Source organism: Emys orbicularis, chromosome 11, assembly GCF_028017835.1.
Source record: "Emys orbicularis isolate rEmyOrb1 chromosome 11, rEmyOrb1.hap1, whole genome shotgun sequence".
Classification (NCBI taxonomy): domain Eukaryota; kingdom Metazoa; phylum Chordata; order Testudines; family Emydidae; genus Emys; species Emys orbicularis.
In genome coordinates, this window is record NC_088693.1 from 56036894 (window position 1) to 56096532 (window position 59639).

Here is a 59639-nt window from a genome sequence, read left to right on the forward strand (position 1 = left end):
AAACGTGCAAGCAACTAATATTGCATATTAATACCCTCCCTGCAGCTTTTATTCCCATCAGAGACAGGGAACAGGAATTAGAAGACAGCATGGCTCCTGAGTGACCTGCTGTCAAGGGGGTGAGAGTCCCTAGTCTATTAAATTTGCAGGACACGATTTTCCTGTGGTAAGCTAATTCCTTGGTCCTAATTCCCCTATATGTCAACAGCCATCTTCACCCTGAGAAGGGAGACTGCCCCTAAAATATCACAAGATAACTCAGTTTTCAGACTTTCTCTCATCTGACCGTAGGAGAGGAGAATGTAGGCTAAATTACAAGAATAAACTGGAAACTGAATCCAATTAAATTTTTAAAAACATATTCTACATATCATCTGCTCAGAATTGTTTCATAAATATTGGAACACGGTATATTTATAAGGTATCAGAGCTACATTTACCACTATTCACAGAGTCAACTTGATTCCCTTACAGAGGGAGCACTTAAATTTGTGCTGGTTTAAAAGATTATTGGTTCTACCCCTATTCCCCATTTTAAATATAAGGACTCTCATTCCAACCCATAGGATCTTTAAAAGAAAAATAAACTGAAATTTAATAAGAAGTGTATTCTTTATACCAGTGTGTCCCAAACTTGGGACGCCGCTTGTGTAGGGAAAGCCCCTGGCGGGCCGGGCTGGTTTGTTTACCTGCCGCGTCCGCAGGTCCGGCCGATCGCGGCTCCCACTGGCTGCGGTTCGCTGCTCCAGGCCAATGGGAGCTGCTGGAAGCGGCAGCCAGTACGTCCCTACACAAGCGGCGTCCCAAGTTTGGGAAATACTGCTTTATACTATATGAAACAGTGTGTGTTTTTTTTTTAGAAAGCAACAGAGGCAAGCAAAATTAAACCTGCATGAATAGAAACAAACATATATATGTACACACCTCTAAAGGGGCCTGATTTGCAGAGGGTCGGTGCTCAGCACAGTCTGAAAAATTAAGTCCCTAAAAGGAATTCCATGTTGGTCATCCAAAAATCATTGGTCACTTTTGAAAATCTAGACCAAAGATTTTAACAAATCTGCAAAACACACTCAGCCTAACACTGCTGTATGGGAATCCTAAGAGTATCATCATCTCATTTGAGAAAAGGTACTGCTCTATATAAACTAGAGAGACGAGGTAGATAAGGTATTGTTTTTTTACTGGACCAACTTCTGTTGGTGACAGAGACAAGCTTTCGGGCTACACAGAGCTGTTCTTCAGATCTGGGAAAGGTATTCAGAGTGTCACAGCTGATTTAGCTGTGGAGCTTGAAAGCTTGTCTCTTTCACCAACAGAAGTTGGCCCAATAAAAGATAATACGTCACCAACCTTGTCTCTCTAATCCCTGGTACCAATATGGCTAAAACAACATTGCTATATAAATTACACCATTAATAAATGCAAGAAAGTTATGTAATTTCTACCTAACATGAAAGGTGTTCCATCCATACCCTATGATGGTGGTTTGGGATAGCAACAGCTCAGATGTTTGTCTTAGAAAAACACAGTAATATTCTGGGTTTGACTTCCATCAGTTCTCATTTTGAGACATTTAAGTCCTAAAAGCAGTAAAAATACATTTCTATATTTGCTATTTAATGAATAGTTTACTTAAAATAGGGTAACATTTTATTCTAGTTTTCATAATGTCTTAACATATGCTATGTAGATGGCAGTTTATAAAATAAAAATTTCATATGTACCCACAGAAGACTATAATCAACAGAAATAAGCCTAAAGACAGGTTTTATTCTCCTCATTCACAAAAGTGTTTTACGAACAGGGAAGGAGGTGATTTGACCTTTGCATAAGGCACTGGTGAGACCATTGCTGAAATCCTGTGGCCAATTCTGGTGTCCATACTTTAAAAAGGGTGTTAAAAAACTAGAGGGGATTTGAAGAACAGCAACAAGAATGATTTATGGCCTGTCTTATTTAGCAAACCAGGACATAAAAAAGTTAAATTAGCAAAGTTCAAACAGGAAGTAAATATTTAACAGTGAGGATATCTAACCACTGCAATAGTGTAAATGGGTCTATTTGCAGAATAAGGTATTACTCAGTGGTCAGGGTAGCAAAAATCAAGCCCGATGCTAGAAGCACAGTACAATATGCAGCAAGGAAGACCAACCTAGGATACTTTCCCTTGATTGTAATGGCTTACAGAAAACTCTACATGGCTCTGCTACTCTCTCTCGTTACACAATCATCCTAAACTAGAAATATTATTACTCTACTCTATATTTGAATATGAGGTTTTAGGATAAAGGACTGCAGAATTTGGCTATAAACACACACACAGCATATTATGAGTGTTTGTGTCATATACATACATACTGTAGCATACATTTGGGTAGAAATCAAATTTCAGAGTGTAGTTTGTTCAAAGACCTTTTCTGATTTACAAAAGCTATGAATAGCCTAGCATTATATAAATGTTAAGATTAGAAAACCAGCATATACATTACTGATAACAGTGATGGTGACACAGGTAGCTAGTGTTATCTTATACTTAAAGCAGTCTTAAGGGTTCACGGATAGCTTGGACTGCTGGCTTGTTTATGCGCTGACAAAAGTAAGGCGCTGCAGTTTGTCATGTCACCTCACACTTTCAGTTTGGAAAGTCACTGCATAAACTTACAGAGTCTTCCCAGCCAGCTCAACTACATGACTCTTAAAAACAAGCCAGAATTAACTGAGGCACTTCAGGCAAGAATGATGCAATACAATAGAACAAATGGGTTTAGGCTCTACTGCTGCATGGAGCATATGCTGTAACTTGACTGTAGGTACTGGATTTCCTCAAACTATTCATAAGAAGAGAAGATCAGAAAAAAGGAGCTATCAGATAGGATCAGTGCTTTGATATTAAGGTGATCGGTGCCTCAGAAATACTAGAGATAGATAAGATACACAGAAATGAGTAGACAGTCCATCCCTGTTTAGAATCAACCAATCAGATTTACAAGGACTATAGATCATTTTAGCTTGATGGACACAATTTTTGTTTGTTTTGTTTTAAAACACTTATACAGTACCAAGGAAGAGATTTCCCATACATTACAGATATCTGTCTTAGATATTTTAATAATGCCAGTCACTTTAGGATCGAGGCAATAAGATGCTACTTTACAGAGCTGATTATTATGGTCAGTATTTCCCACTATTACTGAAATTCTGGCACAGTTTTTTTTCCAGCATTTGTCAATGTTTTAAAACAACATTACAGAAATTGTGTATGAATCTATGATATCCTTCCTGAATAGAAAGCAACAGAGTATATATATAGTTTTAGCACTCTTACAAAAGATAAAGTTTATAAGCCACCAACACTTTCAATAAATCACACAAATGTGCCACAGACACTGATAAAAATGTTTGATTTGTTAGAAATACATTCTAGTTTGTTTAGATACAAGAAAAAAGAAAATTGTGACAGCTTGTTAGTGTGGCATAAAATGATTAAAAGTATTCTTGGCTATTTCGTTTTTGTGATACAGTGCACTTTCAATCATTTGTGAATTTTAACCATCACATTTTAAAACTCAAGAACAAGATGTAGGTTCAATACATACACACAGGAGGGTAAACGTGTTTCAACAGAAAACCAAGTGTCAACAGAAATATCAAAATGTCTGCAGTGTGGATACAGAATGGTCTGCCTACTAAAATCTAGAACACTGAAGTGTTATGCTAATAAGAAAAGAGATTTTTTGTGTCCAGAGAAATATTGCAATTCTCCCATCAATTTTTCAATTAGTAGACTAACACCACGAGCAGGTTTCTGAGATTTCCCAAACACCCCAAACTTCACAAGAAGTGTTCACAATTCTGTCATCTTCTCCAAATGATGTTGATTAGCAGTTACATTGATCTGGACATTTCTTTGTTCAACTTGACATTTTTTTCCAGCATCCATTTCTGGGCCACACTGCTTTTCCGATTTCATTTGGGAAACTAAAGATTTACACAATACAACATAACACATGTAGAAGAAGAGAACAGATTACAAAGTATGGTACTCTGTATAAATGCATTGGTCCAAAGGCCACCACAGCTACAGACAAAGGAAGAGGAAGTTGTGCTGCAATTTTCGACAGTTTACTGTGAGAAGAGAGAAAAACAGTTTACCATTTTTGTAACTGCAAGCCATATAGCAGGAGTCAAAGTTGTGCAAACACACTGTTTAACTTGATTTTAAGAAAGATGTATTGATTTTAAGGTTTTGGGATTTTCATTTAAAGAAGTTACCTGTTCCCCATTAAGGCTATTCATCTAAAAGCAAGAATATACAACATGAAGGCTAAAAATAATCTTAAAAAAAAAAAAAAAAAAAAAAAAATTTAAAGCCACCTTAATGTGCATGTTTTTAATATTTGGAAAAATAGTATTTAAAAATAAATGCTCTATAATGGTTTTACACACAAAGAAAAAACCATGCTTGATGTTTTACAGCACTTTAAACAATTGGTACTAATTGATAGCTTTTGCATAGAAGCCAAAAGTTCTAATGGGCCTGGAAAGGACAGAGGTATTTTGGTGCAAACACACTGTTGCACTTGCTTTTAAGAAGAATGTATTAATTTTAATGTGTAATGGGTAATTTGGAAAACTTTGTGCTGTGGCTCTCTGCACTGTACCTGTACTCTGGATAAATAAAGGACTTCATCTACTAGCATTGTCAACTGAAACCATTCATGGAGGGCTTCACTCTGTTGTTAAAGGCTAGGTTGACTATTCACACTGTGCTATTTTGCGCAACAAAGTAAAGTATTTAAATTTAGAAGTAGATAATTCATGTGCAGTAAGTTTTTCATGAAATTTTTTTATTAAAGGCTTGCCTATATGGGAATTTTTTCCAGTTATCCTGCCCTAATTATATGATGCAACTCCCTCATGTGGAGACACTAATTTTGGAATAAGAGCCGATTTTTTTAAAGTTTAACTTGAACATCTTCCAAAGCAACATAAAGTAAACCAGAAAAAGACATTCTTATCCCAGAATAAGTGTCCATTCAGGGAATTAACACAGTGCAACAATGTGGGAGCTTAAATTCACATCTTTACCTTATACAGATATAACTTTCTCATGTACACAAGGCCTTAGACTCACAATAACCTGCTAAGAATAAAGCTCTGAAGGATTCAATAAGGTCTGAATGGAAAGCTAAAAAAATAAGAAGTTCTTGATCTGACAGATTGTTTAGGTGTCAAATCAATATTGCATTCATGTCCTGGTTGGTGAACACAAGTGATCTGTTGCATTTGACTAAACTACAGCTGATCTGTGTCAATTTTTAAATGTAGTTTGAAAAGATATCCACTCCGATACCTGGCTCTCCATTTCAAGGTTTTATAAAACAAATGTCATGAATGTTAATGAGAGGTTACCAGTTAAATATATGTGTATCACAAATCAAATTTAACCACAGAAGTGAAAAAGGACTCAAGAGTAAGAATTAAACATGAAGACAGTTATATGGTCTACAAGAGGACTGGAAATAATTAATAATAGAGGATTAGCTAGCATACCTTGATTTTACTTTAGTAGTACTTGAATTCATGAGAATTCCCAAAGTGGATACAAGAATAATAGCCATAGTTCTACATGGATCAGGATCAAGTCTAATATTGTACCTACAAAATAAGCAAATTGTGCAAAGACAGCATATTATTCCCCCTCTTTTTTTTTTGAACCACTATAAACCACACAGAAGTTAAACAATCAAAAGGACAGCCTGGCAACATGTGAATAGCTAATCCCATATGAATGAAAGAAATTAGGGTGGAAGCATTCTCAGTGTAAATCACAAGGAGCTAAGATTCGGCCCTGCCTGTAAATCCCTTATGAAATAAGTCTCTTTACCATATAATTTGATTTACATAATAGCTAACCATAAACCATTATACAAAACTGATGTGTACAGATACCTGTTATTTAAATCATTCGATTAGAGCCTTTGGGTGCTACTATAAAGTAATATTAATAGTCAGAGAAAGCTTTGTAATTTTGAATCATCAGCTGTTTGGAAGATAAGTACTAAGCAAACTATAATGCTGATTTTTTTTTTCCTGGCAGTTTAAAAGGTTACCTGAGATTTTTAAACCAATAAATTAAAGATGGTAAACTGAGTAGCACAATCCATGTGAGTAAATTGATGATTGTAACATGTATCTTAAGACTGTTTACAACATTGTCAATAGCTGTATTGGTGGTGGGTGACGCTGCTGCTGCTTCTGTAATGGTCTCTGCTGAATCACAGTTCTTTACTGTCTCTTTATTGGAATTATCTGAAGTTTCTTTTGAGTGCTTTGGATCCTGTAAAGAAAAAAAAAAATTTGGTAGAGGAGATAAGACTAATAAAATTAACTAGGGCTATCAAGCATTTAAAAAATTAATTGCAACTAATCGCGCTGTTAATAATAGAATACCATTTATTTAAATATTTTTTGATGTTTTCTACATTTTCAAATATATTGATTTCAAGTACAACACAGAATACAAAGTGTACAGTGCTCACTTTATATTTATTTTTTATTACAAATATTTGCACTTGAAAAAACCAAAAGAAATAGTATTTTTCAATTCCCTGATTGCAAGTACTGTAGGGCAATCTCTTTATCATGAAAGTTGAATTTACAAATGTAGAATTATGTAAAAAAAAACCTGCATTCAAAATTAAAACAATGTAAAACTTTAGACCCTACAAGTCCACTCAGTCCTACTTCTTGTTCAGCCAATCGCTCGGACAAACAAGTTTGTTTACATTTGCAGGAGATAATGCCACCCGCTTCTTGGTCACGTCAGCTGAAAGTGAGAACAGGCATTCACAGGGCACTGTTGTAGCCGGCGTCACGAGATATTTATGTGCCAAATGCCCTAAAGATTCATATGTCCCTTCATGCTTCAACCAGCATTCCAAAGGACATGCATCCATGCTGATGACAGGTTCTGCTCGATAATGATCCAAAGCAGTGCGGACCGACGCATGTTCATTTTCATCATCTGAGTCAGACGCTACCTGCAGAAGGTTGATTTTCTTTTTTGGTGGTTTGGGTTCTGTAGTTTCCGCATCGGAGTGTTGCTCTTTTAAGACTTCTGAAAGCATGTTCTTCATCTCATCCCTCTCAGATTTTGGAAGGCACTTCAGATTCTTAAACCTTGGGTCAAGTGCTGTAGCTATCTTTAGAAATCTCACACTGGTACCTTTTTTGCATTTTGTCAGATCTGCAGTGAAAGTGTTCTTAAAACAAACATGTGCTGGGTCATCATCTGAGACTGCTAGAACATGAAATATATGGCAGAATGTGGGTAAAACAGAGCAGGAGACATACAATTGTCCCCCAAGGAGTTCAGTCACAAAATTTAATTAATGCATTTTTGTTTTAAACGAGCGTCATCGGCATGGAAGAATGTCCTCTGGAATGGTGGCCAAAGCATGAAGGGGTATATAAATGTTTAGCAGATCTGGCACATAAATACCTTGAAATGCCAGCTACAAAAGTGCAAACACCTGTTCTCACTTTCAGGTGACATTGTAAATAAGAAGTAGACAGCACTATGTCCCATAAATGTAAACAAACTTGTTTGTGTTCGCAATTGGCTGAAGAAGTAGGACTGAGTGGACTTGTAGGCTCAACAGTTTTACGTTGTTTTGGTTTTGAGTGCAGCTATGTAACAAAAAAAATCTACATTTGTAAGTTGCACTTTCAAAAAGAGATTGCATTACAGTACTTGTATGAGGTGAACTGAAAAATACTATTTCTTTTATCATTTTTTGAGTGCAAACATTAGTAATAAAAATAATAATACAAAGTGAACACTGTACACTTTGTGTTCTGTGTTGTAATTGAAATCAATATATTTGAAAATATAGAAAAAAATCCAAAAATATTTAATAAATGTCACTTGATATTCTATTGCTTAACAGTGCAATTAAAACTGCAATTAATTGCGATTAATTTTTTCCCCCCTTAATCGCGTGAGTTAACTGCAAGTAATCAACAGCCCTAAAATTAACATAAAGAACCCCATTAACATAATAGCAATGTGCCATATCTGATCTAGGAAAATAAATAGATTTGCAATTTACCCAGACCTAGCCAAGGTTAAAGGACCACCATCTTGGATTCCCTGAAAAAGCCATTTTTAAAAGAAATATTCATCTTTTAAAGCTTCTAATTCAACCAGTCTCTCCTTTTAGAGCAGTGGCTTCAGGACTCCAAGAAGGAATGAGAACAAGGATGGGGAGTGGAGGTACCTCAGGGAGCTTCTGGAGGAAGGACAGAAAAAAAAAAGAAAAGAACAGAATACAGGGGACAGTAAAGAATCTAAGTGAAGATCAGAGATGAGAATGCAGAGAGAAAGGAGGATGATACCATAAGCAGGGTTGGAGACAGGCAGCAGGAGTGAAAGATGAAAGATAAAGAAAGGGGATGCTGATTTTCAAAGAGAATAATAAAAGAAAAAGGAAGACAAATGGGAATGTTATGGAGATGGACAGAATGAATTAGAGATGGAAGGAAAGAAATAAGACAGGAGAAAAAAAGCAAGAAAAAATTGCAACTTTTAGGTTAGTGAATTAAAGATGTATTTTATTTCATTTCCCCGGCATGTAATTCTAAACTTGGAAAGTGATGGGTAGCTATTCTGAGCACATATATTAATATACATACCCCTAGATTCTATTGTTAAGTAATGGGAAAAGAAGCAAAAAATATTCTAAATGTCCCCATGCATGAAACTGGTCTAATATTGAGTTTTTCATTCATTCTTAACAGCTTCCTGGCCATCAGAATTTTAGTCAATATCTCCCTGCCCCCGTCCCCGCAAGTCCTTATTAATTAAGTCCTACTACCTCTCCTCTTGTATCCCACCATGGTTAATTCCTGAGCTAAGTATTTACAGGCAGAGCACAGGTTATTACCAGCCTATATAATTAGATGCAAGAAAGAACATTTTCTCCCTATTATATACAGGGAACACAAAAGGAAAACTACACACAGGAAAATGCCAAAATAATTAGCTAGACAAATAATTACTGTTACTTCCTATCCTAAGATTAAAGGCTTCTTACCAATAGCATCAAATCTCAGGTTATCACCTCAGTGATCTCAAGAATGAGAATAAAAGACATCAGTGCTGACACAGGCTACTCAGGAGTCTCTGTTTTTTCCTCTTCTACTCCAGTGAACCAAAGAAGCCATTATCTCTAGTGCTAGTTCTAGACCCCTCTAGTCACCAAACCACCTACTAAACTTATTTCCATTTTAAGTTACCAAGTCTGGGTAAATCACAGCTGTCAATGTCGCTTGCCACCAGACATTGTTGAGACATGATAAACACATAACCCCGTACAGGAATGCTGATTGTTTTCTATCATCTGTAGTATTAATAGACTTACCATATTAAGAACATTTTGCTCTATTCTTACATTCGAATGTAGCTTGATAACCTGTGAGAAGACAGACATGTTTATTTTTTACATAGGTTCTACACACAACAGCTGCAGTGCCTAAATAAAAAAACCACTGTGCTGGCTCTAGAGTCTTCTGTCCTGATATTCTGGCTCCTTGGGAGCACAGCTTAACTGAAGCTGTAATGAAATGTCCCCCAGAAATGTCCTACGACACCTTTTCTTGTTCTCAGAATGGAGGGTGTATTAGCTTCTCTGTTTTTTCCACCGAGTTTGACATTTCCTTTAGTTCCATTTCGCCTTCCTCAGAATCCCTCAACAAAATACACAAGAGATGCCTATTTTCAGAGAATCTGCTGCAGTCAAAAAGGTGTGTGTGTGTTGAAGGGGTGTCAACATGGAGGTAACATGCAGATGGCCCTAGCCCTCCTGTGGATCACAGAGAATACAGGGAGTTTGGAGACCAAATTGGTACTCATTTGACAGTGTGCACGCACACGTCCCTTCTTTCCCTACCCCAGAAAAATTTTGGGAAAACTCAGTGATGGAATCTTTGCAGAATTTTCCTCCTATCAAGGTCTCTTCCCATTACTCAAATTCCATAAGGGGGCAAGATCAGGCCCTTGGTTTTATAAACCTGGGTTTGAAAAGTAGACTCACCCCATTAGACACCTGTGCATAATATCACTTTACAATAGAGACAAACAGATTAAGTTTGTAGTTCCTTCAGGAGGACATGCTCAGATGAGTAAAAGACTTAAAAAGTATCATTGGATTATGAAGCACACCAGATAAGTATGGATTTTAAAGGTTTCTGCAAATAAGCATATTAGGGCATTTTTAAAATCCTGAAAAGGATAAACTGTTCTATATTTTCCCTTTGGTATTCATCTACTATTAAAATACCTAAAGAGTTTAATTCAGATATTGACTCAATTATTTATTGTTTTAATACCTTGAAGATGTAGTGAAGATAGATAATTAATATAGCAAATGCCCCACAAGTGGTACAGCTAACAAAAACCAGAAGAATGGCCATAAATGCTCTTCTTGGTGTCATCAACTTGCTGTCTTTAGGAAGTCCAGAGGGTCTACAATGACAAAATTACTATCTGTTACAGTTCTGAGACAAAAATCCACAATTACATAGAAGGAAAAAAGTTTCTGGTTCATGAATAACTTAAATCAATTATGTAATAAGTTAGGAACTAGCTCAGTGGTTTTCAAGCTTTTGTACTGGTGACCCCTTTCACATAGCAAACCTCTGAGTGCGACCCCCCTTATACATTAAAAACACTTTTTTATATATTTAACACCATTATAAATGCTGGAGGCAAAGCGGGGTTTGGGGTGGAGGCTGACAGCTCATGAGCCCCCATGCAAGAGCCTTGTGACCCCCTGAGGGGTCCCGACCCCCAGTTTGAGAAACCCTGATCTAGCTACTGCTTACCTTCTCAGCAGCCCATAAGCAAGTTTAGAACATTGTTAACCAATCAAATCACATGCAAATTACGGTGCCTGAAATACTCTTCAGCTGTCAGTTTGTTACCTCATACTTCCATTTCTTCAAGAATGTCAGGTATTTGAGTTAATAAATTCATGGCCTTTTAAGTGTCTGAGACTATATGTAATAAATAGTTCATAATCTGACTTCTTGTGTGCATGAAAATCAAAATTTTTAAAACACTGGCCTAGGTTTTGCATCAATCATTAAATCTTCATGTTTACCTAAGGAGAAGCCAATAACTGGGAATAACTGGCTAAACTGTAGTCCTGCGGAAAAGGATCTGGCAGTTATAGTGGATCACGAATTGAATAAGAACAAACATGAAGATGTAATTGTAAAAAAGCACTGAAATAGATTTCAAGGGAGGTTCTGGAATCCTGTCATTGGAGTTTTAAAAAACAGGTTAGACAAACACCTGTCAAGGATGATCTAGGTATACTTGGTCCTGACTCAGTGCAGGGGCTGGACTAGATGACCTCTCGAGGTCCTTTCCAGTCCAATACATTTCTGATTCTATCTGCTTATTATTATTGTACTACTAGATCAATACACAATGGTGCTTTCTATTAGCAGTGTTAATGAAATGTAGTGTTACATGACAGTATAGAAGCCATAACAGAGTGCTAAAAAAATTCACTTTGTGACACACATTTTTCCTCAAATAGAGATTATTTCCTGCTCAATGTCTCAGAAAGACAGGAGCAGATAGCCCAATTCTTTGGACATTCAGTTGACATTACCAAGAGTCAAGAATTAGTTTTTGAGATTACAAAAACCAGCTGAGAGGAGGTATTTCAGCAACAAAATGAGTGGAAAAATGAAAATCCTAATGAAAAATATGGTCTTTGTGGAAATACAGTGGGCATTCTGATGCTAAAAATATTTCAAAATAGTAACTTTAGAACAGAAACTGAAAATAGAAACAAAAGCTATCTGGGCTGACTAGGAGGAGTGAAATGATGTACAACTGAACACATTGTGCTAATTGGTAAAACTGGATGTTTCTGAAGAAGCTCAATGATTTTCTGAGGATCAGAAGAAGATGCTAGATATCAACAGTTCATCTTGAACTTTGAGATACCAGCTGAAGTTAGGACTCATGATGTTATTTCCTAATAAGAAAAATGTTTGGTCTGAGTGGAATTGAGGCACAGAATGGGTGAAACAGGCAAGAATTCAACAACTTAAATGTTCGCAATGACCAGAAAGACAGCAAACAGGTTAGTTCTTAAAAAAAATAAAATAAAAGAAGAGACATTCTATTATGTAATACTTAAACATGAGACAAGGACATGATTGAATGGAAGAAACATCAACTGAGAAAGTTTTCCAATTGAACCAAGGTAGTCTGATATGGAAGATGTGCAGTACGGATTCAGATCAGGAGGATAGATAAAGTATTCACAATGTGAAAACAGGTTTGTATTCTGGAAGAGACAGAGGAGGAACCTGAACAGCATCTGAAGTCTATTGTGGGAGTGGGGGAAGGACAGGGCCGGTGCTACCATTTAGGCAAATTAGGCGGTTGCCTAGGGCGCCAAGATTTGGGGGCGCCAAAAAGCAGTGCCCCCAATTTTTTTTTTTTTACAGCGTTCCTGGGCTGGGCTGCCGGCGGCGCGCTGACACGTGCGGCTCAGACTCCCTCTCCCAGCACAGCGGCCGCTCCACTTCTCCCGCCTCCCAGGCTTGCGGCGCCAATCAGCTGATTGGCAAGCCTGGGAGGGGAGGAGAATTAGAGCGGGGGCAGCATGCTCGGGGAGGAGGCGGAGCAGAGGTGAGCTGGGGTAGGGAACTGCCGCATGGCTACCTGGGGGGGGGGGGAGCTGCCGCAGGGCTGAGGGTGGGGGCGCAAGGTGGAAGTTTTGCCTAGGGTGCGAAACTTCCTTGCACCGGCCCTGGGGAAGGATGCCCAAATGGACAGGACTTTCAAACAACAAGAGGAGCCAAGACAGCTAGAGATCATGGATTGGATGGCTGTGTTGAAGGATTAAGATGACAGGACTTCTACACTTTTCTCCAAGTAGCAGCACTCTGACTAAGGGGACATTTATCATTTTTACTTTGTGCCATAATGCACCCATTAGAGGCATCCAAGACATCATACTTCTTTCAAAACATTCATTAAAATAATATTGGTCCTAGTGATCTAGAAACCACCCATTCAACTCAATGTGGGCAAAAATTATAATCTAAACAGGAAAGGAGTCTGTAAAATATGGACTGCTCCAAATGAAAAGGTTTAGGTCCAAATAGTGAAGACAGCTACACAGGGACCCTGGCCGACAGTATTTAAGAAAGAATTCTACAGAAAGGCCCCGACACGCAAATCCCCTGCTCCCGGCCTTAAAACACCACTTAAGTATAGACAGCAACTCTCAATTGCCTTCTGGGGATTCATGGAAAGATATAGTTAGTCACAAACCTCAGGACTAGACTACTCCGGTCTTTAAAAACAAAACAAAACAAAACAAAAAATCAGCAAAACTCGGAATGAAATCTATTGATTTACTGGCAGCCAATGCAAACTGTGGAGCATGGGTATTAAATTTCTTTACCCTACCCTGAGTGTTCTCAGACTTAGCAGGCAGTCATGTTGTTCAGTCAACATAGAACAAGAATTGGGCATCTATAAGAGAAATCTATCCATAGCAGGATTCTAATAAAAATATCCTCAAACTGAAAAGTTATAGCTTTATCACTTCAGCTAAATTCTATTAGGTTTCAGCAGTGATAAGAGTATCTCAGTTGAAATGTGACAGGTTGTGTGTGCACTATATGTATTATTGACACCTACTTGATGGAATGTCAAAAGTGCAAATGTGTAGAAAAGGTTCATCTGGTGGATCAGCTCTTTGCTCAGAGAGTAGAGAGATTGAGTTTCTGGAGCTAAAACACTAAATTAATTTCTATGTGAATACAGCCAAACTATTAAAATATGATTAAATATATAATCCAATTTGGCTAATTTAGTGTTCTGTTCTTTCAAAAAGTCTTGTTAGGCTTCTAATAGTTTAATAGTCTGTACATATAAATAAAAATTGAACATTAAAGTGTTTTCAGATATACCCGTAAAATACATGGTTTTCTGTACACTGAAATGTGTGTCTGTACAATTCTCTAATTCAGGGTATCAGACACTAATAACAGATTATGAGTTTATGGCTTGCCCTGGGCAAGGGTGCATGTTGTTGTGCTGCCCCTGGAGCAGTCTGGGAAGGAGATGGTGACTCTGTCACTGTCGTCTTCCCAGTTTTCCCAAATCAAAATGGCAATATAGGTAGCCAGCGCAAGAAAGGGGGCACCTTAATGTCCCATTACCTGGGGGTGTAGTACAGGCCACAATCTGGCCCCTTATATTGCTTTTGTATTTGGTGTTGGCAAATCCTGATGATCAATAAAAAGGAGTTTATTGTAACTGTATTGTAGGATCTCATCCACCCAAGTATTCCCAATCTTACAACTGCTACGTTTCTCTGATTTACTTATTATTGTTGCAGTCATCTATAGGAAGGTAAGTATTATGCTGCTTTACCTTGTCAAAGATAACCACAATGAAGACAAGAGCCTTAGAGATGAAGAGAAGAGTATGCCACCCCAGTAGGCAATTCCTGTCCCAAAAAGAAATAGAATCAGGGACACAAGGGGGAACCACATATCCTGCTTATTCAGTAAAACAGCATCCAACTCTGGCAAAAACAATACATTCCATATATCTTTAAACCAGTTAAACCTGCCAAAATATGAAAGAAATATTAGTTGTCTTTTCTGGTCACTGTTTCAACAAAAAATACATAATTATTCCTGACACTACAGCCTTTTAATCAGATCAACATCACATGGCAAAAGAGGTCTCTGAATCAAAGGATCACAAAGAAAATAAAAGAATACTACTTTGTTTTTAAAAAACGTATAAATAAAACTTCTACACTTAGGAAACTGCTACACAAAATTAAAACAAGTAACAGAAAATAACTTACCCCAATAGAAATTTAACAACATTCACAAAAGGGTCCACTTTGTAGGGTTTGGCTGCTCTACCCAGTGCAAGAACAAAATCTGAACAGTGGCCTAGAAAAAAAAAATTATCGAGACACAATTCATACCTTGCCACAAAGTTCAAAACAAAAGCACAAAAACAGAAAGTGAAATTAAACACAAAGCTTCAAAAGTGAAAATAAGAATGATAACATACTAAGACTATTACTGTACAATAGCCAGGCTCTTGTTCAAAATCCTTATTAATCAGTTGATTGCTCAGAAACAGATGGCATGGGACAACAGTTTTCGATAGATAGACACGATAAAAAAAAAGCTTGTACTAACATCACCTGAGCTGGAATAAAGATGCTTTTAGTGACAAGAGATTACCAGTTTCCTGCACACATTTCAGTTTATTTTTAACTCTTTCAAAATAAGTCCTACCCCTATTTTTTTTCTTAAACTTCTGACAAGGGCAGAATGTCGCTAGAGGAGGACACTAATGGGGAAAAACACTGTGCTTCTTTTTGTTTGTTTGTTTGATATCATGGCCCAACTCTTAAAAGAAGAAAACTCTTAATTCTGAGGGATTAATATGATCGTAAACCACAAGGAAAAACTACAGTGATGTTTCATATGAGGAGAATATTAATATGGTGGTTTCTAAATTCACAATGTATGAAGATATGATTACTATACACACACAAAAAAGTGTGGCTAACAAATCTTTTTACACAATGTTACCTGTTGAAATTAAGGCGCTTAATTGTCCTCCATATGCAAGAAGCATATTAGAAATTACATACACAGGAAGGGAACCACCATGAAACCTTATTACCTAGAAAACAAGGATATTATACAGTTAACTTGAGCATGCCAAAAAGGATTTAAAAGATTAACATGAGTTACCTCATGGAACAATAATGAAATTGTTTTCATGAGGTTCAGGTTCTGCTTTCCCCTTGATGTGTATGCTTCAGTAACTCCCATTAGCAATAAAAGTTATACTTGATAAATATCCACGAACCATACTCCTGAATGGCCACCTGATTGTGTTTGGTTTTAGAAATAAAATACCAAATCACATGTGGTTCTGATAAAGTATTTTGCAGTCAGGATAAGCGTGGAAGGAATACCGTTGCATCTGAATCATGTTTCACTGATAAAATCAAATATATTTAACAAAACTTAGAAATCAGTTTGAGATAATCATTTGTCTGCAGTGCCAGTAAGTATGTAGCCAAGGAGCTTTTCAAATCACAGTTTTAGACATTAGTTAGAATTGGTATAGAAACATAAAAATACTTATAACAAGTGACAGAGAGGAAATAACTGAGCAAAACGGACAGGTCTGATTGTTTAGTGAATATTTTATTCCTTTTTCATTAACAGCATCAGAATTTAGTAAAAAACTAGGATAACAGGAGAGTATAATTCAAAGACTCCATGTTAACTATCCAATAAACCAGTATTTCATGATACAAAGCTGTTTTATTTTGCCAAATCTGTGTAACTGATGTCCTAAAATGACAGCTAATAATTTTTTTAAATGTACACCGTAACATAGAGACACCTTCTGGGAGGCTAGAAAGGTGGAAATATTTTAGACTGATTTATACATTTTGGAGATGCTTGTGAACAGCATTCCTAGCTACCAGTACTTTGGTACCACGAAGCTTCAGATGGCCTGTCTATTTCTACTGATTCTAGCATGGAAATGCATCCTTCCTGTATGACAATGTCTGCCGAAGAAACAGATGACGACTCTAATTAGAGGTTTTTTTGCCATTAGAGTAAGTTATGTTCACCACCAAGCAACATTTCTATGTCTTCAATGGAACAAAATAAATACCTGGAGGCAAGGTGAAGAACACCCACTGCAGCACCCTTTTCAGAGGTTTAAGTCTAAATACGTGATTGAGGACTGGCACAATTGAGTCTTACCCCTCACTTGGAACTAGGGAATTTCTGCTTACATAGCAAGTCCATCATTAGCACGTGCCAGTGATCTGTAGTGCAAGATTTTTCTTGTTCAGTGCTCCATTATGCTATTAAGACACAGCCCATCACTGGGTTCTGCACAGGTGCACTGTCCCAACGGGTGCTCCTGGAGGCATTGTGCCTGACTCAAGTACAAACACCGCTGGAAGCTTCAGAAAGGTTTGGCTGCTCGTCTACATTTTAGCCTCATCTACATTAGCCTCTTCCTTATAAAGTCTCCCACAGTTGCTATCACCATTTTAAGTCTAATAGTGGGAACTCTAGCATAGACAAGATTCCGATGTTTGCTGGTTCTCCTGCAACCATATTGTCTAGACCTGTTCAGAACCCTTCTGGGTCCTCTGATTGTGCCCTACTTTTGAGCAGGACTCAGTTAGGTCTGACGTAGGCAAAAGATTCCTTTTATGTTTCCCTAACCCTTTTGCACTCAGGTAAACACAAAGGGTTTGATTTCATGGCAACAATTAGCTTGAGTTACTACACTCTAGTTCAGGGGTGGGCAAACATTTTGGCCTGAGGGCCACATCGGGGTTCCAAAACTGTATGGAGGGCCGGGTAGGGAACACGGTGCCTCCCCAAACAGCCTGACCCCCGCCCCCTATCCATCCTCTCCCACTTCCTGGCCCCCAACTGCCCCCCTCAGAATCCCTGAACAATCCAACCCCCCCTGCTCCTTGTCCCCTGACCGCCCCCTCCCGGGACCCCCTGTCCCTAACCGCCTCCCCCGGGATCCCACCCTCTATCCAACACACCCCGCTCCCTGTCCCGACTGCCCCGACCCCTATTCACATCCCCACCTTGACAGGCCCCCAGGGACTCCCACGCCTATCTGCACCCCCCCAGAACCTCCGCCCCATCCAACCGCTCCCTGTCCCCTGATTGCCCCCCGGGACCTCCTGTCCCTTATCCAACCCCCTTGCTCCCTGCCCCCTTACCATGCCGCTCAGAGCCAACAGGACTGACAGCCGCTCCACCCGGCCGGAGCCAGCCATGCCGCTGCGCTGCCCGGCGGGAGCTTGCAGCCCCGCTGCCCAGAGCACTCGCGGCACAGCGAGCTGAGGCTGCAGGGGAGGGGGGACAGCAGGGGAGGGTCCGGGGGCAAGCCTCCCTGGCCGGGAGCTCAAGGGCCGGGCAGGACGGTCCCGCGGGCCGGATATGGCCTGCAGGCCATAGTTTGCCCACCTCTGCTCTAGTTACTCCATTCAAGCTAGCCTAGCTGGAGTGAGAGTGACCATACTGCAAAACAACACTTGAGGTACACAGAGTGACTGGATAAGCAGCTGATGAATTGTTTTAATTCCAGCTGCTGCATCCCCGCTGCACTATCTCCACTCAAGCGTCACCCATTCCCATGCCCTAACGGGTTAACTAGCTCAAGTTTAAAATACCACTTAACTTGTCCTAAAGATTTTTGTGCATAGATGGGAGTCAGGGGGTGGGAGAAAAACTTGAGTTATAGCTCAAGCTGACAATGCAGTAAAGACAAGCCCTTAATGTTTATCATTTGTTGTATCTTTGCCTACTGATTTTATAAAGCTGGGTGGTAAGTGGAATGGAGGAAGGGAAGTGACCCAAGCTAGTGCTAAAAACACATTGTTAATATTAAAAAGTGTCTTAAGTGTAACAAGTCACAGTTCTTACTGATATACGAACAGTTTATATACTGCGCACTAACTGGTTCAATTTAGTTTGTTGAAATACCTTGTAGTCACAGCTAATCAAATTACTAATTCTGTTATTAACCATTAACTATTATTAAAAATTTCAAATGTTTGTTTTTAGTACAACTTGCCATGACAGAATCAGTGCAAAATAGATTAGAACCCATCCATACAAAAAAAAAAAATCTACACAGATCTGAGGAAAGCTAGAATACTTTTTATAATTCTTTAAAAATTTAGGGCAACATCTATCCTGGTATGTTGTCTTGCTGAGTAAAAATACTTTAATCTAACATTGGATGGTATCTTACAGCAACACGCACACTCTATCTTAAGAGAATCCAAGAAGGGCATAGTAAAACAGCTAGTTTTAAAATAGCGCATACACATTTAAAAGAAAAAAAATATCCGAAAACTATTTTTGGCAGAACATTGGGTTCCATACATCATTCTTTTGAAATATTGCTTTTATAGTCCACATAATTTTCTCAGATACAGGACAGACTTACTTCAATCAAGACACAGTACTCAAGAATGTCACATGTGCTTTCATTTAAGTCTGGCATTAAGCAAGAGGGCCAACCACAGACTTACACTAGTGATACACAAAACAAAATTAAATATTAAAAGGGTTTCCTTACTTGCCCAAGAACTTGTGAGAATGAGGTCTTGATGGTTACCTAATTGAACACACATATTAAAAAGAACTTTAATATTTTGTTGTATATTACTGTCAAGCGATGAACCTTTTGAATAATGCGAAGCACAAAAAATAGAAAATTAACACTATATTTCACGTTTTGGCTTTCTGAAAGAAAAAAATTACTCTGTATCAGCAGCAGATCAGTAGTTGAAATGTACATCATATCACCCACACACAGGGAAAGCTCAATATTTTAAAAGGTTTTATTTGTTTGAAGACATCAGCCCACCTTTAATAGCCCTTCACCTGCTCCAAACTACTTTTAACTGCACTACATAAATAAAAAGTGATTGAGAATATTAAACACCTTTAGATTGGATGAGCAAGAAATAAAAACGTTAATTGTTAATTCCTCAAAATATGCAGATAGAGAGACAAATTATATATGGTAAAGAAAATAACCCCTGTTACTTACTTCATATTGACAATCTGAAGATGAATAAATATTTAATACTGCAACAGTGCTGTCATTTTCAGGTTGTGCAATGTGCAGTTTTGCAGAAATCTCAGTAAAAGATGGAACTCTGAAAGGAAAACGATTAGTAAATGCTCTAGTTATAATCAAAAGATACAGAAATATTTTAGCGTGTTCAATACAAGTGGCTGCAAAACACTAGCAACATATAAAAGCATCACAGCAAGGACCAGCCTGATGGCATAGTGGTGGTGATTTATACGATCATGAAGAACATCAATCCAAGTCTCTTCTTCTCTGAGCTGGCATGGGCCAGGGTACTAACAAAGGAAGACTTCAAGCTCAATCCCGTAGGGGAGGAGGCCTCATAACACTCCTACGTGAGCTAAGTGAGTGATGGGCTCTGATTGACTCAAAAAATTCAATCCCGTCCTCAGCAAGTAAACTGTCGATTGGGGCTTGAGCCTTCAAGAGATGAGGAGGATGAATATGTGCAAAAAAAGGAAAGTGAGAATCTTCAGAGCTCTGAAATGAACAGGGAAGGCTATTTTCAAAACATTAAATCTAACTGTAACCTGCAATGTATTACAATTAATCCTATTTCAAACCCATTTTATGTTCTAACCTCAAACCCAACAAGCTTTTGATGTTGGCCAGAGCAGCTGGTTATTTATGAGAACCATTAGAATAAATTGTAGACACTATTTTAAATATGTACTTGCCTAAGAGAGCATCGAAGTATAATTGTCATTAGGTTATCGCTAACCATTAAATACAGTATGAATTTTGGAACTTGTTTTATATGAAAGAATATTTCTTCAAAGCACCATAAGCATTACCAGTCAGATAAATAAATGGACTGTGTTACCTGATGTTCAGGGACTGCCTTCCCCAGTCTGAAATAATTGGCTGCACTTCTCCTCCTGCAAATACTGGAGGCAGTTCAAACTTGTTCATGTCTTTTCTGCTATTACCCCCCATGTACTTCCAAACGTCCATGGATACACTAGGCCTAGATGCTTGCCCCGCTCTGTCCCTTTTGTTCACCTCTAGCAGCACAAAGAGGGAACGTCACCCTTTTTTCCCCTGGTGAGAATTCCTGCGGCATGGAGGAGTTCCCAGGGACCGATAGCCCGGGTAACAAGCTTCTATGCCACCTCCTCCACATAGCCATGGGACATTGAGTCTGTCAGGGTACAGAGGAGCATGCTACACCCCAGTTGGCAGCTAGCATAGGTTAAAGAAGCTTCCAGGTCATAATCAACTCTGATGTCTGTCCCCGATTACACCAAGTAGAGCTTTGGCACAGCAGAGAATCTAGGCTTAAATTCTTCTTACTAGAGTAAATATAATCTAACAGAAATATCTTATTCAGTTGTGTCAACTACATACATGGACCCTGAAGAAGCCATCAGAAAGATACCTCAAGGAATAGTTAATAGGGAGAAATACAGGGGAAAAAAGTTTTCCCCATTTCTAAAAATCAGTAATATTAATCTAATTTAGAAGCACTGTTAGAAGCATACTTCCAAAGGGTGCTTCTGTGTAGTGCTTTAAATGGTGTTGACCAGACAGCTGCTTAAAGATTTCCTTTGTGATGGCTGTCATCTTTTCTATTCAGGATGCCACCCCATGGCACATTTTCTGTGGGCTCTCATCCCTTCTGGCTTCTGTTATGCTACGATACAGCACTTGATCCACTTAATTATGGAGGATTTAGATTCCTCCAAGGCCAGACATGTAAGCTGGTGGTAAAAGAATACTAATGACATTTTCCAGAACTGATCAGTTCTACTCACATATATTTTAAACAGAGCTTCACATATCTACTATGTGCCATGCTGCTCCTTTAGGGCACTAAGGCTTCAGGTAAAAATGAAGGAAGAACGAATTCCTATGATACGGAATGACTCTGAGGCACGCAACACCCACCCCATTTGTCCTTAAGGAAAATGCAGTAAGGCTTGTGCCCTCCAAGAATAAAATTTCTGAGACTCTTCTTGCCAACGTGACTGCAACCAAGAAGCAAATTTTATGGAAACGAGTGGCCTATCTTCCAGGATTTCAGCTGAAATACTACTTGGATCAGGGACAATTATACGTTGCCCATCTGCTCTCCTATTCACGTGGCTTGCCCTCACACCCTAGAAAGATATTTGCCCTGGCTTAAAGCTTGGTCTTCCTCTTCACCACATTCATCTCCATGGACTAAAAGAGTATCTTGGAGAGGAAAGGAACCTTTCAAGCTTCTATGGCTCAGGGTTATCGTGGAAAATGAAGAACTGAATTTTTTTCTGGCTTTCCCCCCCCCCCTCTGGGTTTTGACCATTTTAGTTCAGATTATCCTTCTGGAGGATTTGTGACAGCGCTCATTTTAAGGAAATGAGTCTCCTCCTTGCCTGGTGTTCTATTTTAGGCTTTATCTCAGGGTTTTGAGCCCTGGTATTCACTCCTCATTCACATCCTCTGAAATATAGCTGGAAAGGAATAAGAAGAACGTCCAAGATAGCCCAGATCTTCTTAGGCAGAAGGAGAGAATGAGAACTGTGCATGAGAACTACATGTGCTTTAAGTGGCTAATTGTGTCATTTGGTAAGATGCCAGATTCCTTACCAAATGACTCAATTATCCACTTAAAGCACATGCAATTGAACCGTGAAGCTTTTCCCCTTTAGAAGTGGTTCAGAACCAAGACTGTGGGACATTTTAGATTTACTACTGAAGAGCTGTCAATCAGTGAGGATGGTCCAGTTTGCCAAGTCCCAAGGGCTGAAGAGGACTGACTGATCAATGCCAGAGGAGACACAGAGAAAGAGAGAGAGAGAGAGAGAGAGAACAGAAATCCAGACACACATAACAAGCTGCCCAGACTCCACTCCTGGCAGAGTGAAGGTCAGCATCCCTTCTACAGCTTCTGGGAGGTTTTCCTGCACAGATATAACATCTCCAACTTCAGATTGCTGCAGGGATATGGCCTGTCTACACTGATGGGAGAGGAGGGAGCAGGTAGAGAGAAAGAACAGCACTGGAAATGTTGGCCCCTTAAGGGAGAGGAGTCAAGATTTTGCTTGTTGCTTCCCCTAAATCAGCTTTACAAGCAAAAATTTGCAATGTATAAAGGGAGAGCGCTGAACTACTCATCTGTCTTCATTGGTGGATTTAGAGAATCTGGTGCAAGCGGTGCAGCCAATCCCCTGAATCTCATGGACAGATCTGAACTATCTCTGGTATTTAGAGGAAGAGAGAGGCAGCTCAAATGTCTAAAACTGAAATCTAATTCCAGAAAGTTTACTCTTCTAATATGTCTGGGATGTAAACTCTACTTTGAAAGATAACAAGGAAAAACAGAACCTCAAAACACCTTACTTAGAGACAGTTATTGAGTCTTCATGTGACCATGGTATGTGGAGTCTGTAAACACTAGTTTTTCTTCCTGGAAAGAAATAGAAGTAAAAATGAATTATGGAACATTATTGTATGAAATTAAAATTACTGTAGCTCATTCACAGTTCAACGCAATGGATAACATGACTATTGGATTATTTCTACATTTCAAATATCTGCAACAACTGTTACAATTTGCACTTTTAAAAATCACTATTGATACTTTGTAAAACAAGATTAAATGGAGAATATAGACTATATCAATCTGTATGGAAAGAAATCTAAATTGAAAGCCATATAATAATATATTGAGAGTTCATATTTGGTTGACAGTATAAAGTTTGGAATAGCATGTGTGTGAGATTGAGATATATACATCTATCTCTCTATATATCTATCTATATTTATCTATCGATATATGACCGTTAAGAGTGAAATGTGTCAACTATCCTCCAATAAGCAGAGTAGGAAAGCTTAACAGGCACCCCACTGTGCCTAGATCTTCTTTTTGTGTCCGTTTTGTAGTCCTGGCAAGATCTTCCATGGTGCATGGTACCTTCAGGAACCTAGATAAATCCTTGCTAATTATTTTCATTTAGAACCACTCTCCCACATACACAGTGATATAGATTATAGATTTTTTCTTTGAAACATTTATTCACAACAGAATTTTTTCCAGCTTTTGTTTAAAAGAAGTGTTTAAACAGATTGAGACCCGCGCAAAGATGATTTGGGTTCTTTTTAAAAGCCATAAAAATCTTCTACACCAAACTGAAGGGTCTAAATGGTACAGGAAAGCAGTAATAAGACACAGAGCGTCTCATCCCTAAGTCAACAATTCAGATTTTACTTCAGTCAATAGCAATTGAAAACCCTTGCCATACAAGGACTCTAGAACTCATAGTCCAGATCCTGACAGACAGTGTCAACCTAACCAAAGCTCACTAATATAAGTGGCACCTCTCTTTGCAGAGACACCAAGGATGGAATGGTTAAGGAGACCAGACTACTCCCTCACCTTTACAAATGGTCCTTCTAGAAAGAGAGGTGACGCACACTGGCAGGGTTGGGAAGCTTGTACAGATACTGCCCATATTTTATCTGTTCACTGGACAGAACAGAGGATTTCAGTCTCCAGAGCTCTCAGTCTGGCAACTTTCACAGCAAAAACAATTATATAAAAAGTAAAGAACTTGATAGCAATCACATTACAGTATGGAACATGAGAGAGCTGGGAGGCAGATGTACAATAGAAAAAAAAGCTGTCAAAAATATATTTTACTGCAACCATTTATGTGCACTTCAGGAAAACATTAAATTTACCTTTGTGTGGTTGGCAGTGGCTCTCAATGTAGATATTAAAAGCTTGGTATATCTAAACAAAAAAACAAACAAACAAAAACCCAAGAAACATTTATTCACTTGCATTTCAAAAGGAACTAGTTAGTTAATATCAATTTTGTTTAATTCAGTATTTTTACCTGGCCGAAGTGTTGGAGCTGTACATTGTAAATTAAACCAGTTGAATTTAATACAATTTTGCTTGAAGAAAGCCCTGTAGAAATGACAACCCTATATTATTTCCAATTAGTAAATCTAGAAAAGTAAAGGACTAGAGACTGATTTGCTTGAAAAGTTTACTACATCTAAGGGTTTTTTTGGAAGTTGAGATACTTTACATGTACACCCGATATACAATATTTATGAAATCCCTAATAGTAAAAGGGTGAAATAAGGCTTGCTTAATAGGAAATTATCTTTGAACTTCACTCCAAAGATCAATCTTTTAGTATTTTAAGGCCAAATTTATTACTCAAAATATGCCAACAAATGCAGTTTTCAAGTTTTGCAAGAGCAGTGCATTATACCTACCAAAAGAAAAAAGATGTGTTACAGGAAGTTGTACTGTTCGGGAATCCTCTTTAAAGAATTCACAGTCCAAAGTAAACTGCAACATAGACATATTATTTTATTGCATAGATCTGAAATGAACATAAAACTAGAGCATTGAGTCTGGCCATACTCTCTTCAGAACCCCAGGCAGACGACAACGTTCAAAGGTTGCTGCAAGTCACATTTCCATGCTTCACTTACAGTGGCTGGCCAGCCATTGGTTCAGCCACTAGCACAAGCCAGAACAGCTTTAGAGTAGCTTGCTCCGATTTTCACCCAGCTGCAATGTGTTGCAGCATGGCCAGAGAGCTAGTATCTCTAAGTCAGTGCCTCCTATTCTAGGCACAAGAGGGTGGTATATGGCAGGCTGTGCCCCTCAAGGATTCCCACACACGAAGAATATTTAGCTGGCCAATTATACCAGCTTTAACTATGCTTTGTGCCGCTGGAGCAGCACAAATGGACTAAGCTGAGCTGAGAATCTGGTCCAAAATCTATAAAATATATTTAATTCATTTAAAACTATTCTCTCACCTCACCTTAAAACCAGTATTTCTCACTTTCCTTTATAAAAGTGGTTTTCAAGCTGTTTATAGCTTGAAAGTTATAAGTTAACAGAAAGATGGTCTCTCTATGAAACAATCTCCCTTCTTATTCATGATTATACAGACCATCTATTATCATATTCTCAATCACTAAAACATTTGTGTCACAGCTAGTGCAGCTGCTTACATGAAAACGTAGTACTAGGAAAGTATTAATGTATATTGAGCTGTCTTAAAAATAAGGAAGAGAGAACATAAGAACGGCCGTACCGGGTCAGACCAAAGGTCCATCTAGCCCAGTATCCTGTCTACCGACAGTGGCCAATGCCAGGTGCCCCAGAGGGAGTGGACCTAACAGGCAATGATCAAGTGATCTCTCTCCTGCCATCCATCTCCATCCTCTGACAAACAGAGGCTAGGGACACCATTCCTTACCCATCCTGGCTAATAGCCATTAATGGACTTAACCACCATGAATTTATCCAGTTCTCTTTTAAACTCTGTTATAGTCCTAGCCTTCACAACCTCCTCAGGTAAGGAGTTCCACAAGTTGACTGTGCGCTGCGTGAAGAACTTCCTTGTATTTGTTTTAAACCTGCTGCCTATTAATTTCATTTGGTGACCCCTAGTTCTTATATTATGGGAATAAGTAAATAACTTTTCCTTATCCACTTTCTCCACATCACTCATGATTTTATATACCTCTATCATATCCCCCCTTAGTCTCCTCTTTTCCAAGCTGAAGAGTCCTAGCCTCTTTAAACTCTCCTCATATGGGACCCGTTCCAAACCCCTAATCATTTTAGTTGCCCTTTTCTGAACCTTTTCTAGTGCCAGTATATCTTTTTTGAGATGAGGAGACCACATCTGTACGCAGTATTCGAGATGGGGGCGTACCATCGATTTATATAAGGGCAATAATATATTCTCTGTCTTATTCTCTATCCCCTTTTTAATGATTCCTAACATCCTGTTTGCTTTTTTGACCGCCTCTGCACACTGCGTGGACATCTTCAGAGAACTATCCACGATGACGCCAAGATCTTTTTCCTGACTTCTTGTAGCTAAATTAGCCCCCATCATATTGTATGTATAGTTGGGGTTATTTTTTCCAATGTGCATTACTTGACATTTATCCACATTAAATTTCATTTGCCATTTTGTTGCCCAATCACTTAGTTTTGTGAGATCTTTTTGAAGTTCGTCACAGTCTGCTTTGGTCTTAACTATCTTGAGCAGTTTAGTATCATCTGCAAACTTTGCCACCTCACTGTTTACCCCTTTCTCCAGATCATTTATGAATAAGTTGAATAGGATTGGTCCCAGGACTGACCCTTGGGGAACACCACTAGTTACCCCTCTCCATTCTGAGAATTTACCATTAATTCCTACCCTTTGTTCCCTGTCTTTTAACCAGTTCTCAATCCATGAAAGGACCTTCCCTTTTATCCCATGACAGCTTAATTTACGTAAGAGCCTTCGGTGAGGGACCTTGTCAAAGGCTTTCTGGAAATCTAAGTACACTATGTCCACTGGATCCCCCTTGTCCACATGTTTGTTGACCCCTTCAAAGAACTCTAATAGATTAGTAAGACACGATTTCCCTTTACAGAAACCATGTTGACTATTGCTCAACAGTTTATGTTTTTCTATGTGTCTGACAATTTTATTCTTAACTATCGTTTCGACTAATTTGCCCGGTACTGACGTTAGACTTACCGGTCTGTAATTGCCGGAATCACCTCGAGAGCCCTTTTTAAATATTGGTGTTACATTAGCTAACTTCCAGTCATTGAGTACAGAAGCCGATTTAAAGGACAGGTTACAAACCTTAGTTAATAGTTCCGCAACTTCACATTTGAGTTCTTTCAGAACTCCTGGGTGAATGCCATCTGGTCCCGGTGACTTGTTAATGTTAAGTTTATCAATTAATTCCAAAACCTCCTCTAGTGACACTTCAATCTGTGACAGTTCCTCAGATTTGTCACCTACAAAAGCCGGCTCAGGTTTGGGAATCTCCCTAACATCCTTAGCCGTGAAGACTGAAGCAAAGAATCCATTTAGTTTCTCCGCAATGACTTTATCGTCTTTAAGTGCTCCTTTTGTATCTCGATCATCAAGGGGCCCCAGTGGTAGTTTAGCAGGCTTCCTGCTTCTGATGTACTTAAAAAACATTTTATTACCACCTTTGGAGTTTTTGGCTAGCCGTTCTTCAAACTCCTTTTTGGCCTTTCTTATTACATTCTTGCACTTAATTTGGCATTGCTTATGCTCCTTTCTATTTGCCTCACTAGGATTTGACTTCCACTTTTTAAAGGAAGTCTTTTTATCTCTCACTGCTTCTTTTACATGGTTGTTAAGCCACAGTGGCTCTTTTTTTAGTTCTTTTACTGTGTTTCTTAATTTGGGGTATACACTGAAGTTGGGCCTCTATTATGGTGTCTTTAAAAAGCGCCCATGCAGCTTGCAGGGATTTCACTTTAGTCACTGTACTTTTTAACTTCTGTTTAACTAACCCCCTCATTTTTGCATAGTTCTCCCTTTTGAAATTAAATGCCACAGTGTTGGGCTGTTGAGATGTTCTTCCCACCACAGGGATGTTGAATGCTATTGTATTATGGTCACTATTTCCAAGCGGTCCTGTTATAGTTACCTCTTGGACCAGCTCCTGCGCTCCACTCAGGACTAAATCTAGAGTTGCCTCTCCCCTTGTGGGTTCCCGTACCAGCTGCTCCATGAAGCAGTCATTTAAAATATCGAGAAATTTTATCTCTGCATTTCGTCCTGAAGTGAAAAGTTCCCAGTCAATATGGGGATAATTGAAATCTCCCACTATTATTGAGTTCTTAATTTTGATAGCCTCTCTAATTCCCCTTAGCATTTCATCATCACTAACACTGTCCTCGTCAGGTGGTCTATAACAGATCCCTAATGTTATATTCTTATTAGAGCATGAAATTTCTATCCATAGAGATTCTATGGAACATGTGGATTCACTTAAGATTTTTACTTCATTTGATTCTACATTTTCTTTCACATATAGAGCTAGAACCACAAGCAAGCAGCAGTTCAAAAATCACTGCTCTATACTTGTTTGTGAGTAAATATACAATCTGTAACTCGTGTTAGGAATTATAGCTACTTTCAGTAGACTAGATGTTAAATTAGTTGAAAAATTTACCTTTGAATCACATACTGTACGACAGAACTATAATTTGTAAAAGATATTTAGTGCAACTCTCCATATTTAATACATTTTCCTTGCAACCAATAATGACAAAATATAGTATTCGGTTGTCTTTAAGAGATGCTGAATAAAGTGTTTTTAAGTCTCATCTTTGTTACCTTATTGCCATTAATAGCTGGAACATAAACTACAAGATTGGTCAAAGAAGGATATTCCTGGAGTTTCAGAGTTACAACCTAAAACAGGAAAACAAAAATTACTTACAGTAAAAGTATAGTTTGGTTCAGTTAAAAACCTCAGGTGAGAGCCTCACTCCTACTCCAGCTCTTTTATGTGGGGTAAGGGGCCCTAAAAACCTGGTATCTGGCCAGGGGAGAAACTTGCAAGCCCTGGTACTAAGGGGGTATGCCAGGGCAGGGCTAGAGCCCACAGTGCTACTGAGATTCCAAGAAGCAATGCAGGCCATGGGGCTGCCTCAGGAGGTTGCTGACACTGAGAAAGGCTCCCAGGGCTGTCTAAATTATGCCAGGGCCTGCTCCAGCCCCTACAGATGATTGGGAGTGCTCAAAAGGAGACTTAGAGCTACCATCACACCCCACACACTGCCGGCACTGAGTTCTGTGCTATGCCTCTTGAAGGTACATCACAGAATCTCACACCTAAATGTGAACACTTATAATCATTGTAAGCTTCACAAATAATAGCAGTTACAATTAAGGAAAAAACACAGTTCATATGTAAGTGTCCTGCATTAAAAGAGTGCTGTGTACTATAGTGAACTACACTGTGCACTGTATCACGTACTCTACTGAAGTTTAATACAAATGTTGGAAGACTGTACACAACTTTTTAGAGATGGCCCAATCCTGCTCCCATTAAAAAGCTACAGGTAAAACATTTTATTATGAATTTCCAGTTACAGATTTCAGATACAGTAGGTGCTGAAGGAATTATGATGAAATACACCCTTAAATTGCATATATTTGGATAGCAGTTGAGAAATGGATTACTATAACTACCACTGTTCATGTACTGTCACTCCCCATGGATTATTAACTTAAATAAATATTCTCCTGCTATGATGAATGTGTACCATTGAAGTTTCATTAACGATCGCATATCACACAATATTCAGTCTGTTTGAACTCTGTTGCTGTCTTTATTTATGTGGCTGCAAACTACTATCAACTTTAGAAGTGAAAGAAAATGTCTGCCAATAGAGAAGAACTATACAAAGTCTACAAGATGTAAAATACATGCTGAGCCTTCTGCTATAAGAAAGGGAGTGAAGGAAAATCTCCTAAGAGTAGAATGACAGAAGAAGGTACTGACTTTGCCAATAGTAACAGAGAAGTCAAGTTGCATTCTAGAACAACTCAAACACAATTTAGAGTCTATTTGTTTCCTTTAATTATAAACCCAAGATGATTTTTTAAACACAATTTTATTGGTGTAGTTTTAGTAAACTACAATGTTCTTTTAAGTTTTCTGTAGGCTTAACAATGAATTAGCCTTTTGAAAACTTCAGCTTTCTTGCTGGACTTCTGACAACCAAGTCATTGATATGGAATAAATATCACTTTCATATATCCTCAAAAATGGGGAAGAAGCTGAATTTTTAATTAAGATGTTTCCCACTCCCCCAGTAGCATATATCCCAAGAGGAAACCTGGCTTAGAAATCATATCAATTCTATACAATATGTGAATGTATTAAATTATTCATAAACCCACACAAGACCTCTTCACGTAAATGCTCACTCCATTTTGTTGCAACAAAATAACATATAGTACAATTTACCTTAACAGTTGGCAGTAACTCAGCTTTCCAGGATAAATCAAAACCTTCCAGGCTGTAAAAGTTAAAATACTTTAAAGTGCAAATATACAAAATGCACATATTCATTATGAAAGGAGGTAGGCAGTAACAGTGTATTATTAATGCACCAGCCTTTCTCTACCTCTATAGAAATGCACAAGGTTAAAAACAGGACACAGATCTAAGTCTACTATAATTAAGGCTCCGTATTTGTCATGGAGGTCACGGATTCTGTCACGGGAGCTGCCTGAGCGGCTCGGACACCCTCTGGGCCAGGTGCACCAGCCGCTGCTGGGGCAGTCTCAGCCCCCCACCTCACTCCCCAGCAGCAGGAGTCTGGGTGTGGGGGGCCTTGGGGTTGGGGAGATGGGTGGTGCTTACCTGGGGGGCAGGGGGTCCCCAGAAGGGCGACAGCAACTCCCCTCCCTCAGCTCCTAGTTCCATGTGCTGCCTCCGCCCACAGGCACCGTCCCCGGAGCTCCCATTGACCGCGGTTCCCAGCCAATGGGAGCTGCAGAACTGGGGCTTAGGGCAGAGCGGAGGCAGCACATGGAACTAGGGTCGCCACTTTCAAGGAGCTGGGTAGGGAGTATGCCCCAGACCCACCAACACCCCCCTCCCCAGCACCCGCGGCGCCCCTCTCCTCAGCACCCACAGTGCTGCACCCCCCTCCCCAGCACCTGTGGCACCCCCAAGGCCGCCCTCCTAAGGGGCCCCTCCCCAAGTTTTAGTCAGGGGTATATAGTAAAAGTCATGGACAAGTCACGGGCCGTGAATTTTTGTTTACTGCCTGTGACCTATCCATGACTTTTAGTAAACGTACCAGTGACTAAAACGTAGCCTTAACTATAGTTAACTGAACAATTGTCCGTATACCAAACATTATAATTTAGCAATCTAAAGTAATTTACAACTCAAATAGCAGAGATGTTGCAAATCTGATTTCAGACAGAGCTGTATAGCTATCAATATCGCTGCATTCACAAGATCTGGCTGTTATTAGCCTCAACTTTTTGAAGCATAATGAAAACACTTAATGAACTGATATCTGCATTTGTACTGAAGTAATGCACAATAAGTAAAAGCATCCACTGCTCTCACAGCTTAAGGGAACTTATAAAAGTGTATCATATGCAACATCAGCTTTGCCTATTGGTGCAAACCTTTCAGGTGGCAGTTCAAAGAGGATATTGGATTAATGATTATCTGTTAATGAATTTACTTTAGGTCAGTTATACATATTTTAAACAAAATCCCAGACATTTCACAAAAGATGCACTTTAAGAACAAGATTAATAGATACCAAGGCCAGAAGGCACCACTGTCATCATCTAGTATGACCTCTTGTATACCACAGGCCATAAAACTTTCCTAAACTAATTCCTAGAGAAAATCTTTTAGAAGACCATCCAATTTTGATTTAAAAACAGTCAGTGGTTGAGAATCCACAACCACATTTGAAACTGTTCCAGATCCCTTTAAGTGGTGCTGTTTGACTAAATGGACTTAACTCACAATTAAAAAAAGATACTATATTTAATTTGATTTAATGGCCCCAACTCCCTGTACTGGCAGAGTTTGATGCAGAGGGTGTGCAAAGGGTTATAAAGACACCTTAGTGGTTCCTAATCCAATGCAGGGCAATTATAACACCTGGGTACCAGGTGGTCATACAAGCACCCTGGCCATGCTCCCTTACTTCTGGGCCAGAACACAAAGGCATAGGACCACTACACTGACCTATGCCAAATGGGGATTCCCCCAACCCAAGCAGTAGATTAAATTTGCTTTAAGACAGCTCTGAGCAGTTGGAGTGCAACAAAGCAGATTTTAAAAGGCTAGTGAATCTGGCCCTAAAAATAGTTTCAATTTGCATGAATTCATTACAAATTCCAAAATTTATCAATTAAACCGGACAATCTAATTTGCTAAAATAAAGTTGCTAAAACAAGCACATCCATTTCTAAATGTCCTCAAGTGACAATAAATTCACAGTAGTATTTACGGAAGATGATGATCATTCAGTCCATCCTTCGCATACAACGGATACAGTCCCATGACAGAGGACTTATTAAAGTGATATTACATACAAGTCAGGGACAAAACAAGTTACACTGTCATAAAAGTTAAGAGAGTTATATTTTTTCTTTAAATACTAAGTCACTTATTATTGCTTTGAATTTATTTAAATATTAAGAAAGCTGATTGTACATTATACCAGATAATAATGAATTTTAACAGCAGTAATCCTTCTTAAATCCCTATAGTTCTTCCTCCTAAATTGCTCTGTGTTACAAGACTGAATGCCCAAAATTGATCTTATAGTAACTATTTAAATAAATTAGAAGAAGCCTTTATACTCACCACATAGATGAATTATTGTCTAAACAGCCATAAATCCAGCTACTTGTATCCTGTTAAATCAATACCATGTGAAAATGTGCGTTACTACTTAAAATTTAAAAAGTGTGAGTTTATATATAAAAATATTAAACTTTACTCCAAAAAAATTTAGAGTTAGTGTTGATGATCCACTCTTAATTTATACCTGCCTAACTGTGACACCTCATCAGACATCACCCACTGTTCTAAGCCTCCTTTAATACTTATATAAATCAAAGTCTATTAAAAAGAGCACACTTCAGTCTTCATTTCCCTATCCTTATCTATCACACATTTCTATAGTGGCCCTCACTATAACCACCAAGTGCTCCTAAGAGGGACTTTACACACTCAATCAAAACACGAAAATGCAGTTATTTATGAAGTATGATTCATCTGCTGTTTCCTTAGCTATTTATTTGTAATCAGTAAGATTCACCATCTGTTTTTCTTGATCCTGTTGAGTGTTAATGACATCGTGTCAGCTGCCAAGAAGCTAGATACCACAAACTCAGAATTATGATTATGTGATGAAGTAGAACGAACAACTTAAATACAAGAATGAGAATCTTTGGCTAGACAAGAAATATGTTTAATAATTTCCCTTTGTCGTTTTTGCTAACCATGAAAATGAACAGAAGATATTGCAGTCTAGAACACTTTTTATTTCTTATGAAAAACAAAATTGAAGTGTTTAGAAGAGTTCTTTGAGACTTCTCAAGAGATAGGGTGGTAATTCCAGTGTCTGGGTAGTTATATTGTGCCTACCTAAATCCCTCAAACAGAATGTGGTGGTGATCTTCATTTCTTGTCCCAAACTGTTGTGTAAAGTTACTGTATTATTATTAACCGACTGCTGTGCATTCCACAGGTGGCAAAAGTGTTCCCTATATATTCCTCACAAGCAAATTGAAAGTAAAATATTTGGAAAACAATAGATCCTCAGATAAGATGATGATGACAGGGGCTGTACAAAACTAAAGTATTATTTATATACTTGTGTAATCAATAATTCTAGTTTAAGGGCTGTTATGAAAAACAACTACTGAAGATGTACTGTAGTTATACTACAAACCATAAATATTTTTTGGCAATCAGCAATTGTTTTGTCAAAATCCTGTAAGCAATTGTATACCTTATAAATGAGATGAAAAATTCAGTTTAGTTAGAAATTAAGCCTTGTCCAAAATACCCAAGCAGCCCAAGTAAAATTTATATTCTTACCAAGCAATGTTGTGTCTGACTTAAAGAACTTCAGTTATTTTACATCTTATAAAGCAAATTCTATTTTGATGCAAGAATCAGACACAACATTGCTAATGATTAAAGCTGATCAAAAGCCAGAATTTCTATTTTGCAGAAAATGCCAATATTCGGGGGGGGGGGGGGAAGAGGAGGAGGAAGGTGCGCGACAGTGTTCCGTTTTGGAACAAAAAGTAGAATTTCCAAAATTTCTCACAGAAGGGAACATCTGAAAAAAAAATCATATTGAAATAATCAAAATATTTTGTTTAAAATTTTTTGAAATTAAATCGAACCTGGGAGCCCAAATTTTGAGGTCCCTGGCTCAGCTGCAGCTCCCAGGGCAGAAGGCTCCCAGATGGGCTGGGAACCTAGAAGCCCTGGGGACCATGGCTGAGCCAGGAGCCTCTAGGCATGGGAGCCAAAGGCTTTCAGTGCCTGGTTCCATGGACTAGAAGCCTTGAGAACCACACCTCAATTTGGGTCTCCCAGTGTTTCCACAGCTTCCAGGTTCCTGGCTCTGCAGCAGGGAGCAGGCTCCAGCTATACCTAGGTCTCCAAGGGCTTCCAGGCTCCTAGCTCCGCAGCAGGGCACCTAGAAGCCCTTGGTCCTCAGCCATGGGGTAGGTTTTATGTCTGGGCTGCCCCAGAGCCATGGACCCTGGAAGCCCACTAACTGAGCTAGCAGGAAGCCAGGCAGGGATCCATTGGACCCCTGTATGAACTCAGGTAAGTCTGAAGTGATGCCGGTGGGAAGGGGGAACAATTATAGGAGCTAACCAAGACACTGACCTCTCCTTTCACTAAAGGCATCTACCCTCCATTCACCAAGGTCGTATGAAATCTTGGAGTCTTAGTGGACTCTTCACTAATCTCGAATACCTATGTAGTAACAGTGGTGAGAAATGCATTCTTCCACCTCCAGTTAAGAAACTACACTCCTTCTTTTCAAATGAGGAGGTGAGTCGAAGTGATCCATGTGTTTGCCTTGAGGTTAAACTACTGCAAATCATCATGTTTGAGGCTGAACGTGGAAGAAACACAAACTCCAATTGTATAGCACACAGCAGCCCATCTCCTCAACAGGAAAAACGGCTGAGAACACATCAACTGGTGGTGCTCCATATCCTCTACTAGCTCCCGGTTCATTTATATTGCTCTGGGTAAGTCCCTTACTACAGCCCCATTTTTGGGATAGCCTCCCTATTCAGGAAGGTCACTTAAACACATGCTTTCCTGAATGAGGGCATAAGATGGGGCCTTGCTACATTAAAGACCTACTCTCCATTCACAAACCATTGAAACAGCTGCACCAGTCCTTAAGGACAGTGCAGTCAACAGCAACAGAGACTAGACACAAGAGAACCAAAGATAAAGGGTCCAGGAGTCAATGGAATGTGCAATGGAGTAATGGAGGAGACAGAACTATGCTAAAGGCTGATCATTTTCATACCACAATTTGCATGTCGAATTATGACAACAGAGAATGGGGTTGAGAAACAGTTGCTAAATTGCTGAAGTTTGGAGTGGTGAACTGCAAAATCTATTATAGACAACTCTAAGTCAGTCTTAGGGCTTGTCTACATGAACAATTAGACCACAGCAAGCGGAGGTGTGAATCCACCCAACACTAGCCTGCCACGGTCTAACTGTCCATGTGCTGTCACGTGTTAACAGTTCATTAAAATCTTAAAGAACCCTAACAAACTCTTAATGCGTCAGCAGGGTACATACACACAGTTAGACCTCAGCAGGCTAGTGTGGGGTGGATTCACACCTCAGCTTGTCGCTGTCTAATTGTTCATGTAGATAAGGCCTTAGTATATATGTGCAGTACTCAGATACTCTGATAATGAACACACTAGAAATAACAAATACTAAAAGGCATGCACCCCTAAACAAATAATAGGTTGGGATTACAGTAGAAAAGCTGGCTCTGTTTAATAATTACTGGAGAAGTTATCTCAATACAGCTGTTTAAATGGAAACATCAATTCAGTTTCATAAAGTTAAAATCAGGTAACAACGGATATATTTACAAAAATACAGAAAGCACGTATTTTCTCACCAACATACTGTTTTGACAGTGGACATGACTGTAGGTTTTTCTGTGGTTTGAAAGAGGAAACATGAAATATTTTCCATCAGATTCCTTAAAAGAAAAAATATTGCTTATTAGAAAAAACACAGAAATGACAAAATTGAAATTAGAAAAAGAAATTAATGCTACTTACATTGTAAACTGTATAGGTCCATTTTGAGGATTTGATTTTCATCCAAATCAAAGTTCCTAGAAGTAAATTATATGCTTTAATTTGCTCACTTGTGTGTGATAAGAAAACCTTAATTCTAGTTGTATGTTACTGCAGGAATTGCCTATGATGTATAATATAATCTTCAGCAGACCTTCACAAAACACAAATATTCTACTTTATCAAGCATATTTTAATCAACTTCTTGTTCATATCTCCAGAAGTTAGACATTGGAACATTAAAATATGTAATCCAATACTCACAACTGCTATTCAGAATTGCATACAATGGTTAAAATCAACTATCTGTACAGCATGCCAAACCAAGGGATGCTATTATTACTTGCAAAATGTATTAATAAGTGCTGCTACTAAAATAAAAGGTCTCAAAGAAAAATAGCATTAGCATCTGGTGGGCATCTACGTCAGTATGGGGGCTGAATACAGACAAGAGGGTGTTGAAAATATAGCAGCACAACATACTTTCTTTGCCCCACCACACTTTCAGTCTCACAGGAAAGGAACATAATAAGCCCAAATTCAGGCAGCAGAATTAGGAGCAGAAGACTCAGTACAAGAAGAAAGTATGAGCAGAAAGAAATATGAATAAAGGGGGACGAGTAATAGAAACAGATTTATTAGACAAACAAAACACACACACTCAAATTCACCCTTACTGTAACTCCTTTGAACTTAATGGCATTACAGCATAGATAAATTTAGCCAAGTGTCAAATGGAATGAGGAGAGAGGAAAATCCAATTGAAAAAAATTGCACATAAATATACTCCAAATTGCTATTGAACAGGGAGGAATATCTGACTAAATGATTAATGAAAACTAAAGAAATGAAAAGATATTATTCTCCTCCCCCTAGCGTATTTCAACAAAATTAAGACTTGGTATTTACTCCTGGGCTCTACAGCCATGGCTCCTCCTTGTTAACTTCCTAGCAGCCAGAGAATGCCAAATAAGGAATTCTGCAGATGTCCCAACCCAAGAGAGGAGCCAATTCTTCATTATAGCATGGGTCTCTTTGCCCAGCTCTGTCAAGGGAAAGTAGCCATTGAATCTGCACATCTGGGCACCTAGGAATTCCCCAAGCAGCCAGAATTAGCATATTGGCTTTACAACACATACATACCAACCCCCACCAGGATAGGGGATGGACATGGGAAAGGCTATAGTCAGAACATCTGAGCTCCAGCTACTCCTGTGATTGCTGGAGATCAGTCAGCCAGGCCTAAACTGGAACAACTTTTGTTTCCTGGCTACTCCCCAGAAACCGAGAAATATAAAAGTGGCATGTCTTTGCCCCACTATGGTCCTCATCCAAGTCTAGTTCAGCTAGAAACAAAAATCAAGACCATAGTTTGTCGCCATGCATTCCAAATGGTGTTTGAGTGGTGGCTAAAGAAAGAGTGTGCTTCAGCAATTTGGTAGTGAGAAGATTAACTCTGAGACAAAATGTGTCCCTGGATCCTGGTCAAAGCAATTAGAGTTGCATACCTTTAAGTGCAGTAAGTGTTTCAGGATCTTCCTCAAAGAACTTTGCTGGGTGCCTCACAAAGTGATGATTCAATACTAACATTCTCTTCTTTGGATCCTCAGTGATCTAAAAATACCAGACAACTTGTTAATAATCTGCTTAGCATTTTATGTGATTTACAAGAATTACCAAGACATTAAGCCAGCAACGCAGCTTTATTTATAGTAAAAGTCAGAGCTCCAAAAAGGCAGAGGATAATATGGTTTCTAGTTTCAATTCAATAACTGGAGCTAATAAAAATACTCTATTCATCTATATCCAATTACTGCTATATGCAAATTGCAATTGCTCAAACTATACAAAAAGTTAAAACTACGTATACATAAAACCAAAAAGCTTTAGCTATATTTATATAATATAATACAGAGACAGACACATGCACGCACCATAAGGTGATATCTATGTGATAAATTGCAGACCCATGTAACAAGTTAGTTATAGGTGCCTGAAAAATTAAGGCTAAGATTTAGTCACGGGTATTTTTAGTAAAAGCCATGGACAGGTCACGGGCAATAAACAAAAATTCACGGCCGGTGACCTGTCCACGACTTTTACTATATGAATACCCATGACTAAGAAAAACCAGTTACTCACCTTTTCTGTAACTGTTGTTCTTCGAGATGTGTTGCTCATATCTATTCCAGTTAGGTGTGCGCGTGCGCCATGTGCTCGGATGTCGGAAACTTTTTCCCTAGCAGCTACCCGTCAGGCCGGTTGTGGAGCCCCCTGGAGTGGCGCCGATATGGTGCTCTATATATGTCCCTGCCGGCCTGAGCCCCCTTCAGTTCCTTCTTGCCGGCTACTCCGACAAAGGGGAAGGCGGGGGGGGGGGAAATGGAATAGATATGAGCAACACATCTCGAAGAACAACAGTTACAGAAAAGGTGAGTAACCGTTATTTCTTCTTCAAGTGCTTGCTCATATCAATTCCAGTTAGGTGACTCCCAAGCCTTACCTCGGAGGTGGGGTCGGAGTCAAAGTATTGCAGACTGAAGAATCGCCCTGCCGAAGGCCGCATCATCACGAGATTGGTGGACGATGGCGTAGTGCGACGGGAAGGTGTGCACTGAGGCCCATGTGGCAGCCCTGCAGATTTCCTGGAGGGGTATGTCTGCCAAGAAGGCTGCTGATGAGGCCTGAGCAGCAGGCGGAGGGACATTTGCCAGGTTATAACAAGTGCGGAAACACGCGGTGATCCATGAAGATATTCGCTGGGAGGAAACCGGTGCACCTTTCATTCGTTCTGCGATGGTGACGAACAACTGGGTTGTCTTGCGGAATGTCTTTGTCCGGTCTATGTAGAAGGCGAGCACCCTTCTGACATCCAGTGAATGCAGCTGTTGTTCTTGAAGGTCGGCATGTGGTTTTGGGTAGAAAACTGGCAAGAAGATATCCTGGCTGACATGGAAATGGGATACAACTTTTGGTAGGAAAGCTGGATGAGGCCTCAGCTGAACTTTATCCTTATGGAAAATGGTATAAGGCGGTTCACACATGACAGCCCGTAGCTTGGAAACACGTCGTGCTGAGGTAATGGCCACTAGGAAGGCGACCTTCCAGGAGAGGTAGAGGAGTGAGCAGGAAGCCAGCAGCTCGAAAGGGGGACCTGGATCGACAGATCCAAGAGAGTGGGGTACCAACACTGGCGAGGCCAAGCTGGCGCCACCAGTATGACGTCCACCTTGTCCCTGTGGAGTACCTTGTGGACCGGAGGAAATGGCAGGAAGGTGTAAAGCCATTGGCCGGACCACGGGATCAGGAAGGCATCCACGATCGAGCCCGGGCTGTGACCCCGGAAGGAGCAGAAGGCTGGGCATTTCCTGTTGGTCCGCAAAGCGAACAGATCGATTCGGGGAAACCTCCAGCTGCGGAAAACGGAGTGGATGATGTCCGGATGCATCAACCATTCATGCATAAGGAAACATCTGCTCAAGCTGTCCGCCAGTACGTTTTGAACACCCGGCAGGTATGAAGCTTGAAGAAGGATGGAGTGGGCTAAACAGAATTCCCAAAGCAGAAGGGCTTCCTGGCAAAGGGGAAACGACCGGGCTCCGCCTTGTTTGTTCAGATAAAACATGGCTGTGGTGTTGTCTGTCAATTCTGCTACACAACGGCCCTGTAGGTGGGACAGGAACGCTTGGCATGCGAGGCGGATCGCCCTGAGTTCCTTGATATTGATATGCAGGGTTAGTTCTTCTACCTGCCATAAACCCTGCGTTGTCAGGCTCCCGAGGTGTGCCCCCCATCCCAGTGCAGATGCGTCCATTACCAGGCTCAGAGTGGGCTGAGGAGGGAGGAACCGAACCCCAGCCCCTATCATTTGGGGGTCCAGCCACTAACGCAGGGAATCGAGAATATGGCTTGGGACTGTGAGCACCATGTCCAGGATACACAGATGCCAACCACGTCTGTAGGGGCCTGAGCCTCAGTCTGGCGTGCTGCACCACCTAGGTGTAGGATGCCATGTGCCCCAGTAACTTGAGACACTGCCTCGCTGTGCTAATGGGGAACCTGCAAAGGTCGGTGATTATGTTTGCAAGAGTCAGAGGTCGGGCCTCTGGGAGGAATGCTCTCGCTTGGTTTGCATCCAGGACTGCCCCGATAAACTCTATTGTTCGAGTTGGGGTGAGAACAGACATTCAACATGATGCCCAAGCGGTCGAACACATCTGTGACCATCTGCACCTGAGACTGAACTTGCTGGCGAGATCGGCCCCATATGAGCCAGTCGTCTAGGTACGGGTAGACGTGTATGTGATGTCGGCGAAGAAAAGCTGCCACGACTGCCATACATTTGGTGAAGACAAGAGGGGCTGTGCACAGGCCGAACGGGAGGGCTGTGAACTGATAGTGCGTCTTGTTCACCACGAAACGGAAAAAACGTCTGTGGGACGGGGTGATGGAAATCTGAAAGTAAGCGTCTTTCATACGGAGGGCAGCGTAGCAGTCTCCCGGATCCAGTGAGGGAATGATCGCAGCCAAGGAGACCATGCGGAACTTCAAGTTGACAATATGTTTGTTTAGTTCCCTGAGGTCCAGAATGGGCCTTAGGCCTCCTTTTGCCTTGGGGACGAGGAAGTAACGTGAGTAGAAACCCTTGCCCCTGAGCTCCCGAGGCACCTCCTCCACCGCTCCTAGGGCGGGGAGTGCCTGCACTTCTTGAATAAGAAGTTGCTCGTGAGAGGGGTCCCTGAAGAGTGACGGGCAAGGAGGGTGGGTGGGCGGGGTGGAACAGAAGTGGATAGAATATCTATATACAGAGATAAGAGATAGCTAGGGAGTAGTGGAGCACTTGATAACAAGAGACCACTGTTCAACAACTGTCACAGGCGGTAAGAAGGAATTGAAGGGGGGGTCGGCCAGCAGGGTCATATATAGAGCACCATATCGGCGCCACTCCAGGGGGCTCCACAACTGGTCTGACGGGTAGCTGCTAGGGAAAATGTTTCCGACATCTGTGCACACAGCGCGCGCGCACACCTAATTGGAATAGGTATGAGCAAGCACTCAAAGAAGAACTTAGCAGTTCCTGGCGCCCCAGGCGATACTGCTCTGGGGGGCCTCAGGACACCGCCTCTGTGGGGGCCCAGGGGCCGAAGGCTAGCCCCTACACTGGCTCCAAGGCCCTGGGGACCGCTGCTTGGGCGCTCCCTGGGGCACTCCCCAGGGCAGCTGCCCCGGGCTGCCCGACCAGTGGTTGGAGCAGCTGGCCCCAGGGCTGCCCCCGGGACCGCCGCTTGGGCGCTCCTCAGGGCCAGCCATCCTGGGACCATCTGAGCAGCGCCCGGTGCAGCTGGCTGCAGGGTACCTGGGGCCAGCTGCTCTGGCGGCCCTGGGATCAGCCACACCGGCCATTGCATCTGCGAAAGTCAGAGGTTGCAGAAAGTCACAGAATCTGTGACTTCCGCAACCTGAGTGACAGAGTCACAGCCTTACCTATAACTGATTCACTTGCTTGCGCCCATTAATCCAACTTCCTGGGCCCAACTCATACATTTCACATGTCTGAGTAGCTTCAAACCTATGCCATTTCTTTTTAAAAAAAAGCAACCTCCCAAAGTAAGTTTCCTCCTACTTCCTGCAAATATAGCTTTGCAATTTCTAAGTATTATGACCATCCCCAATGAGTTCTGAAAATTTTTACCCCCAATAGACCAGTCAACTTCCCTATATCCAACTGAACAAGCTTCAGAGACCAGTGAAGCTCTCAAAGAATGACCCAACCTCTCAGCCTTATTCCCAGTTCTTCATTTTTATTGCTGTAAAATTACACAAAGGTTCAGGAATAAGATGAAATATGGCGAAAGGTTCTTCAAATAGTTTTTCAAACGGTAACATGCAGCGGCAACATAACAATTAAGCAGGTAGAAAAGAAAAATGAGACAGCGGGAGTAAAAAGAAGAAATAAATAGGAAGGAAGAAAAGTAGTAAACTCATCAGCTTTTCCCTTGGTTTCCCCTAAGTAAGCATTCCAAATTTACATAGAGGGTTTTTGTTTTGTTAAAATAATTTGCAACAGGACACTATACGTAAGCAAATTTGTATACCTTGTCACAGTACAGCTGAGCAGATTTGTTCAGAATCACAAGGTCCCAGGCCTGTTTAACTCATTCTATCACAGTGAGAAGGTCAGGGTTTTACCCCAGCTATAATGAACTCATCGACTCAGCCAGCAGCAAAAACTGAACCATTGTCACATTCTTCACAGAACCCAAAACACAAGATTCTGGAGCACTAGACATCAAAAAGCCAGCAATTTTTTCAACATGATACAAAATTATCAGAAAGTAATATAAAGTATTTGTCCCTGACTATTACAATGGTAGCTAAAACATCACTTTGTTGGGGGGAGAAAATCCCCACCTTCCTCCCAGTATTTATGGGGCATGCAAGAGATGGGAACTACAAACCTGTTTGGTGGTTTCATCAATAAGATCAAAAAATGCCCTAATGGTTGCCAAGATCAATTCTTTACACCTAGAACAAAACATAAGGAACACTATATTTAAAAATGCAACAACAAAAAAAGGTATGGGCTAGCTGTTTTCAGAATATTACACTCTGAAATTAAATGAATTTATAAAAGGTGATGAAGGTAAGGGATGGAGAAAGAGGTCATGTCAATTACCTAATTACCTTCTTTGTTCTATTTGCTTACCACACTATAGAGAGGTGATCTGTTGAGGCCCAAGTTCTAGGCACTGCTGAGCTCTGTTTGGGGGAGAAAGAAATGTATTCGCTTTTGGGGGATTCAAGATTTAAACATTAGCAATTTGAAACTTTATTTGAGATTTATGTCTGAATATTTATTAATAAGATGGGCTTTTATAAATTTATCAAACGAAAGCTTGGTTAGCCTTCAGATAAAGCTGGGGAAAAAACCTTATCACTTCAGGAACACACTTTGAATTCTCATGGTTATTTTTTTTAAAGAAAACTATACCATTTCCCCCAAAGCTAAGGTTCGCTTTCTTTAAAAAAAAAGAAGATTTCTCAACTTATTTAAATTGATTCTATTATCCCATGTTCCCCAACTATACATCAGCCATCTGCATCCACATCCAAAACCTGGGAAAGTAGGAGAGTCTTGCAATGTAGCCTGAATATCACCCATTCTGGACTCTTACAGATCCAGGGTGGAACAGAGGGGGAAACAGTACCAGATGAAACATAACAGAACCAAGACACACACACCCATACCTCCCACCTCCAAAGAATATTTATCGACTGTACATTCCAACCATTTAAGCTTTTAGCCTTAGAGCATCACAATTTCTGTCCTACCACTCTCGGGGGAGAGTTGGACTTGTAAAAGGCAAGATCCCATTTAGGGCTTTGCAGGTTAAAACTAACATCTTAAATTTCAACCAAAAGTCAATTGATAGCCATGGAAGATCATGGAGCAGAGTTGCAATATGTTATTTGAGTGAAATGCCAGTTAAGTGCCTTTATGTTCTGCACCAACTGCAGTTCCCTAATAATATGAAGATAGTGTCTCACGTAGAACATTTTGTAATAGCTCAGCTTTGAGGTGAGAAAGGCATAGATCGCCACTGTGAAGTCTGCACCAAAACTAAAATTATGCAAATTTATTACCAAAAAAAGATGATACTCTTGACTACTGCTACTACCTGGATACTCAGAATCAGGTAGGAATTCAACAAGAGTCACAGGCTGCAAACCTTAAAATGAATGGCAAGCACCTCTCAGCAGACAGGGATTATTTCAAACTTTCAATGTAATCATTATAGCATGGGGTAAACAGCAATAGGGAAATAATTCACTTGTCTGGGTTGAGTTTCAAGTCACTAGCCAACACCCAAATTTCCATTTGACCCCAGGTAAATCTCTCCATACCTCCAATGGGGTTGGTGGAGACAGAAATATAAATCTGGGCGTTATCAGCATTACAAAGTTGCCATGTACCATTCTTCAATATACAGGTTGTAAACCTCTGGTACCCTTTGCTCAGCGTATATATACAAGACCACCACTATGGAACAGCACATGAAAAAGCCTTTGTTGAAAATAACCATTGTCCAATACTACCCTTTGATTATGCTCTTAGTTACTAGCCAACCGAATTCTGTTACAAAACAGGTTAAAGAAAAAACAAATTTCCAGTTATTTATTACTAGTGATGCAAGTTGCTTTAAATCCACCGTAACTGAGGATTATGAAACAGTGGAAAAAGTAACTGCAAACTGAAATATTTTCTCCACCTCACCTTTGTGCTCCAAAGTAAAATTTGTATACAGCACATCTCATTATCTGATGTGTTCTTTCAAACCTAGTAGTATTGCAATAAGAATTTATTATACTACGCCTTGCATACTGTATTCAGACACAGGTACATACTGCCCCTAAACAGTTAACATAACACCATTAGAAGACAATTAAAAATTTTTTTTACCACAACAAATAAGGCACGGCTATGTTGGCTTAATCTGGGTAGAAAAGCGAGTCCTGAACGAACTTGGTAATCTCTGAATCCTCCCGCCACAGAAAGCGTAGTTAGATTTCTTACATCTTGGGCCTTTAAAATCCAATGATTGTTTACAGCTGTATAAAAATCTTTTAAAAAATTGAAAATAGATTAAAATTCACTTTATACAAAGAAACAGTGGAAATTTTTTCACAGCATTTAGTAAGAAATTTTTTTGTGAGCTATGCTGGCAGCCTACCCAGCAGTCAAGTTTCCATTCCCATTTTTGAGTCGTGTGTTAGAAAACAATACTGTATTTCTGTACCCAATGCAGGGGTGATGAGGCAAGTCAGATGCAACTATGCTTTTTTACACCAGCTAAGGATGAGCTTCCAAATATTTAGTCTCATGACGAGAAAGGTCAAGACATCAACCACAACACACAACAAAACCCTGTAATGGCCCGTACATAGTATTGTAACAGTGATCGATAAGGAAGGCCAAATGGAAGTATGCATTTGTGATATAAGTCAACAGTAGAAGGAGAAATTAATAGAAAGGCAGCAGTGACAAAATCAAGGGGATAGGAATCACCCATGCTTAGCTGCCAGAAAACAAAAACAAAAAGATAGAACACAAAAAATTCTACATATAGCAGCACAATAAAATATACTACTGCACAGTTAGGGTTGCCAACTTTCTAATCGCACAAAACCGAACACCCTAGCCCTGCCCCTTCCCTGAGGCCTCGCCCCTTCCCCGAGGCCCTGCCCCCCCGCTCACTACATTCCCCCTCCCTCAGTGGTCACTCTCCCCCACCCTCACTCGCTTTCACTGGGCTGGGGGCAGGGAGTTGAGGTGCGGGAGGGGGTGAGGGCTCTAACTGGGGGTGCGGGCTCTGGGGTGGGGTTGGGGATGAAGAGTTTGGGGTGCCGGAGGGGCTCCCGGCTCGGGGGTGGGGCAAAGGGGTTCAGGGTGTGGGAGGAGGCTCAGGACTGGGGCAGGGACGCAGGGTTACCTCTGGCGGCTCCCGGTCAGTGACAGAGCTAAGGCAGGCTTCCTGCCTGTCCTGGCACCGCACTGCACCCAGAAGCGGCCAGAAGGTCCTGCTACTAGGCAAAGGCACACAGGCAGCTCTGCACGCTGCTCTTGCACGCAGGCACCACCTCCACAGCTCCCATTGGCCACAGTTCCTGGCCAATGGGAGTGCAGAGCCGGTGCTCGGGGCAGGGGCAGCGTGCGGAGCCCTGTGGGCCGCCCACCTAGGAGCTGGATCTGCTGGCCACTTCCAGGGTGCACCACAGAGCCAGGACAGGTAGGGACTAGCCTGCCTTAGCTCCGCAGCACCACCGACTGGACTTTTAATGGCCCGGTTGAAAGTGCTGACCGGAGCCGCCAGGGTCCCTTTTCGATCAGGTGTTCTGGTCGAAAACCGGACACCTGATCACCCGATGCACAGTACAGATTCATAACTTTTGAAATGTGCATTCTTATCAAGTCTAACTTCATAAAAATTAAAATATTGTAGAGTATTGATGTAATGTCAATACAGTAATTCTTTTCTCCTTTTGGGCTCTGCAGATTTGTATGTTTTATGCCATCTTCAAACATTTAATCTCAATTAAGACCAATATTTGTATTTAATATTCTCACCGCCCCACCCAAATACCTTTGAGTTCACTGAGTGGGCAGGATGAAACTTGCCAAATTACAAAAAAAAGTAACAAAATAACTAGGTATTCGGTCAGAAGAGAAGATGATTTTGAATATGAAGGTTTAACACAAATAAGCATTCGCTCATGGGGGAAAACAGAAAATCACTTTGAGCTGTAATTTACAAGGTTCCAAATTACTTCTATTTTCTGTGTAAAATGCTGGAAATTAAGTGCTCCTCCCACTACACCAAAGGTCAAGTTAAAAGCTGAACGACAATATTTTGATATTTATGTGATATAAACTGATGTTCTCTTAGTGTCCCAGTTCTGTCAAATAGGAGAAAGAGAGTAGAAGATTAGAGCATATCTCTTTTTCCATAACAATGTGTTTTCAGGCCACAGTAATGCAGCAGATTTTCACACACACACACACACACACACACACACACACACACACACACACACTCTTAAGCAGTAAAAAAGAAACATATAGTGCCCAATGCAACACTTAACTGAAGTAAACTTACCAGTAAGATATTTGTCTAAAGGCATTACAGGTGCAACATGAGGTGTGGCTTGTGTAATGAGGAGGTTTATAAATTCAGGCTTAAAATTCTTTAGAGTGAGCAATGCTCTTGCAACAAGACCACCCATGGAATGACCTACTATTGCAACACTGCTTGGAGCAAATTCTTGATCCTTCAGAAAAAGAAAATAGCAATCACTCAAAGTTAGAATTTGAGAACATTCATTTAAACAAGCAGATGAAACTTAGGGCTTGTCTACACTTACTGGGAGAGCGACAAGCGGCAATCGATGCACCGGCGGTTGATTTAGCGGGTCTAGTGCCGACCCACTAAATGGACCGCAGATCGCTCTCCCATCGACATTGCGTAGTGTGGACCCCACGGTAAGTAGATGTAAGCTACTAAGCTATTCATGTAACTCAAATTGCGTAGCTTAGATCGAATTTCCCTTGTAGTTTAGACAAGGCCTTAGACATTGACCTATCATTTAGTTAACAGTTCTACATTTTTCTCTGAAATTAATCATGTTGCTCAAAAAAAATAGTCTGGTTTAATAGTTTGACAAGTTGTTACTAACTGACCCATATTTTAGATGCTTTGGTCTTCCAAAATCACTAAGTAAACACAGGCTCATCACAAGAAAAAGTTAGAATGTAGGCGGTGCTGTACTTCAAAAACTGTAGTATATAGCTGATATTATGATGTTTGAAAACCTTAAGGAAGTACACCAGCACATAAGCTTTTAGGCTGAGGAATATTTTCTAAATCTGTATTAAACATTTAAATAAACAGTTCTGGAAACATAAATGAGCCTACTGCATTTCTACTACAAAGAAGTTTACATATTACATGGAGATATTTTATTTAAAAAAATGATAAAACTATCCAGGGCTTTGGGCACCCTCACCAACACAAAATCCAAAATTTGTTTACAAAATCAAGAGGAGTATTCTTCTCCCATCCACATACTTTACACCACATAATTAATAGCCAATATATCTATTACAATTTAAAATTTCCATCCCACAATTTCCCACTGAACAAAAATCCCATCCCAGTTTTTAGGAGAAAAGGATAAAAAACTCAAAATACTATTCATGTGGATACTTCACGTCTTACCTTGTACAGCTTAAGAATTACTTTAATGCACTCATGCACAAATCTGGTTTGTCTTTGCAGACTACCACCATATAGTGCAACCAGCTCCTCATTAAAATTGACAGTGAAGAAATTGAAATGGTACTTGAAGTCAATGTCTTCCGCTTTTCTAAGTGCTATAGAGCCAAGAGAACGTACTAGGAAAAGAAATTGCACTAGTTAATCACAGAAACAAGATTAAATCAGTTATCCATATAATAAACATCCATGACCACTGAAAAGAGAGTTTGTTTGGATTATATACAATTTGCTCAAGAGCATCAGATTCGACCACAGGTGTTCAATCTCCTCCAGATCTGGTTTTCTCCTCCTTACACATCAACTGCACAGCCTAGCAAGAGGAATATATTAGCCTTATTGTAGATGCACTACCATTGCTAGGGTCTTCCAATTAGTTCTTTGCAGAACATGGGACCTGGGCAGCTTGACTTCCAAACTACATGGAGCCATGGAGAAAGCACTTTTCCCTTCATTCTCACCACAAGAGTAGATGTGATTCTCCCACTCCTTTCTTCCCCAAATCTTCAGCCTTGCAGAGATAGAATCCTACTTTCCCTCTCCAGCTCTGGCTGCTACTGAGCATGGCCTTCTCACTATAATGCTGCCACTCAGTTACTAGCTCTTAGAAACTGCACAGCTGAAAGACATGGGACCCACCCCAGGCTGCAAATGACTAGTTTGTGAAGACAATATAAAGCAGGACTGTCAATTAATCGCAGTTAACTCACATGATTAACTCAAAAACTGAATCGCGATTTAAAAAGTTAATCACGATTAATCGCACTGTTAAGCCATAGAATACCAATTGAAATTTATTAAATATTTTGGATGTTTTTCTACATTTTCAAATATATCGATTTCAGTTACATCACAGAATACAAAAGTGTACAGTGCTCACTTTATATTATTTTTTATTACAAATATTTGCACTGTAAAAATTATAAACAAAAGAAATAGTATTTTTCAATTCACCTCATACAAGTACTGTCGTGCAATCTCTTTATCCTGAAAGTGCAACTTAAAAATGTAGATTTTTTTTGTTACATAACTGCACTCAAAAACAAAATAATGTAAAACTTTAGAGCCTACAAGTCCATTCAGTCCTACTTCTTGTTCAGCCAATCGCTAAGACGAACAAGTTTGTTTACATTTACAGAAGGTAATGCTGCCTGCTTCTTATTTACAATGTCACCTGAAAGTGAGAACAGGCGATCACATGACACTGTTGTAGCTGGCATCGCACTATTTTTTTAATTGCTTGACAGCCCTAGTATAAAGACTACAAGGAAGAATGCTTGAGCATGGGGAAAAGTCTAACTGGGGACAAAATGCCAGTCTCTCCTAGAGAGCAACATTTTGTGAGATCTAGATCCTGCTTTGTCTTTATTCACCCCTGGAAATATCCTCTCACTGTGGAGATTCACTTATCGAACAACCTCAATGAGCCCTGTTGAAAAAGCTAAACAACACATTCAAAGCACTGAATAGATATGAAATAATTCCCACAGCACTCTGGTAAGATTAATATATTTTAAGATCAGAAGGGACCATAAATCATCTAATCTGACCACCTGTATAATACAGGCCATAGAATTTCATCCAGTTACTCCTGTACTGTATTGAGCCCAAAAACTTGTGCTTGACCAAGGCATATCTTCCAGAAAAGAATCCAGTCTTGAAGTGAAGATTTCAAGAGAGGGAGCGCCATCACTTTCCTTGATAGTTTGTTCCAATGGTTAATCAACTTCACTGTTAACTTTGTACCTTATTTCTAATACAAATTTGTCTGGCTTTAACTTCCAGCCACTAGTCTTTGTTATGCCTCTCTCCCCTAGATTAAAGAGATCTTAAGTACCTTTATGGGGAGAAAATATCTGGTACTAACACACTTTAACCAACTCTCTTCTTGATCTTTTTGCCTCACGGTAAGGCATTTTTGCAGCTATCAAATAATTTTTGTGCCTCTTCTCTATCTCATTTTTCAATATTCTTTTTTAAAATGGGGACACCAGAACTGGATGCAGTATTCTGTTAGCAGGCTCAGAAACGCCACATATAGTGGTAAAATCACCTCACTACTCCTCTGTTTATACATCCAAGCATTGCATTAGCATCGGACTGGGAGCTTATGTTTGTCCACTATGATCCCTAAACCCTTTTCAGAGTCACAGCTTTTCAGGATACAGTTCCCCCATTCTGTAGGTACAACCTGCATTTTTTGTTCCTAGATATATGACCTTCAGTTTGGTTGCAACAACACACATGTTGTTTAAGTAGGCCCAGATTACCAAGTGATCCAGATCACGCTATGTTTCCCTTTGATTCCGAAATGGTCACTCTCTATATTGCTGTGTTTTCAAAAAGACCTAATTAGTTCACAATAGGGTCTGTACTACTTTAAACATAATTACAAGTGTCCATTTGGCATCTTGTGTGATCATTATCTCAGTTATCGTCTTTGGATATCATTGTCCTCACATGCCTTTAAATAGGTTTTCTAAAACTATAAATTATGAAATGTTTTACTATGTCATTATGACAAAGAATGTATAATTTCAGTCAAAAGAATTAAAGCACCTTTGAAGGTTAAAAAATTCAGCATAAGTTATTCATTGGCTAAGTGTGTGCAAGGCTTATTTACCCAGCTTAACAAACAAACTATTTTGGGGCATATACTAATTGTTTCCAAAAGCACAGAGGTTTTTTTAACATCACCATTAGAGCGCTGAGTCATTCTGTTTCAAAGCACTTTATAAAACGAGTAATGGTCTAATGAAGAATGACTGGCTTCAGAATAACACTCATTATGCTCTATTTAATTAGTTAATGGTTGCACAGCACTTTCAAAACCGTAAAGCACGACTTAACTGCAAAGTACTCACAGATCTTCATTTTCCTCTACAAATGTACAACTATTACTTCCAGTCTCTGAATGGAATGAAGAACAGCAGGAGATCATGAGTTTATACCGAATGTAGACACACTTAAAAACATTCAGACTTGGAACAACCTGCCAGGGTGGAGCCACTTGCCCATCAGGTAACTAGCAGGGAATCCAAAACCACTTTTGTAGATGGGAGGAGGAGTTGAAGCTTATTTTTAACATATCTAAAACTAGATTTGATATCAAAGATCTCAGAATTCTCCAGTAGTTAGTGAGTTTTACCCCTTCTTCTTATTCAGTTGTGCTTTTATTCAATATGGCTGTTCTAAAATATCATTCCAGTCAAAATCAATCAGATGTTTGCAAGTCACCCAGGTTGCCAATAATGGTGTAATATAAGAGACCTGATTTGAGTAGCAGCCTGTGGGTTTTTCCTGCCTACGTTAGTGAAATTTAGAGGAATTACAGAGTGATCCCTGTGGGAATCATACAGAGGTGCTGGGTTCCTAAAGCACAAGTACCTTTTAGGATGAATCCACAATAGAGAAAATAGGACCCCAAACTCACCACTGGAGCCCACAAGTGGTAGCGACAGTGAAACTATGATTTAGGGGCATGTTCACCACTGTGTGCCTGGGCTGGTCTGAACTCATTTACATAAGAGCTTCCACCAAAGGGCAACAATATGGGTCCTACTTTTGCCAGTACAGAAAGGATCGCACTGACCCTAGTCTCAAATGAGGCTGCTTTCCTACTTTCCTTGGGTAGAGGACAAAGAACACTTTGTGGTCAAGTGAAGGAAATGTAATAACGTAATTAAGTTATCTTAACTTAAGACAACTAACCTCACGTAGAACTGTGTAAAAATTTTTAGTTAAATCATTGGACAGATAATATACATGCGTCTTAAACACAGAGTGCATTATTTCAGTTTTACATGAAATCAATTTGATTTCAATGGACTTACACTGGGGTAAAGCCAGGGGCGGCTCTATGTTTTTTGCCGCCCCAAGCACGGAAGGCAGGCGGCTTTCGGTGGCATGCCTGCGGGAGGTCCGCCGGTGCCGCGCCATCGGCGCCCCCGCTGCCAAATTGCCGCCGAAGTCGTGGGACCGGCGAACCTCCCGCAGGCACGCCGCCGAAAGCCGCCTGCCTGTCGCTCTCACAGCGACCGGCAGGCTGCCCCCTGCGGCTTGCCGCCCCAGGCACGCGCTTGCTGCGCTGGTGCCACCCCTGGGTAAAGCTGGTGTAATGCTGTGGGGAATCAGGCCCAAAATTAAATCTATAATCTTAATAGGTTTAATACATAATACATTCTATCGAGTCAAGTTATTTAAAGCTATGCTATTCCTTTGTTTTTGTTTTACTATATATTTATTTATGAAGTGTTAACAGGCTTACAAATCCTTGCCATGTAAATCTCAGGAAAAAAAATATCATAGTTTTTGTTGAAAGAGACATTATACGGGAAAATAGTCATCAGCTCTCTACTGATTACAGTGTTACCATATTACAGACAGCATACATAAAACACCTTTGACATCATTTCTAGTTATTTTATTATATTGAGTGAAATGTCTGATTACACATTTTTAAACAGACTACACACGTCTATTAAGAATTAATATTAAAGAAAAGGACAGGTATGCTTTTGGGGGGGGGGAAGAGGGGACAGTTAAATGTATTTTGTCTAAGTATTGAATAAAAAGTAACCAAATTCTTAAGTATCTTTTTGTCCTCTGTCTATTTCGCTGGGTATGTAATTGGTATGTTAATTTTCCCATAAAACCAACTTCCTGTATTTTTTAAATCATTTCTCTACAGTTGGACTATTTTTCTTTTTGCAATGAGAGGCTATCAGTCACTGAGCAAATATGTCTATGGCTTTATGGACTTCAAAAACTGTGAAGTCTCATTCCAGGTAAACATCTTCGACTGGGTTCTCCGCTGGTAAATAGCATCATAGCTTCCCTGACTTCAACTGAGCCACACCAATTTACAGCTAAGAATATGGCCCCTTATTTCCTGGACACTGTACATAAGGAAATTCTCCATTATTTATACTTAAAGTAGTAGCAATGAGACATTTGGATATCATTCCTGTAGCAGCTTTGACCATTAAAAGTGTCTTTCTTTGGCAATATTCCAGAGACTAAACTCTTCCTGCCTTTAACTAAAAAAGATAACTCTGTTTGTACAACTTTCAAAATTCACTTTACTATATTCTTACCTTGTTTGTAACTCCCGGCATTCCCAGGAAGGAAGAGAACTGGAATCCCTGTCAATATCAGATTTTTGTTTTCTTCAGCATAATTCCCTTCCCCATAGAGATAGAGCTCATAGGCTGGAAAACGTCTGGATATTTTCTTAGGTAGTTTTATTTTCTGTGACAACAAATACGTATGGTTAAACGTACAGTATCTGACTAAAATTAATGGATCTTTAGCAACTCCTAAGAATTCAAGATACTGGACTCCTAAAATGCAAATTAAGAGTAACTACAAAAGAAGCAATTTGCATCATTACAGACAAAGAAGAGGATTTAGCCTCAGTAATGCTTACGCAAATTTACAAAAGGGAAAAAACTGCTATGGGAAATAATTTTTTCCCCCCTTATAATCTATAAGTGAAGGAAATAAAACATAAATGTTTTTTTTTTTTTTTTTTGGAGACCTATTCTGTATGATGCAACCAGAAAAAAAGAGAGGTGTTTTATACTGCAGCCTTGTGATCTCTCCACCTAATACTCTTTTCTCTGTACTACTTTTAGAAATTTAATTGTAACTTTAATCAATTTGGGACTTGCATTTTCTGTAATACAGAAGCTCATCATCTTGACTAACAATTGCCTGGAAGGGTGAAATACATTAGCTTCTGTTTGCTGTTTTAACTTCAGAAGAGCAAGTGCATATATTGTAGCAAACAAAAAGTCATACGGTGTGTATAGCAATGTATTGTACCTTATGTATTACATACTGCTTTATCTTTATATTTTGACAGTGTACAAAATGCACCACTTAAATGGGTTTTGCTGTAAGGACCTACAAAAAGTTACTAAGATAAAACAAAAAAATGGTAGTTTTATTTATTATTTTTGCTACATATAACCAATCTCAAAAGCTGAAGCCAACAACAGGCAACAGTAGCTGGATAATAAGATCCTAATCCAAACTGCACTAACGTCAATAAACTCCCATTGACTTCAGTAAGCTTTGATTCAACCTCCCAGTGAACTGCAATTATCATCTTTCAGAACTATAAAACTACACCAAAGTGAAAGCGAAGAAATATCTGTACACAAAATAAAGATCCACCCTGATTTCTACATCTCAAAGGAAAAACAGCTTTATGGAAATCCTTGTCACAAAGACCATTAAAAATTCCTCCTGAGGCATCAGGATCAGGGCCAGCTCTAGCTTTTTTGCCGCCCCAAGCAAAAAAGGGCGGCCGGACTGCCAAAGCAAAAAAAAAGGCAGCCGCAGGGAGCGCGTGGAGGGCGGTCAAGGTGGCTCGCAGGGGGGTGAAGGGCAGCGCCTCGCAGCCGGGCGAGAGGGGCTCCCCCCTCCAGCATTGGGGTGCCTCTCCCGGCCGGGCAGGCTTAGCCCCCGGGGGCTGCAGGAGGTGCTGGCTCAGCCGCTCCTTTAAAGGCGGCTCGGCTGGGCCGGGCTCAGAGCGGCGCGGGAGGCGGAGGCCGGTGCCGGCAGCGGGGAGTGGCGTGTCCCGGGGACCTAGTTCCTGCCCCCCCCGGGCCAGGGTCCGTGCCCCTGCAGGGCTGGGCTGGGACTGGCGGAGTGCGGGGAGCCAGCCGGGGGCTCCAGAGCTGCGGACCGGGCTGCCAAAGCAAAAAAAAAAGAACCACGGCAGGGCCGGAATGTGCCACCCCAAGATTGGCCGGAATGCCGCCCCTTACAATGTGCCGCCCCAGGCATGTGCTTTCTCGTCTGGTGCCTGGAGCCAGCCCTGATCAGGATCATAAATTGGGGCATCCGAGTGACCCTTGTCATTATTCCCAAATATAAAAGGTTCCAGAATCATGCTGGTACAAATATTGTTCTACTCTGAAACAGGACATCCAATTTTACCTGACTTAAAAATTAAAACCCTAAAATGCAATTCTACCTGGAAAGTGACTAAAATGATAGTGTTTCACCTGCTTCCAATTCAAATGTACTCCATTTACAAGTAAGAGGTTTTCTTCACACTCAGTCTGAACTCAAAGGCAACCTGCGTTCTTTTCTTCTTAATGAGCAACACCAGTAATAAAGAGTCTGCAGGCTAAATTATGCCCTCAATAGGACTACTAGGTATCTCTGTCTTCAGTGGGTTTTGCACAAATAAAATTGACTGGATATGTAATTAGAATTTAGCAAACAATTCTGATGGTGATGCACAAGACGGAATAGAAACCAGCTCATTCGGTCTTAAATGTGTTACCCATATAAGTCTGAAAGGAGTAAAAAAGTAGTCTTACTTTTTGTCACTAGTCAGAAGATGCGACTCTGCATACGCATATCAGATATGAATTGAGTAGAGACTCATTTTACAGTCATCCTTTAGACTAAAATCACATTCAGCTCTGAATGAGGTTTGGTTTTGGTTTTTAATAAAAGCAGATTTCTACTGTGCTACAGCAGCATTTCCTCCAGACAGTCTGAATCTTGGAAACAGGGTCTAACTACTGACATTTCTTGGGAAAGAGTTATGAGTTACCTACACACTCAATTCAATCTCAGTTACAGAGCCACGACCAGTGACCCCATAACTAACTAACCAACCAACCTGCGCGCGCACACACTCCCATCCCCTTGTACTAGTATTTTTTGTACACATCCTGGGAAATAGAACTGACTAAGTAAAAGAAACCTTCACAAGAAGGACAGAAATGGCAGGCTCTTCTTCCCTTCCTAATTAAAAGAAATATGTTTCACATGGCAAGGCAATACAAGAAGGGAATTTACACCAAAAATGCAAGACAATGTAGCAGACATGAGCAGAGCTACCCCTCCCCAAAATTAACTGAAATAAGTCAATTAAAATGACTAAAAATACAATTTTAGTGGAAAATATTTTATTCATATTCCTTACAAGGTTCTAGACCAGGGGTCGGCAACCTCTGGCACGCGGCTGGCCCGGGTAAGCACCCTGGAGGGCCGGACCAGTTTGTTTACCTGCCGCATCCGCAGATTTGGCCGATCATGGCTCACACTGGCTGTGGTTCGCTGCTCCAGGCCAATGAAGGCTGCGGGAAGCGGCGCGGGCCGAGGGATGTGCTGGCCGTGGCTTCCCGCCATCCCCATTGGCCTGGAGCGCCGAACCACAGCCAGTGGGAGCCGCGATCGGCCGAACCTGCGGACACAGCAGGTAAACAAGCTGGCCCAGCCTGCCAGGGTGCTTACCCTGGTGAGCCGCATGCCAGAGGTTGCCGACCTCTGTTCTAGACTAATTGTACCATCTCAGGAAAAAGGACCTGAACATCATTATGGCCAGCTCAATGGAAACCTCTGCTTAATGTGCAGAAGCAGTCAACAAATCCAAGTATTAACATGCATAAGAAATAGATGGACAATATGAAAAATGTTATAATGGCACTGTACAAATTAATAGTATACCCTCACCAAGAGTACGGTGTTCAATTCAAATCACTACAGCAGAATTAGAGGGGTTTCAGAGAAAGTGTAAGGATAAACCATTTTAAAATAAATCTATGGGCTTCATATAGAAGCAAAATATTCATAATTTTGAGCATTACCCTAGCAGCATGCTACGATTTCTCACCATACTGTTACTTAGAACCAGTATATAAAGTACAAAAAGAGGAAAAAAATAATCAAAATGGTAATATTTCAAAGAGACTGAGCTACAGAGAACTACATCACCATTCACTTAAAATAATTCAGAGAAGTTCTCACTATGGCAATTTAATAAAATATAATATTACTGAGAACAAACGTGGCACTTTTCACTTTATCTTCCAGTTCTGTACAAACTATGTTCGTAGAATCATAGAATATCAGGGTTGGAAAGGACCTCAGGTCGTCTTCTAGTCCAACCCCCTCCTCAAAGCAAGACCATCCCCAACTAAATCATCCCAACCAGGGCTTTGTCAAGCCTGACCTTAAAAACCTCGAAGGAAGGAGATTCCACCACCTCCCTAGGTAACCCATTCCAGTGCTTCACCACCCTTCTAGTGAAAAAGTTTTTCCTAATATCCAACCTAGACCTCCCCCACTGCAACTTGAGACCATTACTCCTTGTTCTGTCATCTGCTACCACTGAGAACAGTCCTTATTATCCTACTTTTACAAATGGGGGAACTGAGGCACTGTGGTTAATTGACTCACCCAAGGTCACACAACAAATCCATGACAGAGATGAGAATAAAACTCTGACCTCCTAACTCCCAGTCCACTGACACATCCAATAGGCCATACTGCTTAAGACAGTAGAGAGATGAATCAACAGTCTGGGAGCAGCACCACTTGCTTGCATGTTAGGAGGTGATGTCAAGAGGAGAAAATTAAGGGTGAGGCCAGGTCTACACTACGAACATTTGGTGTCATAGTTATGTCAGTCATGGATGCGATGAGGTGTGACACAGGAAGAAATTCCCAAGTGCGCCTTCCTGGGTTCTCAAAGGGGTTTTGCACTTGGGTGGTAGCAGCATCTACCCATCCAAGGCCAAAGAAAAGCTGTAACCTTGGAAGTTTAATACAAGCCTGGAGTGGCCAGTATTAATTTTTTAGAATCCTTGCTGGCCCCCACCTTCTGCACTCGAAGTGCCAGAGTGGGGAATCAACCTTGACAACCTGTGAGAAGTGAGTAAGGGGAAAGGAGAGAAAAAAACAAGTTAACATAACCAGAAAGATACGTATGAGACTTATTGAGTAACTGAACGAAACAATTGTTGCATTGTCCTTCAACTCTCCTTCCCTCCTGCTTTTTTGGTCCACTTGTGACACCCCTTCTATCCCATAACTCGTATTAATAATAAAAAAAAAAAAAATAGCCCCACCACAAACCAAGTTTAGACTCCAAACAGGGAGAAATGCTAGAGACTTCCTGAAGCCTACTAGGGATTTTGCTATTGGTTTTAGTGAAAGGCACTCAGATATTATGATGACTGGCAGCTCTATAAAACTCTAAATAGATAGTTTAGGACCTTCACATTTTGTCATGTTAAATTTAGGTTCTAAGTGCCTCAGGCTAGATACCATGTCATTATTTGTTTTTGTTAGGTGTCTAGCATATTTTTGGGTGTTTGAAAATAATAACGCCAATTAATATTGCACATACCTTTTGTGATGTGGATACTTGCCACTTAAAGTCAAGCTAGGTAGCTCTGACATACACCAAATTCTTGTCTAATAACTTTCCGTCACTGCCAGCCTTAGCTACATTTAGACAGGCACTTTAAAGATAAACGGCAGATGGATTTTGTTCTGTGTATGTACAGCTCCTAAGAGCTACAGTAAACAAACAATAAATAATAGAATACAATACCTAAGCCATCCAGTCTACCTCATTTTCTTTCCCCAAACTTCCCCCTCCCCCATGCCCCAAAACAACAAAAGCCAGATACTTGGAGACAGAATATTCTGTGATGTTGTCCCTCTAGCTATGACTTCAGGCATATTGCTAGGGAAGTGTGGGGAAGCTTGGACTATCACTGCTTGTTCTACCACTGTACTGTAGATTGATACTTCAATCTTGCACCTTTCACCCCCACAAAACTTGCTTATAAGACAGATAATGAGAATTTAAGTGCTGACCATCAATGAACAGAACAGTCATGCTGGTGGGTGTTAATTTTAGACAACTTCCAGTCCTATAATCAAAACAGAGATGTTGCCAATTACTTGTAAGTTGGTAGTACTATATAGATTGAAGCTGAAGTAGGTTTTAGCTACCGGTAGTTCTGAATATTATATTTATAAAGATCGTAACCATGTACAAGATTTTGCTTAATGAAGTGATCACTTAAGCAAGTTAGCCCATGTATTTACATTAAGTAAGCTCTCTCTTGTGTTTTCCTTTTCTAAAGTGATAGTCCCCAAGTTAGTAGATCCTAAAATTAACTTGCTGCTTTGTTACCTGTTTAGAACATGCAATGCAATATTTTGTTTAAAGAAAAGTGCTTTAGTGCTTTTCTCCTCCACAAACAACGCCCCCAGTTTTCATCTCATACCCACCAAACAATAACTGACCACTAGCTGGAAAAGTGATTTTCAGTACAGTATATATAGGATGCTTAAATATAGTTTATTATAGTGACTTTTTTCTAAAAGTTATTTGTGTTGGGAAACATTTCATTAAAAAAATTAGAAGCACTCTATCATTATACACACTGCAACCACTGACAAGTCATTCAGCAGATCAATAACAAGATTTAGGCTAGTCCCTGCCGAAGATCTAAGTTCATGAAGGACGTGGATAGATAAAACATCCTTGAAGTACAAGACATAAACTATGTCTACACTAGCACTTTTGTCAATATAACTTATGTTGCTCAGAGATGTGAAAAAACAGCCCCCCGA

The 59639-nt window shown here is 40.2% G+C and overlaps 1 protein-coding gene across 1 annotated transcript; it reads right to left on the minus strand.

The window, feature by feature from the left end:
* Nucleotides 1-3989: 3989 nt before the first annotated feature.
* PGAP1 (post-GPI attachment to proteins inositol deacylase 1) lies at nucleotides 3990-47205 on the minus strand. Its single transcript, XM_065413556.1, has 24 exons — nucleotides 47064-47205; nucleotides 44870-45030; nucleotides 43115-43167; nucleotides 42867-42933; nucleotides 37917-38022; nucleotides 36391-36446; nucleotides 36225-36308; nucleotides 32897-32946; nucleotides 30515-30566; nucleotides 28873-28950; nucleotides 24962-25037; nucleotides 24571-24644; nucleotides 24413-24464; nucleotides 23072-23138; nucleotides 19706-19814; nucleotides 19229-19267; nucleotides 15670-15763; nucleotides 14925-15015; nucleotides 14480-14677; nucleotides 10396-10531; nucleotides 9429-9479; nucleotides 6117-6343; nucleotides 5557-5661; nucleotides 3990-4128 (listed from the first exon to the last, which is right to left on the minus strand). Exons 1-24 carry the CDS (start codon nucleotides 47188-47190, stop codon nucleotides 3990-3992), a joined length of 2292 nt encoding a protein of 763 aa, XP_065269628.1. The 5' UTR covers nucleotides 47191-47205.
* Between the last annotated feature and the right edge of the window lie 12434 nt (nucleotides 47206-59639).

What these genes read in the sequence shown, in the direction of transcription:
- PGAP1 (XM_065413556.1), bottom strand. Translation starts at nt 47,190, where the DNA reads ATGGGTGGTCTTGTTGCAAGAGCATTGCTCACTCTAAAGAATTTTAAG. An exon ending in TTTAGACAAATATCTTACTG is followed by an intron (nt 45,031 to 47,063) that starts GTAAGTTTACTT and finishes ATTTTTTAAAAG; the next exon opens with ATTTTTATACAGCTGTAAAC. An exon ending in AGCTCCAACACTTCGGCCAG is followed by an intron (nt 24,465 to 24,570) that starts GTAAAAATACTG and finishes TTTTTTGTTTAG; the next exon opens with ATATACCAAGCTTTTAATAT.